Source organism: Rhinolophus hipposideros, assembly GCF_964194185.1.
Source record: "Rhinolophus hipposideros genome assembly, chromosome: 9".
In the NCBI taxonomy this organism is placed as follows: Eukaryota; Metazoa; Chordata; class Mammalia; order Chiroptera; family Rhinolophidae; genus Rhinolophus; species Rhinolophus hipposideros.
This window is the reverse complement of record NC_138055.1, coordinates 82620375-82692463: the sequence shown is the minus strand read 5'-3', so window position 1 is coordinate 82692463 and position 72089 is coordinate 82620375.

Here is a 72089-nt window from a genome sequence, read left to right as displayed (position 1 = left end):
CGAAATGTTAACCGGCCCAACAAGTAACCTCAATGGAATGCCATGTGTTGTGTCTCCCCAGGCCGACACTGAACCATTGAGAATATTTGTCAAAATGTGACACTTCAACCAGCTGTCTCTTCTCATAGCACATGCACGTACAGTTGTTGAGGAATTAAGGCTGTAACAGCAGGGACGTTACGGATTAGGTTGGACAGTTCACTAGAAAGAATGCATAGTTTTGCTTTGTCCAAGTCAGGATGCTTCCTATTTTAGAAACAAGATTTCAGTTAATGAAATTTAATTTGGAAAGAGATGAAGATAAAGAAATGTGGAAGGCATTTTGATTGACAAGACAGGAAAACACTCGGGATTATTGGTCATTGCTTTTCAATCAAACAACACATAACAGAAAAAGTTTTCAATGATTGACACAGAATTAGATGGTAGAAAAATATGTTTGTAAAAAAAAAAAAAAAAAGAAAATCAGGTCAGCTTTTTGCCAGGGTTCAAAAAATTATCTAACAGACACAATGGCTTCACTATATAACTGCATTCCTAGGAAAAGGAATGTTAAGAAGGAAGAAGGCAGATACCTTCTTGTACAATTACAGTTAAATCATGCTTAAAATTATTGTTGCGATTGTCTACAATAGAATGTTTTGTTTTTCCAGTTTCCTAGAAATATGGTCCTGTGATGGAGCAGATGTGCTATTTAGCTCTTTCTCCTTGACCTTTTCTCAAGTTCTGTAATTCCGATCAGGTAGTCAGCAGCTGTTAAAATAAATCTGCCCTTGAGCTTTGGGAAGGAAGATGAGGCCTCAGACACTGTAGCTTCTGACTTCACTCCTAGCATATGGTTTAGGTTAGAGATCATAAAGTCAGTCATCCCCAGAATGCAACAAAGACCCTGATAATGCTGAGAAACTCCAATGAAACTCCATTCTTCCCATAAGGGGCAGAAGAGCCAGGAGATGGGTCCTCTGGTTAGACGCACACATTAATAGTGAGCATGTTAAGTCTTCGGATTGTCTGAGGACAGCAGATTTGCTGTTTGGGGATTGGTAAGAACCTTTGCAGCCCTGAGTGAGACTTGTCCACGGCAGCCTTCGTTTTATCACATATTTGGTGATCTGCACAACCCTAATACCATGAAGAAAGAAATTTAAAGTGAAGAGAGACATAAGCTCCTGATTTGAGGGGCAAAGTTCAACAAGCAGCTGTTTGACCCAAGGGACCCGCTATGATTCCCAGCAGCTATGCTGCGGGATAAAGCCCCAGGCTGCACCCATGCCAGGGCACTGCCATCCTGAAAAGCATTCCACTCCAGAACTGACAGAAAGAGCTGATCAGGACAGCCACTCACTCACCGGGTCTGGTAAAGCATCCAAGACTGTTGTGTCTTGAGACCAAGGGTATGTCCACCCCATGAAATATACTTGGTAAACCCCCACGGAATATAAGAAAATAATGGAAATTATCTCTTTTTTTATTTAACCTCAGTATTTTAAATTGATATTTTATGTACATTTTAAAATGTATATACGAGGACAATTAAGTTCATGAACTTGTTGCAACGGTGTTGCTAAACTTTTTTGATATCAGAGGGATTATTCGTTATGAATTTGTACCAACTATACAAATAGTTAACCAAGTTTACTATTTGGAAGTGCTGAAAAGGGTGCATGAAAAAGTTAGATGAAAACAACCTAAACTTTTCGCCAACAATTCATGGCTCTTGCATCACGGCAATGCACCAGCTCACACGGCACTGTCTGTGAGGGTTTTTAGCCAGTAAGCAAATAACTGTATTGGAACACCCTCCCTATTCACCTGATCTGGCCCCCAGTGACTTCTTTCTTTACCTGAAGATAAAGGAAATATTGAAAGGAAGACATTTTGATGACATTCAGGACATCAAGGGTAATACGATGACAGCTCTGATGGCCATTCCAGAAAAAGAGTTCCAAAATTGCTTTGAAGAGGGGACTAAGCACTGGCGTCAGTGCATAGCTTCCCAAGGGGAGTACTTCGAAGGTGACCATAGTGATATTCAGCAGTGAGGTATGTAGCACTTTTTCTAGAATGAGTTCGTGAACTTAATGGTCACACCTCCTAATACACTAGAACTCTAGATTAAATATAAAATAATAAATAAATATACATTCATGGAGATACATGCCTGTCTGAGCTGCTGTATCAAAATACCACAAACTAGGTGGCTTATAAACAACAGACATTTACTTCTCACAGTTCTGGAGGCTGGAAGTCCAAGATGAAGGCACTGGCAATCTCAGTGTCTGGGAAGGGCTGGTTTCTGAGACTGCCATCTTTTTGTTATAACCTCACACGGTGGAAAGAGCAAGGAAGCTTTCTTGGGCCTCTTTTATGAGGGCACTGATCCCATTCATGAGAGCTCTGCCCTAATGAACTAATCACGTCTCAAAGGTCCCACCTCCTAATACCATCACCTTGGAAGTTAGGATGTCAACATGTGAATTTGGGGGTGACACACACATTCGGACCGTAACACCATCAATTTTTTTTTAATTGATGGGGCATGTATAAACAAAAAAATGTTGGAGATCATTGTTCTAGATTACTCCCCTTCCCCAGCCAAATGTTCACAAGAAAATAAGGTGCACCAAGAATGTGTTACTGTCATAGTAACCAATACTCAGAGCAAACTTTTGACTTAGGATAGTCATCAGACTAATGTCATTGTAGCAAGAGGAAAAGAAAAATTAGGGAGGGGAGAATGGGAAATGAAAGTCCCATTCCTTAGGTGACATCTTTCTACAATAATAAACCTTTAAACAGAAGACCCAGATTGCCTATCTTCACATTCATGGCATGCCCCCACCCCTGCCCCGCACCTTGGTGTGAGCAATATAACTCTCCAGTGAATAGTCTGTTAAACCTAAGGAACGGGATTTGAAACCAAAGGGTACCATCTCTGGGAGAGTGTGTTTAGTGAGTGGAGGAGACCAGGTCTGGAGGTTCAGGAAAATGTCACTGCAGAATGTGCTCATCAGGTAGTTTGCATGCAAGGTGTCAGACAATAAGCAGAGGACACTGACCTCACAATCAAAAACCAAGAGATCAAGTTCAAGGCCAAGTCCAGCCTACAGACATGACTTGTGTGGTCAAAGGTCATTTATAAACATGTAAATCTTGGGAGATTTCACACTAAAAATTACCCACATTTCTACCTTCTCTGGATAAATGAAAGATTTGACAATACTGACCCCACATTTCTGAATAGTCACTATGGGCTGGAGGTGAATTGTGCTTCTTATGGACAGAGGGCAGAGCCTCGTAACTTCATTTCATCCCTACAAGGGCTGTTCAACACATCTCTGCTTGTCTCTACTGTTGTGGATTTTGATACAGCAATGACACAAAATGCTGAGAACTCAGAAAGGCAAACAAGAATGATGAGCCGATTGTCACACTTCCTCCCCCTGCCCCATTGCCTACCATGGGCCAGATACTGTTGTAGAAATCTGTGATAGGAAAATTCAAAAGCAAACAGAAAAATCGACATGTCTATTCCTACAGAACTTATATTCAAGTTGAGAAGATTGGACAACAAATCATGAGTATCAGTGATAAGAGGACCTTAAATATTTTGAATGCTATTATGGGCCAGTCACTGTTCTTTCTCTTCTGCAGTTTGTGCTCTTTTGCACGTATTACTTCCCACAGAAACCTCATGCAAATGAAATAATCACATCCTATTTCTCAAATAGGAAGTTGATCCATGGAGATAAGCAACTTGTAGAAAGTCCCACAGCTAGTCAGTGATGAAGTATAATGGGCCTCAGCAGTCTGGCTTAGGAGGCTGTGTCACACCATTATGTACTAAACAGAGTGTAAAACAGGCTGATGTGACAGAGGGACGGGACAGCTACTTTGCATTCAGACGTCATGAAGAGCCTTTTCAGGAAGTGACATTTAAAACAAGACCTGAAGGATACCACCAGGCTAAAACTACAGTAGTAGGCAAAGGGAACAACTAACGTGAGGGAGTGAAGGACCAGATTTGGAAAGAGCTTGGCTGATGAAGAACCTGAAATGAGTTGACCAGTGTGGCTGTAGCTTGATGGGAGAATGAGAGAATGAGAGGGGAGAAATCTGCAGAGATGAGATGAAGAGGAAATCACAAGTCAATATCCAGAGTATAGAGTTGAGATCTTATTTCATCTGGCAGTGAATGGAGGGTTATAAAAAGAGGGGTGACATAATCTGATTTGCATTTCAAAACATGGCAATGCTCACATTTACTTAAGCTCTTTATAAACTGACCTTAATATGCGTCTCTAGCTTCCTCTCCCCTTATTTCTCCTTCATACATCCTATGGTCTAACGCCAAAACTCTAGTAGCTAATGTTATGCTGGAAAACCAACTCTGTGGAAACAAAGCCCGGATTTGTGGCATTTGCTGATTTCTGTGGTGTAAACATGTCCACCATAACTGATTTCATGCTATCAATAGTTTAACAACCACCTTGCAGAATTCCTGACTATTTAACAATCAGCTCTTGAGAGCCAGTTCCAGCTGGCTTCAACACAGCTACAGCACAAATACCACCTTCTGAAATTCATCAAGCTCTTACATGGCATGCCCTCCTACATTCTGTGCGCTCTGCCTGTAAAACCACCACTGTAGAGCTGTGGTTCTGAGCAGAACCTTTGGCTTCAGATGGACTTGGACTCAGATATCGGCTTTGTAAATCAGCCACATGTTCTTAGGTGAAGTTCTGAATTTCCCTCTGCCTCTGTCATCCCATCTATAACATGGGAGTGATAATCCCTACCTCAGGAGGATGTTATAAAAATCAAATGAAATAATGTGGCAAAAAGCATTTAGCAGACTACCTGCAATATTATGTACTTCATAAGTAATTTTATTTTACTCAGTTACTAACCCACCATCTATGCCATCTAGGAGCTGGGGCAAAGCTATGAAATTTGAAGTTTGCCTTTCAGTATCTTGTCTTTTGGGAGTTAGGGTTTCTTCTTGGTTCTCTCTATCCCTAAGATGCTTTCCAGGATCCACACAAAAGCTTTATCTCTTATGCAGTAAAGGGATTACTCAATGATATAAGGTATATCGTATATATGATATAAGATCAAACAGAGGCTTAAATAAAGTTTTAGTATCTATTTTCTAATAGAGTTTTTTGATGAAAGGAAAGATGCCAAGACTATGGTGGGAGTTTTCTGCAATTGTACTTTACGTTGATATTGGGGATTTTGCAAATCTTGACAAGCCTGCACTTGTCAGCTTTTACTCGCTGGAATTCTCTGGACAGTTCATTTAGGGGTTCAATTGTATCAATATCCCAAACAGCTTTATTCCTTGACGCTTAAAGATGCAGATTCTAGTGCAGCCCAATTCTACCTTTGTGACCTTGTTTAGGTCCCAAACTCAAGATTTACCACATTAGAAAGTCTATTAGGTCCCACATTACAGAGTCTATACCTACTCTAAAATTCAATGATTACACATATTTAAATATTTATAAATTCCAGGAACACATCCAAAGACAACAGAAAAAATACGTTTGGTACCATGTTTACGAGATTAACATAAATAAACTTAGGCCTCTATAGGAAACCAAAGCAGAATATTGAGGTGACTGTATAAATAATTCAGAAACAAAAATAAAATAAAAGAAGATCTTGCAGTTCCAAAAGTATCCGAATGCACTTAAGTTATAGTTCTATTCAGAAATCACTAGAACCGTAGTGCATTCTGCATTTATACTTAATAAATCATCAAAGTTGCATTTTCCTTTGCATTGGGATTTTTCAGAGATACCATATCATACTCCTGCTTAAAGGAATGTTCTAGGCCAACGTCAAGTCAAATATGTGTAAAAGCAACCCAGATGCACTTGATTGTTTCCTAGCCAAATTTAAAAAGATATTTAAGAATCACTAGAAAAAAGAAATCATCCATCAGATTACTCTATTCTATCATTCCTTTAAATGTATTATGCTCTAATCAATATATTTATGACCTTAAACCTTAAAAGACTGCCTGCCCTAATGTATGTATCCAAAGTTCCCCCTTTCTTTTTCAGCTCATCATTATATTCAAAATTATCTTGATATACTGTCAACACATTTAAAGCAATATTTGCTTGTTCTTGAAAGCTAATATGCAGATTGTAATGTACTCTAAGCAGTGTAACCGGTGAGGCCATTGCTATCTGAACTATTAAAATGGTTGTATATCACTCATCAGCAACACATGGTGTGAACCCAATCAGGGTTTTAGGCTTTATTATTTGAGCCTAGAACAGATTTTGGCTTACTATTGAGCATTTCGTATCAGCTGGTGAATAGTCACCATGAATAATGTCAAAGGAATTTTATCACAAATACATATTTCAGGTAGCAATAATTAATAAGCCACCAACATTGCTTGTTATCTCCAATTCCTAACTCAGAGACAAATTATAAAAGATACTTTCTGACATGGTTTACAGCTCTGAACTTGCATTAGGAAACGTACAATTAATACTCGTATTATCAATCACACTTTCTTGATTGGAATTTGCATATCTATGATGAATTCAGGAATAAGAATTATCGAAGTTGAAAGGGTGAAAGAAGCCAACCTGAAAAGGCTACATACTGTGTGATGCCAAGTATATGACATTCTGAAAAAGGCAAAACTATGGAGACCATAAAAAGATCAGTGATTGCCAGGAGTCTGGAGTGAGGGAGGGATAGACAGGCAGAGCAGAGAGGATTTTTATGACATAATGATCGATACATGGTCATTACAGATTTGTCCAAACCCATAAAATGTACAACAGCAAGAGTGAACCCTAATGTAAACTATAGGGTTCATGATGTGTAGGTTCACCTATTGTGACAAATGTCCCACTCTGGTGGGGGATGTTGACAATGGGAGAGGATATGCATGTGTGGGGGCAGGAGGTATATGAGAAATCTCTGCGCTTTCCTCTCAATTTTGCTGTTAACCTGAAACGACTCTAAAAAAAAAAAATGTCTTTTAAAAAAATTGAAAGGGAATGTTTAAAAAGTTAAGCATTTGTCATCTTGACGCTAAAAAGCACGTGCACATATAACAGGGACAAATGATTTAATAAGTCCCTTATCCATATTCTTTCACTTGCATTATTTCCTTGACCCGTAAATTCCTATAAAACAAAGGATACCTTTTAGGTTTTCTGAAACTTCCTTCATCTCCCAGGACAGCATCTATGATTTCAGGGAGAGTTGGTTCATAAAGTAAGCACTCGTTTTATCCTAGATGTACAGCAATTAGGATGTCACAAAGGTCTTTGTAGAAATACAAATACATGAGTGTATCTGTAACACATTCTCACCTGGATTCCCGAAAAGGGAGATCTTACTTAATTTTTTTTTATTCACAGTGATGCCTTCGTGCTCTAGAGATCAACAAGGAAGTTAAATGATTCATACTGCTGGACAAAACTCTGCTAATTATGGCTGGTTGCTTTTCTATCCAGAAAAGTCCACCAGAGACCAAGAAAGGCTGCCCTTATATAATATATTTAGGCACTTCCACAAGAGGGTGAGAATATCCCACCCATCCCATAGAAATGCCAGCTTGGACCTGGAGTGGCACTGAACCCCTGACTGATTTAACACTGAGACTACAATATCTACCACAAGCCTTTGAAGATGCCCAGCTGTGCCTCTTGCCATGGGGGACCGGAAAGCCCACATTACTGAGGGCTTCCGGTGGATTGAAATTCTCTGGAGAGGTGGCCACAGTGTGACTCAGCTGTAAGCCATGGCGGGGCCTTGCTCAGTCCTAAGGGAAGAACGGAGAGAACTGAATGTTTGCTAACACAACTGCCATCTGCCAACGTTAAATCTGATGGTGACAGAGTGCACGCTAATGCCAGAGAGACAGAGAACACTCACCATCTGCTCGTTGCCCTGAAATAAAATTAACTAGGTCATCTGGATTTGGAAGACTATCTGGACTTGTTGACATCTATTCCCACCTTTGAGGATAGAAATTTCCCCCCCATTTTACATCATTCAAATTACCTAGAGAAATATTTTCACTCTAATCCTTTTAGTGGAGAAATTACAGTTAATAGATAATACATTAATAATTTATGCATATATTTCCATTGTATTCGTAAGCAATAATGTTACAAATTGCTATCCAGCTGAAAACTTCCAGAGAAAAATGTCTAATAAACCCAATTTCAAGAATGTGCAAAATCTATGTGGACTTCAGTTCTGTTTACCAGCTAATGAGATACAAGTTTCTTGATTTCCAGGCACTCAAACTATAAAAGGAAAATAAAGAACTGAAAGATACTTTATTCCTGCTAACTAAAGACATTTGCACTATAGCAATAGAATCTAGGATATGATTGTAGTGGTGGTGAAGTGTGTGTGTGTGTGTGTGTGTGTGTGTGTGTGTGTGTGTGTGTGTCCCCACCCCCTTACCCATCGCCCAAGGGGCAGGAAAAAGTTTGAATTCAATTTCTGTACAGGAAAACCTGTCCCTGATCTCCCTCTCCAGAACCTCTCATCTTCCAATCAATTATTTTTCTTATGATTTCATTTCTCTCAGACTAGTATTGGTCTTAGCCAATCCTGGTCTAGTAGTGAATTTCAGCTGAGTACATGACACAGGATAGAAGGAAAGAAAATATAACAATTATTTTCAGTTCCTTATATCAATCCTGCCCTAAAATACAGCTCTCTTAAAGAAAACTCTAAAAGACTCTATTTTTAATAGTCACTTTAAATTACCTTAGGAGAAAAGTTACTGCTTTTAAGAGTTTTTGGGCATCAATAACAGGAAATAACAAGAGTTCACTTAGACAGACAACCTGTAATGTGCTGACTTGAAATAAATCCAGTGAAGCTATCCTTAGGTCCCAAGAGATTTAGTTTCAAAATAACCTTCTGTGACTTGGATTATTGACCAAGCTCAGTTATTAGCAAAGTCTACAAGCAGAAAATTCTCTTACCTCTTACTTATGCCTTAAGTTTTTAAAAATCTGAACAGAATATATTTCCAACCAATTACTAAAAATATAATGAGTGATTTTCATATATTCAGCACTTAATTTCAAGCTCCAGAAAAGGCAAAGTGGTGTACAATGTTATCCCTTGTGGTTATATAGGTTAGATATACAAGATTATGCATAAAATATCACAAAATATTAACTTGTATGAAATGTGCCAAGTATTAGGCATTCTGGCCCTAGAATCTAAAGTGGACTCCCACTATCTTCTCATATTACCCTATGTTTTTTTCCTTTCCAGTTATAATCACTGTCTGCATAGTATTTATAGGATCCTTTAATATCTGTGTGTCCATCCCAGCCCCATATCTATGAACTACATGAGAACAGGGGTTACATATGCTTGCATTTATTACTTTATTATTAGAGCCTAAAACAGTGTCTGAAACATAGTAGGTGGCCATTAAATATTTGTTGAATTAATTTTGGAAATCCACTGTATTCAAAGTCTAGTGGGAGACAATAAAAAAATAAATAAATCATAGTTACATTGTTTCCTTCATTGGTTAATTATTTAACAAGTGTTTCCTGAGCAACTACTATGTCAACACTGTTCTTAGAGATAGATAGATTAGTGAATAAAATGCATGTGATTACTGATCATCTGGAGCTCACAGCACAAGATAATTATCACACAATCAAACTAAAAATATATCATTATAGGTAAATGTATAATTGGGAAATGTAAGTTCCTTATGAGGTAAAAGTAGTAACAGAGATTTGATTTATTCTTAGGGGTCAGGAAATGAAGAAGGAATGCAGGCATAAAACAAGCAGGAAAATTATGATTTTAGAAAGGAGAGAGGTCACTGAGGCCAACTGGGAAGAAACAAAACTTACTTCATGGACGTGTCATGGGAAAGCAGAGCTAATGCTGGATGTTAATTCCTCCTGTACTTCAAGGCATAATTATGTGTGTACAATGGCATCTACTTGTGCTTAGAGTTAATATGTAAACCACATTGAATGATGTACTTCTCAAGATAGCTTGTTTTCTAACTGGCATATTGAGTCTTTCAATTTTGAAATTTTATTTGTTTTTATTTGTTGCTTTTCAAAATATATATTCACATTTTGTGCCATCTTCATTTTTGTGATTATTCAATATATCACAAAGTATTGTATTTTGCTTGTTTAAGAAATATCAAGAATCAAAATTTATTCTTCAAGAAATTAACATCACTATTGCAACAGTTATGTACAATGTCAGAGGGGTGGTAGACTTGGGGGGGATATCAAAAGATAAAGAAATTAACATCACACCTCTTAACAATATACCACAAATGACAACAACAACAAAATAGACTAGGGGATAAGTACAGTTAATTGAATCAAACTGTTTCCAAGGGAACTACTTTTAAAAGTTTTCCAGAGGAGAATATCACTCTTTTAAAACATAAGTAGATATGGTTGATGGCAGAACCATTATTCTATAAATGATGTTTCTTTAATATAGATTTGTTAAATATTTGGGGGAGGAGATTGATTTGAAAACTATTGCCATGTAAGAGCTACTAACTTATAAAGTTGCTATTATAATTTAAAAACGCAGCATGCCATCATTTACCAATACAGAGGAAAAACCAGTATGTTTATTTTGAAGCCAGGCCCACACCCTATCAAAGCCAATAAAATTGGGAAATGATCACAAACTCACTTTCAAAGCTGAAACACTGAGTGCTTGGGTTGTGGTAGTTATTATTTCCTGAATAAGACTTTATGCCGGATCCATAATTCGCTGTCTGACTCTCAGCCAAGAAAGGAAGTAGCGTGGGTGACCAAGTTTAACACTTGCTCTGGGGATTTCTCTCTAGCCAAAGCTAAAAGGAGACTATAATTGGGTAGCCAGGTCTGTCCTTAGCACATTCTGTATTTAGATGGATTACCTAAGCCCATTAGAAAGCAAAATGACTCTACTCTCGGCCCCTACAGACTTCCAAAAGATATAAACATTGGAGTCTGGTGTTGGCTCTGCCAAGGTAAAGGGATGAGGAGGAGAAGAGGGAGAAGAAGAAAGAGGGGCCCTACCTGTGCCCCTTGAGAGTCAGACTAACACTGACCGTTCAGTTCTAGTGTGTACTGGTTGTTTACCTTTCATTAAATTACATTCCAGTCTGAGCCTTGGGTTCTTCAGTTGCAGAACGTATATATAGTAGTAACTCCTTAGCAGAGTGATTTTGAGTGGCTGATGCTATTATTACTTTTGTTATGACATCTATAGAAGAGGAAAGAGGGATCAAATGCTGAGTTTGGGGGGAGGCTTTAAAGATGTCCTGTTTCTTTCGCCATCTCTAAACCACCTCCCTTCACTTCATTTAACCTTCCCTAATTTTGTAAGAATTTGCTTCAGGTAAGAAGCACAGGAACCATTTGGAACAGAAAAAGGTTGAGCAACCTACCCTAGGACTAACCTTTCGAACACGCACCCTCCAAGAGGAACTGTTCATTGCCAGGCATGCCCAGAACTTTTTTTTCTTAAAGCAATTTGAGTAGGTCACTTGGGGAGGCAAATTAAAAGAAACTTTCTAACTAAGTCAAACCTTCCTCTCCAGCTACTCCTAATGTCTTTGTAAAGTGCTCTTGAAAGCTCCAACCAGATAATCAAAGCAAAGATAAATGCAACTAAAATGTCTCATACCAAAAAGCATAACATAATTTGCTTTAACATAAAAGCTTAAAAAGGAGAAAAAAACAAGTTTTTAAACGTACAGCTTGAAAACTGATTGTAGGGAAATAAAAATAACCTGGATACAATTTCCTTCAAAATAAAATTTTTGATCTTAGACACCAAGTCACATACTTCTAAGAAATGGGGGACTTTTATTATTTCCTATAAAAGTGACAAGACACATAAAATAGTTGTTTTTTTGGGGGGGTATCAGTGTACTTAGCTTAGTTTCCAGGGAACTTTTTTAAGAAGATATTTTAAAGCTAAAAACCATATTTACTTTTTTTGGGGGAAAAAAGTTTTTTCTCTGGCAAGCGAGAGTCAAAATAATGTTCCTCCAAAACACCCAAGAAGGAAGAAAAATAACTTTTTTTTTCTTTTTTTTTTTTAATTAATTTTATTGGGGTGACAATTGTTAGTAAATTTACATAGATTTCAGGTGTACAATTCTGTATTACATCGTCTATAAATCCCATTGTGTGTTCACCACCCAGAGTCAGTTCTCCTTCCATCACCATATATTTGATCCCCTTTACCCTCATCACCCCCCCCACCCCCTTACCCTCTGGTAACCACTAAATTATTGTCTGTGTCTATGAGTTTTTGTTTCTCATTTGTTTGTCTTGTTCTTTTTGGTTTATATACCACATATCAGTGAAATCATAGGGTTCTCTGCTTTTTCTGTCTGACTTATTTCACTTAGCATTATTCTCTCGAGATCCATCCATGTTGTCACAAATGCTCCTATATCATCTTTCCTTAACGCCGAATAGTATTCCATTGTGTATATGTACCACAACTTCTTTATCCATTCATCTATCGAAGGACATTTTGGTTGTTTCCATGTCTTGGCCACCGTAAACAAAGCTGCAATGAACATTGGAGTACACGTGTCTCTATAGAGAAATGCTTTTATATTTTTGGGGTAGATACCCAGGAGAGCGATTGCTGGGTCATATGGTAATTCTATTCATAATTTCTTGAGGAACCTCCACACTGCCTTCCATAGCGGCTGCACCAGTCTGCATTCCCACCAACAGTGTATGAGAGTTCCTTTTTCTCCACAGCCTCTCCAACACTTGTTACTATTTGTTTTGTTGATGAAAGCCATTCTGACTGGGGTGAGGTGATAAGAAAAATAACTTTTACCTTAACAGAGACAATGAGATTCACAATGAGGAGAGACAGGGCAAGAGTTTAAAACCTCCAATCATTTTAAATTTGTCAAAGGAATACACAACTTTAACCATAAACATCAACTTTCCTGGTTTTCCTGTAACTTTTTGAAAAGACATGTTTCACAGCAGAATGTCTCTTTACTATTTTTCTCAGGTGGGGGTTTAGAGTAACAGTGATTCCTTTGGGATTCGGCCCAGTATCCCTCACAAGGCCTCACTGACCAAAGAAGAGTAGACCGCTTCCCTAATCCTGCTTCCCTTGGAATTGACATGCTATAACCTTCCCTACTTCATAATGCCATGTCCATATATGACAGGAACAAACACTAGCCTCAGGTTACTCTTGTACTTTGCGCATATATGTACTGCACATCTACTGTGTTCCAGGTCTTGCACATAGGGACATGATGGCTGAAACAATAGAATCAGAAACAATAGAATCAGTGTACTGATCATGATCTATCCGACGGTAGTGCCAAAGGACTTGCTAATGGATTTTATATGATGATCAGGAGAAAAGAGAGCCATCAAGAATGACTTACAGGCACTTTGCAGGAGGGTAGATGAAAGTATCATTAATTCAGATGGAGAATACCAGAAGGAGTGGGTTTGAGTGTTCGGGGATATCAAATGCTCTGCTTTCAAACCATCAAACTTGGACTGTTATGTTTGTCCACAGGCAGCTGAAGGCAGAAATCAGTTGGAGAGGCCACTAAAGAGCCTATGGGATAGCCAGGGTTATAAAGATAAATTTGGGAGTCACTTGTCTGTTTAGATAACAGTAAAAAGCCATGAGATGGCAAGTAGAGAGTATAGGGGGAGGAGAATCCAGAACTGAGCCCTGGGACATTCCAACATTAAGAGGAAAAGAAGGCAGTAAGGAGACGAAAAAAGAGAAGGTTGGGGAGAAGATAATCAAGAAAGTGGTATGCAAGTTATCAGTTGAACAAAGTGTATCAAGAAAGCTAACTGTCGAATACTGATTGCTGTAAGGAGGACTGAGACGGGCACTGATTTGGCCATTGGTTATCCCTGGGTTTGACAGGATGGAAGTTGTTAGAGATCTTGAGGAAAGCATTCTCAGTGGAATGGTGCATACCTCTAAATTAAACTGCTTCATTATGGTGTTCATACAGATTACACCATGAGCATACAGAATGAAGAACGTAAGTCTATTCCTCTCTCTATTCCCAGAGCTTAGGACAGTGTCTGACACATAATAAATCTTCAATGAATGTTGAACGTTGGCTGTTGGCTTTGGTCAGTGCTTTATTTTGTGTGGTCTGCCACAGATGGTGCATCTCCAAAAGGCAAAAATAGCACCTATGCATTTCTACCTGAACTGTGTCTAACGCATTCCTGGAACATTTACATATGCAATTAGATGCTTAATAAATTATGTGTAATGGAAATGAAGAAATATGGTGGCTGTGGTAGTGATTTAGACAAAGAATTGTCTCTATGAAGAATAGGCAGGAGAACCAACCAATGAAGACTGTGGAGGTCATTCCATGAAAAGATGGAGTCTAATTCCCCTCCTTTTGAACATGGGTTGAACTTAGTGATTTGCTTCTGACAAATAGATTGCTGAGGAAGTATTACTGCTTAATTTCCAAGATTAGGTCGTAGAAGTTAATACAGCTGCTGTCTGGCTCTTTCACTCAGGTCTCACACCTATGAGTACTGACTTGCTATAGCGACCCTACACCTGCCATGAAAGGGAGATCACAAGGAGAACACCTAGAGAGAGAGATATGCCCAAGGAATCCCAACTGTTCCCAGCTTAGGTGCCAGACGTGTGAAAGAGGAAGCCTACAAATGAGTTCAAACCCAGCTACCATCTGACTACAGCTATATGGGAGACTCTGAGTGAGAACCACCAGCTTGAGCCTAGTCAACCCCTGGAATTATGAGTGACAATACTAATTGTTGTTTAATACTATTATGATTAGGTTGGTTTGCTGCACAGCAATGAATAATAGAACAGACAATAGTGCATTTGTTCTGCCAGAAAAGAAAGAGGTTCAAATAGCAAAACAGCAAAAGATACTTTCTAATTGGCCTAAAAAATGTACATGGAAAAAATAGGAGTAGAAGAGCTGCTTGAATGATCCCTATTATTTTTTATTGAGAAAACAAATTCCAAACCTGACCAGAAGACCCTGTAATATTTCAAAAGAGGCCAGAACTCAAAGGCCAATTCCAGGTTTGAGGACTGGCATGTATGAGTGAGATGAAAATGAATGAATAAATGAACTATTCCTCCAGTTTGAGATGCTATCCCTGCCTATGGATAACATTAAAAGCATTCTTCTCTATTCTAGAAGACTAGTTCTTGGTCTCCTGCTACTACTATGAGTGCAAACAAGAAACATAAAAGGTGGTTGTTGCTCCAAGAAACAGGATACGTAGAAGTTTGTTTTGCTTCCCGTTCTCCTCCTGGTGGTACACTTTAAAGTGCACTAATCTAAAGAACCTTCACATAGTAAGAAGTGTGCTATGTCACAGAAGTCCAGAACTGTGGTTTCGCTGCATTTCATTCCCCTTTAATCTGAAGAACAGTAACTGGCGGAAATAGTAACATTTGACCATCTTCAATATTATCGTTATAAAATTTCACGTAAGCTATGTCACCTGGAACCAAGACTGGATTCCAGATTTATGATTTCTTGTTTGCCCCAGTTATGTAACCCAATTGCATAACACTTAGAAAACATGTTGTAAAAGGGCTACTTCTGAGCTTTACTTACTTCTCTCCTCATTGCACAATTGGGCTGACTATATAGAGGCTTCTGTGAAGCCACCCTGTCCACAACTTATCCCATCTTTATCTGATAGTCGCCAAGTTCATCTTAAAATAGGCTCTAGCACTTTTATGTCCTGGAAAGTAACACAACCCCACATGGGCCATTTATCCCAAGTGTTCTTCTGAGCCAGAAAGACCTATCTCCTCCTCACATTTTCCCATAAGTCTTTTCCATTTACATTGAATTCAAATAGTTATATCAGATGACTTGCACCCTTACATCTAAATTTTATTTTTCCAAATTTTCTAAATGTCTTGAATACACTGAACAACATCTTAATGTGGTATTTTGCTTTGCCTATTTTTTTATTTGATATGCTTTACTATAAACTTCTTATGGCAAGGTCAGGTCTGTTAAATTTGTTCTTTAAATAGAGCAATAAAGTGAGGCAGGACAGATAGTCTAGGAGATAGTCTAGGAAATTGACAAGACACTCCAGGGTACAACAGGTGCCTCACTGGTTACCCAGGTAACAAGTAACGGGATTCAGCACCTGCAGCTGGAGAGAAACGAAAACCAGTTTCATCCAACAAGGCTAATCCCTATGGTTGGGACCTGACCTTTAGCTAATTTTAATGTCATTATAATCTCATTTGCATTGCAGTTACTACCACTCCCATCATGCATCTGCTGCCATGACGGTTCCAGAGGAACCAAATAAGTAAGAAAAATCGGGAAACAGAGGGTCCCACCCAGGGGAAGGAGATGAATAAACTATGTCAATGGGATGTCACCAATTCCAGTCACCAATTCCCACCAGGGAGGGATAAAAACCACTGATCCTGACTTCCTCGGTGGAACTTGTTCTCTGTGTTCAGGCCACAATTTTCTCTCGTGTGTACTTTTGTTTTCAATAAATCCCTTTTGTTTTCTTCCGTCTTGCTCTTGAATTCTTTCTTGCGCAGAGACAAGAATCCAGTCACAGTTACTCTTGGTGGAGTCCTCTTTTGGACACCCCGTGAACCCCAATATGGTGACAACAGCACCATATTAAAATGAGAGTTTAATAATAATTACATAGAGATAATAATGTTTATCTGTTCTAAGTAAAAAATAATAAGAACTCACTATATTGAGGCCTTCCTTGTACTGTTTTATAACTTCTCTTCAATATTTAAACTTCACCAATTAGTTACAAGTCATAGACTCTTAGTCTGCTTCCAATGACAGTCTTTTTTATTTAAGATAGAGTACAGCTCTGTTAAACTCTTCTTCTTTTCCTTTTTCTACAAAATGGATGTAGCAATATAATAAGAAAACTTCAGAGAACCAAGTTAAGAAATTAATCAGCCACACGTAATGATGTAAAGGATAGAACAAGAAAATCAGAGCTAAAACAAGTTAAAGCTTCCCTGCAGGCATACACACATCTTACGTCACACTGGCTGTTGGAAGATGTTGCCCATGAGACTAAAAAGCAGCACTGTGAGTAATCCATTTTATTCTCCATGTTCTTATTAAGTCCACTGCTGCTTCTCCTTCCTGAGACTCGGGCATTGAACCTATTGGTCTTTACAAGAGGGACATGGTGGCTTTGGACAGTGCTCTGGGTGTACTTGCCTGTATCCTAATGGCTGGCCATTAGAGTCATTAGATTACTTGGTGAACAATTGTTTTCCACCAATTCTCATTTCAGCAAAGAATTCTCTTTAATTCCCCTGTCCTGTGTGTTGCCAAAATTCTTAAAATACTGTTCATGGAGATTTTGTTTCGTTACCCGCCTTGGAGCCCAGATATAGAAACCAAGCCAGTGCAGCTGGTGTGACTTGGCGGAGGCTCACAGATAATTCACTGTTTGAACAGTCTTCCCTTTTTAATGTTATTATGTTGGAAAAATTTGGAGTAACACTTAATGGATGTAAAGGTGGAAGGATTAGCTGCAATACAGGCTAAGGGTCTTCTATCCCTCTTTCTCATAAGGGCGACATCAAACTGGGCACATACAAAAAACAAAACAAAAAAGCTCTTTCCTCAAACTCTGTAACAAATTTGCTCCTGAGCTGAAGAGACAGATTAGTCAGGGGAGGGCAAAGAAGGAAGAAGATATTCTTTTTATCTTTTTTTTTTCTTACAAGAGACTTCATGTCATGAACATAAACATATGATACCCAACACCAACATTTAAAAAGCAAGATAATTTTAGGAGTGAAAAAGCTTCATTCAGAAATTCCAACATAAAACTCATTGATGCTTAGGGCAATGAAAATGACTGTACAACAGACTTGACTTCTGCTAACTTCTGGCACCACATTTACTACTTACAAAGCAAGTGCATTTTATGCTGACACTATATTAAACTGATATGGTGTGAGCATACATTAATCTCTCTGACCTACATTCCAATTTCCATTCTTCCATGGAATATGAAGTAATAATAAAGACTACTGTTGAGGGCTTACTGAATGTGCTGTGTTACATGGATTAACTCATGTATCCCTCTTGATGAATGCATGGGGAAGATGCAATTACTATACCTATGTTACCAACAAGGAATCTGCAACCTAGAGTGTAAGTGGTTTACCCGAAGACTCACAGCTGAAAAGGGGCAGAGCTGGGGTTTGAGCATAAACCATCCAATTCCAGAGCCTGCATCAGAAATACTACATTCTGCCACCTTCGCAAGCAAGAGACGGAATGAATCAGTACACAGTGACAGGATGCAGCTGCATACAACTGCGGCTATGCACACAGCACCATGTTCTGCCTTTGGATGTTATCCATTAAGTGGAGCACAATGGGAAGAGCTTTAGAACTGACTGCTTAGTTACATTGTGAATTCTTTCTACCTCAAGGAAAATTCCTTCTTTGTTTTGCTCTTTCTCTGCAGACTGACTAGCTAATCTAATAAACAACAAAAAAGTGGTATTAATGACCTGTAATTACTTGATATGTATTCCTTCTCTAATTCATGTATGTTTTATCAGAAACCATCAGGGCCTGAATCTCAAGGGTTGAGTAAAGTGAGAAACTCCCATATCAGGATAAATGGCAGAGCTAAATCTCAGCTGGATATGTTTTGCCACCCTTCAAACATACTTGACCCACCCCACCTATGCAAACCATGAGCTAATCTTTGAGACAAGTGACCAAAATTTCCTTGCAATTGCTGATTTTATTTTATTTTTTTAAAAGATTTTATTGGAGAAGAGGAACAGGACTTTATTGGGGAACAGTGTGTACTTCCGGGACTTTTTTCCAAGTTAAGTTGTTGTCCTTTCAATCTTAGTTTGGAGGGTACCGTTCAGCTTCAAGTTGTTGTCCTTTCAGTCTTAGTTGTAGAGGGCGCAGTTCAACTCCAGGTTCAGTTGCCATTGCTGGTTGCAGGGGGTGCAGCCCACCATCCCTTGCGGGAGTCGAGCTGGCAACCTTGAGAGCCCACACTCCAACCAATTGAGCCATCCGGGAGGCAGCTCAGCTCAAGGTGCCGTGTTCAATCTTAGTTGCAGGGGGCAGAGCCCACCATCCCTTGCGGGACTTGAGGAGTTGAACTAGCAGCCTTGTTGTTGAGAGCCCATTGGCCCATGTGGGAATCCAATCGTCAGCCTGTGGAGTTAGGAGCATGGAGCTCCAATTGCCTGAGCCACCGCGCCGGCCCAACATTTGCTGATTTTAGAATTCATCTTTTTTTCTTTTCTCCACGTATTTAACAACTCAATCACAGTACTAAAGAGGACCCTCCATCATTTATTTCTAGTCATATAACACTTCTTCCTAATGCTCCCTGAACTCTAGTAACATGCAATTTGTACCAATGAAGCTGTTTCAATACTTAAAAACTATAAGCCTCATATAGAAAAAAAGGTAGCATTCTAATAGCAATGCATGTTCAGACTAGCTAGAAAGTTTAGAAATGCACCAAATTTTCTAGGCCATATGGAAGTGAAAAGAAAGGCATGTGAAATAATATTGTCACTGTGAAATAGCTTTCATGATTGGAAAACATAATGGTGGACTCTATCTTGAGGATCTTTAATGCATTTAAAAATTGCATCAGCAGGTTTCTCCCTTAAATGAATTAGGTGTGATCCTATAGGACCCAAGCTGTTTTTGAAATTTATAACTGAAGTGTGCAAATACAACATAAAAACAAAGGAGGAAGAAGGAGAAAACAGAAATTTTAGACAGGAAAAAAAGATGTAAAGCCATGTTCCAAATATGTAGCCTCCTCCAATGTGGACTACTATGCACATGTTATTATTGCAAAAACCATTAATGTTATGGTATGTCCTGGCTTTAAATGTCTGATAATAAACACTGAAGTTGAAACTGGGAAATTATGCTATAATATTATGAAATCATCATTAAACGACACTAAAATGTTAGTGAACACATTACGAAATAATCATGATTTGCAAATGAATTTTTGTCTCATTTTGCAAAGGAGTTGGCAAAATATGGCAGCACTCTTTTCTGCCATTGGAAATAGGGGGACTGTGGAAAACCTGAAGTAAGCAGTAGAGAAAGGGTTACAGTAGAGAAAGGGTTACATTTAAATGCATGTGGAGTGTCTTTGAATAATAATCATCTTTCTGGCTTTCAGTCAGTAACTTTGTGCTCATCTAATATAAAACATGAAGGGGAAAATTTCACCCATGTTCATAAAAAGAAAATATCTTGAAGTACTTGAAGAACTCAAGCACTGTATATTCGTGCAGGCGTGTTTCAAAAATAACCACTGAACCAATCCCATCACTGGGCGGACTGCTGTACTCTATAATTACGTTTGACAGGTTTTTCAGATCTTCCTTCCTCCAAATTATCTGAATTTGAGTGAAAGCCAGAGGACTATTTTGAAAGTTGGTGGAAAAAAATATATGAATGCGCTTTTCTGAGGTTATCGAACCTGATGTGTTATAAGCATAGGAATCTCGTAGGCATAAAAAAAAAATAGTTTTGAAAGGCAGACTGCTTGAAGGATACATTTCCAAACATATATGCTATTGTATATGAATATCTAGTGAACAAGTAACAATTAGTAAATAAAAAAAGCCTCCCTACAGACACTGACATTCTTAACTTGAGGTTATTTATTTAATCAATGCCTAATATCTCTAGCAAATATTCATCCAACAAATACTTGGGAAACTGTCCTGTAATGAGCACTCTGCAAGACACGGAGATGCAAACGAATGAAAGACAGAGTCTCTCGTCCTTGAGATGGCCCATCTATCAGAGAGACTCATTACACAACGAAATACAATACGGTATCATACTGTTTATCAATATTTTTTAAAAATTTGATGAAATAAATCATAATTGCATGTAATATAATTCTCCAAATTAAATGTTCTTATATGCTCTTCTTGCATCCATGAATCTCTAATTAGCTAAATTTGAATAACCTTTCATTTAAGAATATCAATACTTATCCTTCAGCTGGTATTAGATCAATTTTCTGCCTCAGATGTTTCCTTGGCTCTTATAGAGACTACTGTCTGTGCTATAGAAACAACATTTTACATACCTTAAAATATCATTCCCATTACCATTTATTCCTTAGAGACAGTAAGGAATAGAAGTATTTGCATGATATATAAGAAGCAGAGTAGTGAGAAGAGAATACACAAAAACGTCACAAACTATTATAATATATATGCAGTTCATCTTCTAAGCTATATGTTGGGAATCAAATATATTCAAATCAAGCAATATCATATTTATAAGCGAAATTTACATACTGCAAATGAAAATATAGTACATTTCAAGATCTGTGGTTCAGATCACACTGTAATTTCTGTCTAGATATTTCATTAGAGGTTAAAAATATGTTCTTTTTAATTGTACTGTCCTTTCTTCATATGTCTACAATTTGTTATTCTAATAGTAATACTATAAAGACTTCTAAATCCTATATTACATGTATTGTAGGCATGCTAGGGTAGATTTAATTCCTACAGTTTAATTTTATTCAGTTCTTCTTTTCTTTGTCCATATTTTTCAAAATTTTAGTTTTAACTTTTATTTTTTAATTATTATATTAACATTAGAAAAACAAAGACAGGAGATCAAATAATTCCCACGTATTTCTCATGTTTGGGGCCAAATAAAGAAATACATCCTTGTCAGTTCATAACGATAACAAGCATCATTTAGGGAGCACTTCAGTCCACATGTTCCTTCCTATGTCTGATGAGTTCTTCCTGTGAAGGTAGCTGAATGGATGCAACTTTGGATCTGTATGTCTTTCCCATTTTATCCCTGACAAGGCGGAGTCACATTTGAGACTGTAAATCTGGAGGAGGAGGAACTGACATATCCAGCTCCCCTCTTTCCCTGGGGTATGAGCTGCAGGCGGTGGGCACAGGACTGCTCTTTTGAGAGTATGTGACTACAGCCAAGCTGTCTGAGGCTGGATGGATAAATACGCCTCATTCTGGAGTTTGGTTTTCACATATGCCTTCCAGTCTGGCCTCTATAATTAACATAGGTGCTATTTTGACTTCTATCTTTATTCCTTTTTTATTTACTTGATTTTCTCAGCCAGGACACCAAATGTGAAGTTGCTAGGTCTGCTGCTAAATAATAAGCCTTTTTCCTGGCCGGGTTCAAAGCAGGTTGAGAACCCTGTGCCAGACACTGAGCTGAGTGTGTTATGCACATTCCTCACGCTAGCACTGTACGAGAGATGAAAATGATTCCTCACATTTTGGAGAGGTGAAAACTCAAGTTTAGATGAGTTAACACATTTGCCCAAGATGGCAGTGACAGAGTTGGGCTTTAAATGCAGATTCAACTCTGGGACCATATCTATTAACCACTGTGCTGTAGCATAAAAGTAGCTGAAGCTTCAGGTAAAACCAAGGAATGAATGCACACCTGTCCATCCTGAGCCATCTATTATTATTCACAAAGTAATAGATGACATTAGTAAAGAGGCCCTATCACAAGGAAGTGGGGATTTTCAGGAGAATCACTGTACGATCGTTTTGATTACAATAGTTAACAATTAGTCCTGCCTTTGGGTCAAAGGTCAAAAATCTGGCTTTCTCTAGATTTAAAACCAGCAAGTTCAAAATGTCACCTGTTTTGTAAGCACCAAAGCACAACCAAGCTATAAAGCAGAAATAAAAGTGATCTGAAACGCATTTCAGCCAGGTAAGTGACAGCACTTGATTCTGTTCTGTGTTTCATCTCTGAGTTCTTTTGCCTATTTTTTATAAGATGTTTTCTAATCAAATAAAGAGATCTGACTTCAAACTAGCATGACCCTCAGTAGTCTGTTCTCTGCCAGGATGAAAAAAACACTAGCTCAGCTGCTTTACTCCAAGCAAATAAAAACATGTTTAGCAAGAGTACTGAATTTGAACTGTTTCAGTACTCAAAGCACATTGATGCCATTTGACTTCTCTTGTTTCCTTTCCACATGCTTATTTCATACTCTGCACTGTTCTTTCCCAAATTAACTATCTCTTATTAGAAAGAAAAAACAAGTACTTCTTCCCTCTCTCATCACCATCTTGTTTTGGTCATTTCTCAATAATTTTGTTGTCATCTTAAATAAGAACAGAGATAGATGAGAGAAAAGTCCCTTTGGTGCTGATGAACTCACAGTTTACCCAAAATCAGTCTCTAAATTCTTGGTGTTTGTTTTTTTTTTGCTTTTTTTTTTGTTTTCAGACTTGTTATAGCTGATCACCCTCACTAACTTTGTAAGCCTTAGAAGTAAGGAGGAGCTTATCTGGAACACAGGAAGAAAGAATTCCTAAGTGTACGTGATTTGCCATAGGAAATTATGCATGGTTAAGGATGATTGAAATAGTCACAAGGAAACTGGCACAGCATTAGATAATACTATTAAAATAACTACATAGTAATATGCAGCTCTTGTTGAGAGCTAAAAATATTTCTGGGAAATTTTCTTTTTCCTTGAATATCCTTAGATTCCAAACTCTTTATAAATAAAGTGGGTTAGTGGTTATTTATCTATTTAATTTATTTTAAATGGGTCTAGTACACTGTCAATTACTTTGAATATTTCATATAGATTAAATAATGTTTCTGGGTTTTTGTTTTTTGGGTTTTTTTATTTTTTATTTTTTTACCAAAGAAGGTTTGGCAATTTTTTAAAAGTCTATTTCACTATGAAAAGTAACTAGCGTAAAGTAGTTTTTCTCTTGAGAAATTATTAATGATTATTTTAAATATTTTTTTTTATAAAAGAGCAAGAGAATTGGGGAAATGTGGGAAAGGGGAATAAAACATCAATCTCCTTGTAATCCCCAAGAATGTCTATTATTTATCAATACACATTGTAAAATCTAGTCTTTCACTAGAAAGTGTGAAGTCAGCCAGGACACTGGATCAAGCAGTTTTTAAGTGTTCATTTCACATTTAAAATTAATTGTGCATCTCTAGTTCATAAATAATAGCTTAGGCTGGGTTCCCTGGGAAACAGACGGTGAGACTCTGAGACAACCATGTGAATGTAGGAGTTCACTGGGGAGGTCCCAGGAATAACACCTGTAAGGGAGTAAAGGGAGCAGGATTAGACGGACGGAGAAGCTGATTGCCATACACTTGCCGCAGAGACCTCAGCCAATCTCCTTGAGCACTGGGGATCAGTGACAACCCTTCAGAGATGTTTTACATGGAGACAAGGGCAGTGGGACTGTGTAGTCACCCTTCGCACCCTGAACACTCACTGGAAGCAGACTACTCCCAGATATGGACATCATCTCATGTAGGAGACAGTTCCCAGAGAGCCTCTCAGCTGTGAACTATCAGTAACCAACACTCCAGGCTACTGAGAAAATGAATGTCTCACCACTGAAAGGGGATCCATGCAGGGTTCTATACAACCTACACCTTCCGTTACAGTGCAAGAGGAGGACTCGATAAAAGAGGTGATCATTTGTTTCATTTTATAAATGGCACATTCCCAACCAAAACTTTACTCTAGTGAGGGAGGTAGTGTAATACTACAGTTCTCAAGTCAGTGTCCACTATTGACTTAAAATGTAACAAAATAAGTTGATATTTCTTAGGGCTTTTGTCTAAAAGAACGCTCAATGTCTTCAGCAACGCAATCATCTATGTAGTGGAGAATGGTTTTGCATTATTTTATACTTAAAGCATTGTGCATTCACTTCACCAATATTGTATTTCAAGTATTCCTGGTACTTATTGAGCATTTACTACGTGTCAGGAATGGTGCTAGAAGTGGGAGTTAGAGAGATAAAAGATAGTTTTGTTTCCTGAAGCTCACTGGCTAATGAAACATAATACAAGAGAACAGATAATTGCAAGTCAATGTGGCAAGTGCTGTGTTAGAGGCATCATGTGCTACAGTCATAAGGCTATCCAAACCGGATGAGGCCTGTATGTCAACCATATAACTGTGCGTGATGTCCAGTGCTGTGAGTTCACATACAGACCCAGAGAAACAGAGACAAGTTTCACAGACCACTGCACTCCACACACAGCCAACCACTCAGTGGAAGGGGGAGGAGCTGGGTTGGTCATAAGGCAGAAGGAAGGAGAAAAGGGAGACATAAGGCAAGCCAGCTGATTTAGGACTGGCTAACTGGAGTAACTTCAGAGGGTTCTGGGGCATTGAGTTGTCCCTGGTTGTCTGATACCAGATCCTGGGAAAATCAGGGTGCATGCAGACAGGGTCAGAGTATGACATCCCCAAAAGGCAGATAGTTGGAGTTGTAAACTTCATGAGCTGCTCATGAAGGGGAACTGACTGGCCTCTAGCCAGGGCCTCCAAACTGGGTCAAGGCAGTATTTTTAAAGAAGATATTATAGCATGGTTTGGGGGGAGATCTAAAGGATGATAATTTCCCACAAAGTATCGTTGAACCTGAGTTTTAAAGGAATGCTAGTGTTCACTCTCTTTGTGTGAGATAGGTTTACAATGCTCATCATCTAATAAGAGACACAATAATGGTGATGGAAATTAGAGTTAATATTTATCCTTTTAATTATAAAGAAGGATATATGCGTAGATGTAAGACATCAGTATTAGGATAAAAAACTTGTTCTTTTCCCTCGAAAGACTTTTGCAACTTTTCCACAAAATTAATTGATGTTATCAGTGGTAATGTTGGACAAAAATGACGAATAAAAGACAATTAGAATGTACTGGTGCACACTCAGTTTCTGAACTCTTTATTTATCTAGGCAAAGAACACTGCAACGGTACTAAAAGATGACCTGGTAGTGACAAATCTACCAAAAGTTAATACTCGTCATCTCTTCTTGTCCCCGGTTTAACAAAACTCTAGCCCAGGGGTGTCCAAACTGAGGCCCGCAGGCCAACTGCGGCCCGCAGTCCATTTTTTATTGGCCCGCAGCAAATTCCAAAAATATATTTAGTTTACTTAAATAAACCAGGTGAGGCAATACGTACTTCACCTCGAGTGAGTGGCCCGGCTGTTTGTGTATTTTACCGCCTATGGCCCTTGGTAAAAAACGTTGAAAAAAGTTTGGACACCCCTGCCTAGCCCTTATTCTACCTTTTCTATTTCCATCAATGGTATTATTTTCCTCCAGGATATTCCATTCTCTCTCTTGTTTCATCTCCGTCTCTCTTTCCAATCCTCCCTACTCATTTTACTTCCATTGGCATGTAATTATTGATTCAATCTCCAAAACGCCTGTCAGATTAAAACCCTTACCTTGGTTGTTTCTCAGTCTCTCTAGACTATGCTATGCTATCTTATAAGCCTTGCCCTATTCTTTCTTCCCTAAAATGCAGCCTTGGAAACTACTTTGACTAACAGACTGCCACCTGTGTTGACTCCTTAAAGCACCCGTCTCATCAGATCACTCCCTAGCTCAGTCTTCTATTTGAGGGGGCCTCCCATAGAAGAGGGCACACAAGACAATTTATTGGAGTTCAGAAAGAAACCTCCATAATGCCTATCTCAGTATAAATACATACAGAAATATTAAACATTCCTCACACTTTCATTAACTTCAGCACATTGCAGAGTACATGGGTTTATGTAGCAGGTACTCATTCTTTTTTAAATGACCAACAGTCTTTAAAACAATTTTTAATGAGATTGAAGGGGTTGTGCAAATCATATACACAATACAAAGGCTTGCTGGCTGTTTCACGGCAGAGCATTTGAAACAGATATAAAATTTAAGGGAGGCATACGCAGTTTTCTTTTATAAAGAAAACTAGTTTCCATATATACTACTTTTTTCTGTAATGACGGGTAGTTTTCAGGAGTATGTTGCCCAGCAGATGCTGAAGGAATAAAATAATCTATAGCCAAAAGGTAAAGATTATGAATAAATGAGTGAGAAAACAACTGGTGTTCAAAAGAACTCATGCTATGTAGAAGGCATTCTGACAGTGAATATTTGGAAATGTATCTGTCCATAGGTAATTTTATTGCTGAAAAAAAAAAAAAACACTCCTATTTGCAAACTTCAAAAACTGATAAAAGGGTTTTCTACTGTGTTAAAATACCTTCCAAATTCCAAAACTTATTAGGCTTTGAACTACTTGTTAATAGAACAGGGATAACACCCTCTAATAAATTGGGAAGAATAAGTGGTTAGCATTAAGACAGAAATTTCCTACATAGTTCAAGAAAAATCTCCACAAAACAGCTGGATAGAAGTTCAAAATATCATGATTTAATAAGCATAGAAAACAGTATATTTTTGCCATTTTTATCTGCATCACTTTGTGTTGTGTTATTTCCCGCTTCGGTAGTGGTTAAAACCAAATAAATGCAAGTTTAATAGAGAACCCGACTTTTCGGCGGCTATGATAGAGTTCAACTGAGATTAAACGCAATGAAGCAGATTCCCTCGTATCGTTCTCACACTAAATAATAGAGCTAATATTTAATGATGTAATAAAATATTAATATTTAGGGGAGAGAAAATATAGGTCATATATGACTAACAAAGAAAATGAAATATATAAAAATATTAAAAATTTAGTATTTATGTAGTGAAATATATGCATATACATAATTGCACGCTCAACATTTTTTTGTTTACTGATGAGGTACACAATTTAATAAGTTTGGGTCTCATTTGGGTTTCTCAACCTTGACACTGTTAATATTTTGGGGCCCAATAAGTCTTTGTTGTGGGCGGGGGGGCTTTCCTTTGCCTAGCAGGATGTTCAGCAGCATCCCGGGCTCTGACCACTAGGTACCAGCCTCACAACCCTTATAGTTGCAATGCAAAATGTTTTCAGATATCGCCAAATATACTGTGGGGGTAAAGTCCTCCCCCATTGAAAACCACTAGATTATCACTTAAGTTTCAAACTCCTAAACACAACAGCAGAGTTTTGCAATATCTGAATCCAGCCTATATGTCTAACCTTAGGCTCTAAAATCTGTATTTCTAACATTATCTTCCATAGCTTCCATTCCCATATCCTCCATTCCCATGCCATCTGCACACACCCTTTATCAAACCGTTACATCAAACATGCCCTTCATCATTTACCCCGATGCTTTTGCTCATGGCTATGATGATCCCTCCCCCCCCCCGATTTCTTAATGTCAATATCTTACTCATTCTTCAAACTATGTCTCAAATTATGCCTTTCTAAGACGTTCTTAAAATTCCCTTGTTAGAATGAACCTGCCGAAGTACAACTGTACTTCAGTTTTTATTACAAGTTCTCTTGTGTTTCTCTACCTTCAGTCTTTTCTTTCCTTCTCAAACCCACCCTACATCTCTTGTAAAAACTATGAGCAAATTAACATCATTGCTAATGCTATTGTTAATGTGATTACTCATTTAATGAGAAAATGGACTACAATGAAGGCTTTGAGGAAAAAATGAAAGATCTGTATGTATTTACATGGATATTCAAAATATATTGCTAATAAAAAGTGTAACTTATGGAATACTACATCATATTATATAATACCTTTGAGGTTAGTACATAAATATTATGCCTATGTGCAGAGAGAACTTACAGAAAAACAGACAAGCAACTGTAGCAGCGGTTACTTCTGGGAAGTGATAAAAGAGTGAAGAAATATAGACCTTTTCCTTCCAACTCTATTTATGTGCAGTTTGGAGTTTTTATCATAAGTATGGGATACTTTGTAATAAAAAAAACATAATTAAAAAGTTAAAAATTTAGTCTACTTTTCATGGTTTACCTGAATTTTCTTGTCAGAGATATGCTTCCTTGTAGACTGCAAATTCCTACTAAGATGGAGTCAAGCCTCAGCCTAAGCATGGAAATAGTAGCTGTTTTATTTTTTATTTTATTTTATTTTTTAAGATTTTTATTGGGGAAGGGGAACAGGACTTTATTGGGTTACCGTATGTACTTCCAGGACTTTTTTCCAAGTCAAGTTGTTGTCCTTTTAATCTTAGTTGTGGAGGGTATCGTTCAGCTTCAAGTTGTTGTCCTTTCAGTCTTAGTTGTGGAGGGTGCAGCTCAGCTCCAGGACCAGTTGCCACTGCTAGTTGCAGGGGGCGCAGCCCACCATCCCTTGGGGGAGTCGAACCGGCAACCTTGTGGTTCAGGACACCTGCTCCACCCAACTGAGCCATCCAGGAGGCAGCTCAGCTCAAGGTGCTGTGTTCAATCTTAGTTGCAGGAACTGGCAACCTTGTGGTTGAGAGCCCACTGGCCCATGTGGAAATTGAACTGGCAGCCTTCAGAGTTAGGAGCATGGAGCTCCAACCACCTGAGCCACGGGCTGGCCATTGTAGCCATTTTTATGAATGATCTTTTAACACTTTTTCTCCCAGGCCAATCATTTTAACTAAATCTTTTTGGTTTGACAGAAGCTGTTTCTAAATCTTTACTGGTTAATAGTCAATAATAATACAGTCCCCTTTGTGAATATTTCTCTATAGATATCCACAAAGGTAAACTAAAGTTCCTATCATGGAGAAGCAAGAGTATTTCTTGAAAGCAAGGGTTAAAGTTTAATATTTGAATTAAGAATTTCAGTTTGTCATCTGGTTTTACTCATAAAAAAAGGAAAATTTGTTCAACAAGATGGTTTGTTTTTTTTCTAAGTTCTTCCTTCTTACCTAAACTAAGTATCTCACCAGATCTGCTGGGCCAAAAGGGCATTTCGATGCCTCTGCTTTAAATTTTCTAAAAGCAAAGGCAAGAACTCATGAATGTCTGCTGCAAGGATGAAGCTAGCCCCCAACTCTTTTTTTTCCATGCCATGCTTAATTAAGTAAGTCAATGGTTCATAGTCTTAGTTACAAACTGCTCAACTGCCTGCTTCCTGTACTGGGGGCAAGGGAAGATTACTGAGCTGCCTTTAAGGATCTGTAATGGAAACGCTGAGTCCCACGGCCCAGAAGAGTCTTAAATGAAAATTTCAAGGAATAAGGAAAAAAATTTAGGAAAACTTTCTTTGTAAGACACACAGTATGAAAAGCCACTCAATGATCCCATTTGGGGAGCAAGAAAAATTTGCTGATTTTCACTTCAAATTGCCACAGATAACATGGTAATTATGTATGTTGAAAACAGTCTGAGTCAGTGAGTAAAGATTAAAGAACAAAATGATAGTGAAAAAAAATCTATTTGAAAATCTCATGTAGAAATCCTTTCAAAATTGTACCCAGCTTTTCCTAGGAGAGTCTTCCTTTGTTTGGGGTCATTTGATTAAAAAGCTAATTTCTCTGAGCATCTGTTTTATTTCTTATAGGAATCATGAATATTTAACTCATTAAAAGAGCACAAGCCTAATACAAATAAAGGAGATTATGAGATAAATTATTAAAGCAGCAGAGCTACTCAGAGGACATTGTCATGTTTTTGTTTAAAAAATGAAATTGTGAGGATGAACGCAGAAATAATTGGAGGAATAAACAGAATGTGCAAGGCAGTGGCACAGAAATGGTTACTGGGGGTCATCGGGAATCCTACAAGTACAGAATTAAGAGGACATCTTAGGGGTGGAAGAAGACCTTAATTCAAAAATCTTTTACTCAGTGCCAAGGCAAAGGGAGGGAAAAAAAAAAATCTGAGACCTTAGTCCTGCAGGCCGCATTCCCACCAAGATTTATAAGCATAAGTTAGCATTTAGTACTTGTGGTGTAATTAGTGCTTATTGCATTTCAGCAATACAGGCTGATACAAGCAATGACCTACTGTTACTGGGAATGGCCTGGCATTTCAGGAATTTCCTGGTCTTCTATCTTCTTTTGACTCCCCCTTTTCCTGGCAAAACCAGGGCATTTCTTCCATAGTGGAGGTGGAAGCAGGAAAGTACCTTTTCTTATCAGATTCTATCTGCCTCCCAGAAAAGAATAATTAAAAAATAAAAATTTAAAAGACGTCCCTTTCAGTGTTCAGCTATGAATGCTAAAAATGTAGAATGTTGTACTCAGCAAGAATTTGGCTCTCTTTGACTACCCTTAAAAGAATTAGGGAAATACCTACCTATTTGTTTCTATATCCCCACTGCTGTAAGCATGAGGGGAGGAAGCATTGAGGTAGAAAGATCTACACCACAGTGCTACCTTCACTAGTAACTACGTAATGGAAAAACTCATTTAACCTCTCCACAGCTCAAATAGATTCTTAAAGGAAGATCATATGCATGTCCTGCTTAACTCACAGGACTAGTTGCTAGTTGCAGTTTTGAAAAGGAAATTTGAAAATCAATGAAAATATTAACTAAATTACAAAATATTTTATAGTATTAATATCCTTTGACATTTCTCTGAATTTTTATATTTTGGTAGGTTAAATAATGGCTCCCACAAATATCCAAGTCCTAATCGCCAGAAACTGTGACTATGTTGTTGTTTTAAACGGCAAAAGTTATTTTTCAGAAGTGATTAAAATTAAGAATACTGAGATGGGGAGATTATCCTGGATTACCTTTGTGGGCCCCATGTAATCACAAAGGTTGTTATAAGAGATAAGCAAGAGAGTCAGAGACAGAGAGAAAGCCAGGTGGTGACAAAAGCCGAGGAAGCTAAGGAGATGTAATGACAGAAGCAGAGTTCAGGGTGTGGTGGTTGCTTGGCGGAAGGATGCTATGAGCCAAGGAATGTGGTTAGCCTCTAGAAAGTTGAAAAAGGCAAAGAAACACATTCTTTTCTAAAGCCTCTGGACAAAATGTGGCCCTGCTAACACCCTGATTTCAGCCCAGTGAAACCCATTTTGGACTTCTGACCTCCAGAAATGTAAGAATAAATTTGTGTTGATTTAAGCCACTAAGTTTGTGGTAATTTGTTACAGCAGCAATAGGAAACTAATACAGATATATTGCCTTGAAGGGTATTTACTATGTCAAAAAATGATGTTCCCAATGTCCATTCTTTCCTTTGTACATCTTTATCTGAAAAGATTCAGAATAAAGACTATATTTCCTTGCATCTAGGATGGCAGATAACTAAGTTTTTGCCCAGACAAGTTAAGGGGAAGAGGGAATTCAACCTACTTTTTCCTGATTAGTAGGGTCAGTTTTCCCCACCAGGGGACAACTTTTCATCCTCTGATCTCCCTAACCAAGGAGTTCAAAGTGCCAAGGCAGGAGGCATAGTTTTAAAGTCAACAGAAATCTTGCTGCTTCCCCTAGTGAAAGCCGGCTTGCTTTGGGAACCAGTACTTTTAAACATGCAAAGACCAGAACTGTGAGATGGGAAGCACAAATTTCCCCAAGTGGGCCATTGAGAATGATGCTACATGAGGCCATTCACAATTCCGTCCAGTTTCCCAAACACTCAGCACATGTCAGCAACATGTCATCACACAACTGTCATTGATTTTGTTTGTGCTGTACCCCACAGCATAGCATCCCATGTTCACTTCACTGGTACTTCTGAGTACCTCAGTGGAACTTTCAAGAGGTATTATCATTCTATGGGTGTGGCCATTTCTGATGATGTACTACATGACAACACCAGTGGCATAATTCAACCACAATAGGATATATGAGTAAATAATATAGAAATAAAAGTATATGTATACCCTGACCTATACACTTTATATTCTAATGGCAGAAGATAAAAGATTTTTACCAGAAAGTTATAAGCAATCTAATCTTATAACTTCTTAACAAAATAGCTATATATGCATTTGATAGGACTATAAAGAGAAATTTACCTCCATAGTAGATTTCAATATACCTCTCTGAGCAACACACCTAACAATAACAACAAAAAAGCAAGAATATAGAATATTTAACAGCATAAAAATAAACAGCCTGATATGAAGCCATTATAAAGAACACAACTGCAGACATCCATAGAATATACAATCTTTTCTTGCAAACTTGGAACATTTCTAAATATTGCCAACATATTGACCCAAAAAACATATCAGTAAATGTCAAAAGATTGGAATCAAAGAAATCATTCTCTTTGTCTGAAATACAATTATGTTAGATATCAATATTCAAAAGCTGATTAGAAAAAGTGCATATGTTTGGAAATTAAGAACTTCTAAATAAATCATGGGTCAAAAAAGGACTCAATGAAAGCAGAAAACCCACAGAATTGAATGATAATGAAAATACTAAATATCAAAATTGTACTCTGTAGCTAAAGCAGTTCTTAGAGGAAATTATACAGCTATAAAATGACCATATTAGAAGAGAAGAAAAAAATTAATTACCTAAGTTTCCAATTTAAAGAGTGACATAAATATAAAATATACCCAAAGAGAATTTGAAGTAATACATATAATAGCCAAAAATAATAAAATAAAAAACAAAAATTAAATAGAGGAACAATAAAGCCAAAAAAATTAAGGATAATAAAATTAATAATGCTCTAGTGAAAGTAATAAAGAAAAATAATAACAAAAGAGGCTCTAATAATATAAATAATAAGAGAGTAATATTTGAAAAATTATATGTAATAGGCAATTCCTCAGAAAAATATTACATACCAGAACTAAATTAAGAAAAAAATAGAAACCTGATTTCTTCTCTCCGTTAAATGAATCTTCACATAAAAAAGTCTATATAGATTACTGGCAGCTTCTTTAAAATATGCAAGGAGCAAATTATTATAATTTTAAACAAATGAGAAAAGGAACAATCTTCAACTCAATTTATGAAGCTAGAAAAATCTTGAAACTAAAATATAACAAAAATATTACTAGAAATAAATTATAGGAAAATATCATTTATAAACATAGATTCAAAAGTCCTAACTACAATAGTACAGAATAAAATTGATCAATGTATATTAAAAACAAATACAGAATGACTGCAGTTGGAATAGCCTGACTGCAAAACCTTCTAATATTAGAAAATAAATTAATTTATCACATTAATTTAAGAATTAAAACTATACGTTTTCTACAGCTGATAAAATTCAACATCCCTTCATACTTACAAGAAAAATAGACTAAGAAAATGAGAAATAGAGGGGAAATTATTTAGCCTGATTAATGGCATTCCATTAATGGCACCCCATTCCCCCAAAAAAACAATTAAGATCATTTCCTTTATGATCATTTCAAGAAAAGGTTGCTCCCCACTGCTGTTTCTATTGACCACTGTACCAAAAGTGCTAATCAGCACAATAAGACATCAAAAGTTAGTTAAAAGAAAAATAATTAGAAATAAGGAAACAAAGCTATCACTATTCAAAGTTGATATCATTATACGTAGAAAGGCAAATCCTAAAAAATGAGTGATAAATTATGAACTTAATACAATATATAGAAATTTTTAAAAAACAATTTAGAAGACAGCATTAAAAAAGCTAACAAAGGGGATCAAATATATGGTGATGGAAGGAGAACTGACTCTGGGTGGTGAACACACAATGGGATATATAGATGATGTAATACAGAATTGTACACCTGAAATCTATGTAAATTTACTAACAATTGTCACCCCAATAAATTTAATTAATAAAAAAAAAACTTAGTGACTTAAAATAATAATTTTTTAAAAAAGCTAACAATAGTGATGAAAGTACTGAATTTAAAATATATAAAACAACATGAATATTTGGACAAAAAATACTGGATAGAAAAAGCAAGTCACATAGAATTATTCAGTATTGTTCTATTTATATACAATTTAAGAACATATGAAACTAAGTCATTTTTAAGAGTGGCTGATGGCAGTGAAGGCCCCGAATTCTTCCATCTCTATTTGCGTACCCCTTTGCGATGTGCCTTTGCAGCTGCTCTCTTCAAGAGGCAGAGTCTATTTCTCCACTCCTTGGACTGTGACTTCGCCATGTGACTTACTTTGGTCCATGGGACATTAGCGAGCATGACACAATCAGAGGCTTGAAAATTTTCTTGTGCAATGGTATTTGTTCTCTTATTGCTCTTGGAACATGCCTGGATTAGCATGGTGGTTGATAAGACACGTGATTAAGGATCCCAGCTGATATCCCATCAGACAGATGGGTGAGGCCATCCTGGACAATACTGCCCCAGCCAAGACACCTTGTGACTACAGGTGAGATATCCCAGCAGAGAAAGATGGAGGCTTTCCAAAGAACTCCCTAGATAACCCAGAGAATCACTAGAAATGGTGAATATTTATTATTTTAAGCCACTACCTTTGGGGTGTTTTGTTGTGGTTGTTATGCTGCAAAACTAAATGATATATTGGTATTCAAAGATGCAGTAAAATTATAAATAAAGATAATAAATTCAAATGGTCATTATCTCTGAAAGGAATGTGAGTATGATAAATTGGAAAATTGATATAAGGGACTTAGAAACTAATAATACTATTCTATTTCTTAAACTGAGCAGTGCATACTTTGTGTGTTTGCTATTCTTCATCCCCTACACCAATTTTTATAAATATCCTCTTTTTAACTAGTTATTATAATAGTTAATAGATCATAAAATTGATTCTTAAAAGGATCACAGGTATTGGCTCTTTTCAAGCCTTCCATTTTATAAAGTCAATATGTGTAATAACATTATAGAATCAATGTGGAAACACACCTTAGAGTTTACCTAATAGATCAAGTAAATTTTCGGTGATTAATACATATAATTCTTCATAGAAAATTATCTATTTACTCAATTACATCAGTGTGTTCTTATTTTTATTTCTGTTTGTGTAAATTATGTCCTCAGCCACTGTCTCCTACAGCTCAATCTTCAGATTAAGTATCATCACCAGAGCACTGATTATTTGCTCATGGGGACATTTCTCCCTATCAGACTAAAACATCCTTATCTCCAGCCTCTCTCTTTTGCTAATATTTCTAGAAACCCATTTGGATTCTGGATTATGTGCCTGGTCAATGTATCCTTTGGATTCCAAACACCAAAAGGCTACTCAAACCCAAGGATTGTAAAAGAACAATATTTTGTGCAAAGTATCCACAGGGGGGATAAGTCTCTTTATGTGTTGATAACAGGAAGTCTTTTTTGACAACAACTTTTCCAACTTCCAGGAAAAACAAACTGACTTATGGACAGTAAGACAAGGACGTGTCACTGTCATAACTAGACAAGCCTTTGTGTTCTCTCCAAGTGAAGGGGCATTCTGAGACTCAGAAATGAACAGGGATAGAATGGCTGTCATTTTAAATTAACAATTAGATCTTTCTTATCCAATAGGGGCAAGGATCATGTTTACAAGTGAAATGCAAAGGACCAAGGATATGTAAAAACCAAGTGGGAATACATGTAAACAAGTCATATTTTATTATGATAAGATATAAGCTATCCATACTTGTACCTCTGCAGGCTCTGAACTGTCCATGAACCTAGGGCATGAGACATACTCTAAAATCACAACGCGATTCTTCCAGTTGTCTTTAATTATGCGGACACAGACATTGTATATTTGATACAAGGTGATCTCATTATTAAAGAAAAGGACAAGAAGGAATCCTCAATTGCAGGATTAATCTGGCTAGCTATGTACCTCTGAGCAAGGGGCTCAAGACCACTCTATTTCATAATGTTATCATAAGCACCAAATATATCATTACCTTTCATTGTTCCCGCATTTGTAATTCCACTGTAATTCCATAAATGTGCCAGCTTCAATATACTAGTCAATTATTTTCAATTGTATAAATGGGCGAATTTGGTGATGTGGGAAGTTTGTCTTCTGCCCTAATCGATTGAATGACCTCTCTTCTGTGCTTAGTATCCTCATGTGGCCTTTAGGGCAGCAGCTGCTTCCTAGATTCCTACCCGAACCTGAGCCACCCAAAGCATACCTCGTACTTTAGACAGCCCCTCCCTACTTTTAAGGAACAAAAGAGAGGACAGATAAAAGCATGGAGACAAATGATAGGTAAATAATTAGACACAGGTAGGAAAAGATGGACAGTAATAATAAAAGAACGGGGGGTGGGGGTGGCCGGTTGGCTCAGTTTGTTAGAGACTGGTGCTCTTAACAAGGTTGCGGGCTTGATCCCCACATGGTGCCCTTCACTAGATTGAGAGAACTATTTGACTTGGAGCTGATGGGTCCAGGAAAAACACACTTAAATAAATAAAAGTTTTTTTTTTTTTTAAAAATAATATAAGAACATTATTTGAGAGAGATAATTTGGGGTGATATATAAAATCAAAGACACTTTAATTATTTTACTCATTTATCTATTCATTCATTCAAATACTTATTAGTTACCAACTATTATGGTAGAATCTGGGGGTATTATAATAGTATAATACCCCCAGGGATTATAATAGTATGAATGATAGAGGTGTAAAGTAACTAGAATTTAGTGGGTTACATGCAGTAGAAGTGTGCCCAGGTATAGAGGTAGCACAAAAGAGAGAAAAATCAATTCTTCATGGAATGGAGAAAGAAAAAGACACAGTGTATATTTCACAGAGAAATACATAAGCTGAACCTGGACGGCAGAATGGACCTTAGTAGGGTCAGTGCTAGTGATTCTGTTCTTTGACTCAGCAAATATTTATTAAGCACCTTTAAGGTGCTAAACACTGTGGTACATACACAGGATATAAAGGGGGAACAAACAGTTCCTAAGCTCTTGTGATTTGGGAAACTGGTCCATAAATAAAGTAATTGAAATTATAAAACATAGGACAGTAACTTTTATATATATAATTGAACAACGTATCACAGATATCCCAAAGAACAACTTTGTCTGCCCAGAGGGAATTGGAAAATACTTTCCAGAGGGGGTGACATGTGAGACTATAAAATTTCTCAAAAACTTTTTGGCCATATTATTTTAAGGCACATAATTTGGGGATAATACTTAGATTTAGAGTGTTCACATATTCACTACTTCAATGGCACCAAAATGTAATTATAATCCCATGTGTACCTTTAGAAAGAAAAATATATTCATTTTTGTCCTCTTCCTGGACCATGTCAATTCCTTCTGCTTTACAGAACGTTTTAAAGTAATTTGTGCGGAGCTCTGGTATGTCTTAAGAATCTATAGATTTGATAAAATCCACTGTTCTTTAATAATAATAAAAAAAGAGTGTGTCCTCCATTGCTCTTTAATAATAATAATAAAAAAAATGTGCCCTTTCTTCAGCAAAAGGTAACTATGGAAAGTTTCAAAACAATTTTGTGAAGAATCTTTATGGGTAGTATCCCACTTCTCCAAATGTTGGTAATAGAACTGGGGGAGAGCTCAATATAGCAGCAATTTAATAAATCTAGATGTTGATTATAAAACCTAGATCACATGTTTGTTTTAAATACTGATGACAGACATGCTTGATTTAAGGATCTAGTTGTTGACTTGTTTCTTGGCATTTCTACACACAAAGCCAGATATATTTTAATTTGACAAGTGTTGACTGGTCATTCATTGTAATTCAAAGCACCATCAGAGATAGAATCATTACCAAGTACGATTGCTTCTTGAATAAAGCAAAATAAAGCAAAAATGTGAAGGTATTAATAAATTGTTTTTAAAAACTCTGACAAAGAAGAGCTTATGTCCAACATGGAGAATGAAAAGGCCTCAGAGAAGAGCAGATTTCAATGGCGGGTCCATTAAAGAGCTAGTGTCTATGGGGTTGGAAGAAATCACACAAGCAAAGCCCAGGACTTAAAGACCAGAATGCACTCAGGAAATACTTAAGAGTTCAATTTGATCAGATTATGTCTGGGTTAGCAAAATTTCCATCTCCCATAACCAATTTATAGTAGATGTCTGAAATTATAAAAGATTATGCGGCTATATCCAGGCTCAATAGGAAAAACTGCCACAAGCAATTAGACATAGCTACTGTAAGAAAGGGTATAATGGTCCATATATTTGCTAATTAGGGAATAAGACATCTGAGGTATGGTGAGAGGTTAGGATAGACAGTTAAAATAACTCAGGCTCAGAATTGGAAGGGCCTTAAATTCCAAGCTAAGGTGTTTGTGTTCTACTCTTTTTGAACTTTAATTATAAAAGTAATAACAATGCTTGCTAGAAAAGATTAAAAAATAAACAAATAAATGTATAGAAAATTGAAAACCTCTTTTCCGATACCACTCTAAAGAAAAAAATAAATCAGTATATATTCTTCCAACTTTTATACATACATATACAAATGGATATAAAATACGTACTGCATATAAATTGTTTCAATTTAAAAATAGCTTCCCAATTGTCATGCAGGGAGTCAAGAGGGATGGCATGCAGGGCCTCTGGTCCCGCTCCCGGCATAAGAAAGCAGGATATGGCAAGACCAAAAATGAACACCCACAGAGCCATAGGTAGGGGAGTCATACCACTAGAGTCTCACTGGTGGCAGGGTTGGAGACACAGGAAGCAGGAGCCACAGAATCCACAATCCACACTCCACCACACTCTGCTGCTTGCTAGCTCAGCCACCATCTTCTTGCTAGCCCCCATTTTCTGTTAGCTTATCCACAGCAGTTATATTAGTAGCCAATGCCTCACTGGTTACAACTGACAGACAACTAGCCACAGCTGAAGGCCATCCAATCACAGTTGATGGCCATTTACTACCTGAGCCAGCACCTTTCTATGTGAGGCCAAGAGCCTGGAAACTGCTCTCTGGGGCTCTGTCCCCACACTCCACCCCTACAGGGTCTTGCCTCACAATCTACATTATAAGCATCTTCCGCGAGAAATCCTGTGCGAGGAGCCTAGAGGTGAATGCAATATCCTGGGCACAGCCAGGGTTTCTCAGGGCACCACCAGTACTTCTGGGCACAGCCAGACTTCCTGGGCTTTTTAGGGTACCACCAGTCTCCCCGGACACAGTCAGGGCTCTCAGGGCACTGCCACTCTCTCTGGGCACAGCCAGACTTCCTGGGCTTAACCAGGGTTCTCAGGGCACTACTACTCTCTCTGGGCCTCTCAGGGTACCGTCCTGGAACAACAGCATATCACAGTCAAGGTGCTTACATATTCTCGATGGCAGCCTATTAAGGCACAAAAGCAAATATCCACCGGTTCCACCACATGGTGGTATGTTCCCAAACAAACAGTCAAGCAGTCCACTAAATTAGAGATGGAAGGCAATTACACATAGTCCATAGTCATTTGCCAGGGCTGTGAGCCTCACAATCTGTGCCCTCTCAGCAGGGCGAGGGCTCCAAGTCCTCCCCAACCTAGGGGTAAGGGCCTCAGCATGCACTTTCAGCCCACAGGGCAGCAATGACCTTTGCTTTCTCCCACCTATGCTGGTTGAGGAACCGTCCACGTCCTCCCACCCCTCCACGGGGGTCCAGCTCTCCAGCAGCTACTCCTCCTGGTCTTCCTGAGACTAAGTGTTCATACACACAAACTGCTCCATCGCCCTTCAGAGAGCTTTGGCCTGCACAGTACCCTGCTCACTGTGCCATTTGTCATGCATAGAGTCACGCGGGGTGACATGCGGAGCCTCTGGTCCTGCTCCCCACATAAGAACACAGGATATTGCAAAGCCAAAAAGGAACACCCACAGAGCCATAGACAAGAGAGTCATACCACTATAGTCTTACTGGTGGCTGGGTGGGAGACACAGGAAGCAAGAGCCACAGAATCCGCAGTCCATACTCCACCACTTGCTAGCTCAGCGACCATCTTCTTGCTAGACCCCATTTTCTGTTAGCGTAGCCACAGCAGTTATATTAGTGGCCAATGGCTCACTGATTACAGCTGTTGTCCATCAAATCACAGTTGATGGACATTTACTACCTGAGCCAGCACCTTTCCACGTGAGGCCGAGAGCCTGGAAACTGCTTTCTGGGCTCTGTCCCCATACCAATACACATGTAATTCTACAACTTGCTTTTCAACATAGATATTTTTTCATGAAAATATAAAGGGATCTATCTATCTCATCTTTTTAAACAGCAGTGTTACATTTTATTGTATGGTATATACGTGACCTATTCTTGAGCTAACTGAGAGTCATTGAAACATTTCAGTGAGAAAAAGCAATGATTATAAATTTCTAAAAATCTGAAAAAAAGTTAACATGATAATAGGAGATAAAGAAAACACTTAGAAAATAATTAAAATAGTCTGAGTAAACTCTAATAATGAGAGCTTGAATTGAGACTAACTACAAGAGATGTTTCAGATAACGTAATGAAAAAACAATTTATAATTATCTTAGTTTACCATGTGAGAACAAGAAAAAATGATGAAAGGCCAAGTGTGGATGATTAGGGAGATTAGGAAGCTGTCTCTAGAGAAAGAGAACAGAAGGAAACAAAAATAGTTTATTGGGGAACTCTATCTTTTACCCTTGTTTTCTAGCTCCCCATCTTCATATTTGTTGGCCAAGTTACGTGAACCTGATTGCAGTTATTTCCCAAACGCACTCTATTTTCCTATTCCTTCCATCACTACCTCCATTAATGCCCCTATTTTCTCCCTCTCAGAACTGCTGTTCCTTTAATTCACCCAGCAGCACTGCTGTAAAAAGTCAAGACAATTCAGGTGGCTAATGATAAGATACTCATATACAGTCATGTGCTGCTTAACGACGAGTATATGTTCTGAGAAATGTGTTATTAGGTGATTTCCTTATTGTGCAAATACCATAGAGTGCACTTACACAAGCCTAGATGGGATAGCCGACTACACACCTAGGCTATGTGGTCTAGGCTACTGTTCCTAGGCTACAAGCCTGTACAGCATGTCACTGTGCAACACAACAGAAGATTAAGTCAAGCACAAGAGAAAAGATGCAATCAAGAGGCTCAGTAAACACAAGATGTATGAGGCTGTTGCCATTGTAACACAGCGACTGTTTTACAGCAAACTTGTATTTGTATAAGTAGAAAGAATACACTCTAAAATAATGATAAAAAGTATAGTATAGTGTAATGCAGGAGTTTGACTCCTGGCAGGTTCTTGGACTCAATGAGGCCGAAAAAAGAACGGAGCTGTAGATAAAGTGTTCATAACACAGTTATATTCTCGAGGCGGCCTGTCAAGACACAAGAAGCAAACATCCTCCAGTACCCCAACCAAAGGTCTTCCCGCACCACAGTCTTGCGGGCAGCCAGGCGAGACACAGGAAGTAGGATCCCCAAGATCCATACCATCCACACTTCCTAATGTAGCAAGAGTTCTATTGCATACAGAACAGTAGTGGCTGACAGCCCACTGGTTACATATATGTGGTTACATAGGAAAGCGCCCTGCGCATCTGCAGGCTACACAACCGAGCCAGTACCTTTCCACGTGAGGCTAAGAGCCTGGCTCCAAGCTTTCCTGGCCCTGTCCCAACATATAGTAAATACCTAAACTAGTAACAGTTATTATATTATCAAGTATTATTATATGTCATACATAACTACACATCCTATACTTTTATACAACTGGCACCAGCATCACCACAAACAAATAATTTGTTGCACTACGACATTATGATGGCCAGGACGTCATTAGGTGATAAGAATTTTTCACCTCCATTATAATCTCATGGGACCACTCACTGTCACATACATGGGCCCTCGTTGACTGAAGTGTTATGTAATTCTTGACTATATATACATCTGCTACATGTTGGCATGTCTGCCTTTAACATATGTTGTATGTCATGAGTCTTCACAGAAAGCTACTTTTCAATTTTGTGACTTGGGTGAAATTATTTAACCCAAGAGTCAGTTTCTTCATCTGTAAAGTGGACATGTTAGTATCTGCTTCATGCATCTGCTGCATGGGAAGTATTAACAAATGTTAATCACTTAGTATAATGTTGCCACATAGTAAGCACCGGAGGGTTAGCTTTTATTAGCATCAGTTCTCATCCACACCCAAACTGCCTGTGCAGCCTGCCCAACTTCACTACTTTCTTGGCCATTAGATATGTCACATATGCCGTGTTTCCCCGAAAATAAGATCTAGCTGGACAATCAGCTCTAATGCGTCTTTTGGAGCAAAACTTAACATAAGACCCAGTCTTATTTTACTATAATTATTTTACTTATTTTACTATTATATTATATTATATTATATTATATTATTTTACTATATTATTTATTTTACTATAAGACTGGGTATTTATTTACTATATTACTTATTTTACTATAAGACTGGGTATTATTTTACTATAATCTGTATAGTCTTATTTTACTATAAGACTGGGTATAATATAATATAATATAAAATATAATAATGTAATATAAAAGACCCAGTCTTATTTTACTATAAGACCCAGTCTTATATTACATATTACTTTTTGCTTCAAAAGATGCAGTAGAGCTGATTGTCTGGCTAGGTCTTATTTTCGGGGAAACACAGTACTTAGTTTTCACATCTCACTGCCTTAGCCCACACTGCTCTCTTTGACTAGAGATACCTTCCCTAACATCTCTATCTCAATACCTATAAATGTTCCTCACTCTTATAGGCCCCAATCACATGAAAATGCGCTGTGATTTTTCCAGTCATTTCTCATCTGCCTCAATTGTCATAGCATTTTACATGTAACTACCTTGTAACACTTTTTTTTATCTTGAATTATATTTTTGTTTGTTTACATGCCTTATACACATGGCTTATATACTTATAGGTATATAGTATATCTTCACTTCTAAGCTCTGAGCTTCTTAAATTTGGGGGAAGGATCAATTATTTATCCTTTATGAAATCCAAAATGATATTTTTTTCTAAAATAGACACAACAAAAACATTTGTTAAGGCCTATGCTAAATAATGTCTATTTGTCCCTCCAAACTTCATCTTGCCGCCTGCACTGAAAAGCTCATGTATGGACCTTATTAGCAGGTGATGGAGAGGAACAGGTAGGAGATCAGAGGACGGGAGGATAAAGGTTAAGTATGGCCTTCACATCTCAGTCAACTTGAGGTGTATCTCTCAACTGAAGGTCATTGCTCCTTGTGACCTTCTCCCGAAACCCAGTAATAGCTCTATCCACTTGCTATTTGGGCCTAGAGGTTACTTGGAGATTACTAGCCCTAGGTTGCTACACCGATCCTACATTTGTAAAGAGTCCCTTTACTAACTTTTCTCCTTAAAGTATCCTGATTTGAGTATGACGTTTTTGTTTTTTTTTTGGTGGGACCACCTGTTAAGAGTCCAAGGAGAATTTTTAGATAAAAAGGAGACGGTTTGGGAAAGTAACTCCCTAAGGCCTGTCTTAATTAATCAAGTAAGAAGGAAAGTCTTTACTTAGACTGAAGAAGAAAATAGTATGGTTGGAGGCTGGAGGAAATTGAAAAAGGATTAGAACAACTGCTGCAGAAAATGCTTTAGGAAGTTAGTTAATGGTCAATAAAATAATAGTAGAACAGCGTGGAGGGCCTAATTACACAGAATTCAATTGGCAGGCTCCTCTGAAGTTCACCAGTCACGCTTAGCAGAACAAGATCAAGAGAGTTGTTAAAACAAAACAAAGCAAAGCCAAACAAAACACAAGTGATAGGGTTTAACTAAATTGGGGATGATGGGAAGTTAAACAATCATGGGATACAAAGGCACTAAGAAAGAAAGGTCATGACTAGGACGTAGGAAAAAGTCTGAAAGGAGACAAATAAAGCCAAGGCTAACAGGTAACCAACCTTTCACTTTCAGTCCACTTGGAAGAAACATCGATTAGACTAATTGCGCAACATTACTGATAGCAAAAGGCATAGTGATTATGTTTTATAAATTTATCAGCAGACATGGCTCTGCTGCCTTGTAGTATAGTTTATGTGTCAATAGTTAGGTTGCCTGTAACTTAAACTACCTTTTTAGATAACAGGATTTGGATAATGTTCTTGTTATTATCCAGAAACCCCTTTTTGGGCTCCTTTTGAAAATCTGATTTTACAAATACACTTTTTACCTTCTAGGATTTAAATCTTTAAAACTTTATTTTCATCTCTCTTCAGTTATTAGTTTGCTTCCAATAATTTGTACTTCTGAAAAATTAAGAACAACCAGATTTTAGACCTTGATGTAAAATGAGCACGAGGAAAAGGAAAAAAGAGAACAAATGCAAAATAATGACATTAACAAAACAATGGAGGTCTTGATTGCCATATGAAAACAGGAGAAATTGCTGTGCTAACTGACACACACTATACAAAGGTTACCAGGGGAACCATCCTTGTACATTTCCTGGTTTTCAAAAATGTACCAATGGAATGTTTGTGTCTACCTCTTTTCCTTTTGCAAATCTTAACTGAAAATCTCTAAGTTTATGAGTTCTTTGTTATCCACCTCATACCTTCATTCTTTATTGCTCACATCACAGAATTCACTAAGCAGACAACATATCAAAAGGCATTGATTTTTATTTTTCTCCAAAACTTATGAGTGCAGCATACAATAAAAATCTCTGCTCTCCCTGGAGCCTCTAAAAATAGGAAAGTGTAAATTGGTTTTACTTCTAAATATCTTTCATTTTTGTTTACTCCCTTTCGACTTTTAAGTAGATTTTAAGTTCCTCTAGGGCAGGCACTAGATCTGTATCATATACTCATTTTACTGTAAGACCGGGTATTTATTATATATTGTATTACACCCGGTCTTATAGTAAAATAAGACCAGGTCTTACATAAGACCCGGTTTTATATTAGGTAAAATAAGACCCGGTGTTCTGTTGTGTTATGCTATGTTGTGTTATGTTATGTTATGTTGTATAAGACTCGGTCTTATATTATAGTACACATTACTATAATATTACACATTAGCGCTGACTGCCCGGCTATGTCTTATTTTCGGGGAAACACGGAATTTATTTTGGGTCAAATAAACTCAAAGATTTTAATATGCCTCAGTGATAAGGGCCAAATGAGTTTCTTAGCTCCCTATTTCCTAATCTTAATCACCTTTCAAATCAGCTTTTTAATCTTAAACAGAACATTGTTCCTAGCTTGAATCCTAGGAAGTCCCATGCCACTCGAGGCCATTCCAGGTCCAGCTCCTGGGTGAACGCTGCCACCTGAATGACTGGATTAACCAGAGGAAAAGGCCACAGGCTCCACGAAGCCAAACAGAATTTCTGTCACACAGCCACCTTACGTTGATGGCTTTGGGTCCTGCTTCTTGGGCCAACACTTTTAGCTCTGTTTAACAGAAATCTATTTTTTCCTCATTCAGGAGTCTTGGGGATACAGATGATCCCAGCAAGATTACCCGTCCCAACCAAAGAAGCCAACATGGTCTTCCAGGTGGATTTCAAGATCCCTTCCTCCCATCTAATGTCAGATAGTGTGAGAGTTCTGTGAATCCCCAAGTGGTAGGGACAGCTCTACGCCCCTGCCCAGCAGGAAGAAGATACAGAAGAAAAGACCCCCTATCCCTCAACTTTCCATAGAGATTTTATGGGGATCATGTCTCTCCCTCAACTTTCCATAGAGATTTTATGGGGATCATGTCTCTCAAAGGGAAACCAAGGCAGGCAGTTAGAGATAGGCATCGGGTCATTGCATTCCTGCACATCCAACACAATCCATAGAATGCGACCACCCAAAAGACGTCCCCTCTCCACCTAAAACTTCCCCTTTTCACTATAATTATCTACCCCTATGAGGAAACAAATGGGTACAAAATACCCAACTAGATTAAACCGGTCACTGACACCTGTGCAGTAAGGCCACAACGACCTTCATTTTATCTGCTCCTTTTTATACCATCATTATATCATACATATGCCCAGAAGTTCATTAGTGTCATTATAACAAACTAAATTCTGAGAAGGAACATGCGCGGTCTTAAAAAATGAGGTAATAGCCTCTTGTCAATCACAGATGTCAATCAAGTGGTCCCATACCTGGAAAGAAACAGCCCATTCTAGAGAAAAAGGGAAAAAAACAACTTCATTCACAAGGCTTCATTAGTCAGGACCCTTGAGCCATTCTCTGTCGCGTCCCGCGCAACATGGGCAATGAGGAGGCGAGAAGGGGCGGTTTGAGTTAAGTTTTTAAGAAAGAAACAAACAGAGACTTAACGCTGTTAAATCTCTCCGAAGGTCAGGGGGTCTCTCAGTCTCAGAGGACTGGAGCCCAAAACAAAGTTGACTGGAGGCTTTTACTGATAAGTATGCAAGCGAGTAACAGTGTTTTTAGCACGGTCTGTGAGACTCACTTATCACGTTATAGAAACATCCCAAACCAATTATTTTAACCTTCAAACAGCCGAAGCACAAGGTCCCATGATGTCTTACCTAAGGTATGTACCTTCTCAGGGTCAAGTCTCTCATATTGTTAACAGCTCTGTTGAGATAAATGTAGAGAACTGATCTTTGTTGTCCTCATGACTTCTCTCACAAACAGGTGCAAGGGGAAAGCCAGAGCCCGCAACAGCTTTTCCCAGGCAGGGGGAAGGGAGGCAAGGCCCCTTCCCATATTTTTCTAAGGTAGCTCATTGGGGGTCCCCACTCGGTTCCGCCTGGCTTAGGTTGTATCTCCCGTGAGATATCTTACCCATCTTTGGCTGCAAACCATCTTTTGGGGACCAGATAGAGACACATAAGGTGTTAACACAAGGATGGAACAGAGTCCCAGAAAGGCACAATCTCACAAACTCTTCTTTCCTTGAGGAAAGACATGGAGGGACAGTTGGCTAGGCTGTTGTGTGACTACAATTCGCTATTGTTTGGGTCCACTCCTATTTCTTTGGAGTGTACTATCTCTTCTAATAAACTACTCTTTCACCACTTTATTTCTGTGTCTCATTCAATTCTTTGTTTTAGATGCCAAGAACCTGGACACTGAGCTGAGGAGGACCCATGCTCCAGTTACATCAGTTTATTAGTTCTGGTGTAAAATAATGAAACCAAAGGAAACCCCACCACCAACAACAACACCAACTGTCGTGCGGGAGACCCTGCTCACTGCGCCATTTGTCACATGGGGCGGCCTGCGTGGTCTCAGCTCCTGCTCCCCACACAAGAACACAGGATATGGTGAGGCCAAAAAGGAACACCCACGGATACATACGTAGGGGAATCATACCACTATAGTCTCACTGGAGACTGGATTCACACAAAGTGCGACCTGCTGACCACTTTTCTGCCAGCTGATCGACTCTCTGTCGTCCCTCGACTCTCCTCCCGACTTCACTCCCCAACGCTGCCGTGGCAGTAATATTAGTGGCCAATGGCTAACTGGCTACAGCTGATGGCCAACTAACCACAACCGATGGCCATCTACTACCCGAGGCAGCACCCCCCCACGTGAGGCCGAGAGCCTGGAAACTGCTTTCTGGGGCTCTGTCCCCACACCAACTGTCCCCCAAAACAATGAACAACCAAAATAGATACCTGTTGAGCCACTCCAATTCACCGTTTTCTCGCTGCTTCAGGAGGTGGTGGGTAAGAACTTCTCCAATCCTAGCTTCGCAGCTTTTGCCTTAGGAGCCTCTAGAGTCTAGACTTTACTAGAGCTTTACGTTTTCAGGACTGGCTCTGGAAACTGCTGGAATGGAACCAGGTTTGACCTGGACCAGGCTAGGGTTGGACTAGTTCTGGAGTCAGACTAGGTCCGACTTAGAAACCAGGCTGGGTCAGGGTCAGACTGGAACCTACTTAGAAATCAGAGTGGGTTAGGTTCAGATTGGTTTTGACTTAAGCTGGGCTGGGCCCAGTGTGAGGCCTCAGGTGAATAAAATTTTGTTTTAACGCTGAACAAGCAGGTTAACTTTACTAAAGAGAATCTTGAATTACAGTGGCCACAGCTGTGAAATGTTAACCTAGATAAATTATCCATGTATGAGGTGCCGTAGAAAAAAAATGGTCTCAGCTAAGCACTCACTATAAAGGGTACAAGGAAAATGTTTTTCCTTCTCTACAGTTTCTGGTGTCTAGGATGAGACCTACTCAGACACCTTATTCATTCCAGAGCTTGGATCCTTGGGAAAACAGGCAGAAGATGGCAAAAAATAAGAATTCAGTCAGCTCTCCCAAATATCTATCTGCGGTACCTGCTGGAGAGGAACATAAAATTTTGTGTTGTCCTTTCCTTTCAGATTGGCAGGCAAAAAAACATTTGTAAGAATTAAATGTTTGTATTGTGACTTGTTAATTTGCTTTGGGATACCTATTGGTGTCAATCCTTTCACTCACAGGGACACCTATTGCCTTCGTGTTTGTTCCAAGTACTTGATTGGGCAACCTCCAGGTTGGAGGCCTCCCAAATATGGCCAGACAAAAATGTGAGTTGTACTTCATTTGAAGCTAGGATGGTACTATTTCTAGCTCTCAGGTTATCTTTTGGAGCATCTCTAAATCTTGGGAGGGTAGTATCTTTTGTACACATTTTGGGATGCTTCTTGTATCCACGCGTTGTTCAGTACTGCCAGGAATATTTACTGTTTGTCCCTGCTGATAACTGACAAGATATTTGAAAGAATTTTTTTAAGAGAAAACATATTGATCAAGTTATTTTGACTGCTTATAGAGCTGAGTCAATATAACTGGTTTCACCCACCTTTGGATGGTGGTGGGAGAGACAAGCCAAAGTCCCAAGTCTTTGTTTTTGGACTTATTCCCATAATGCAGTGGCTAGTCAGAGCTAAGATAGGAACAAAAATTCATCAGTATTCTCAATACCTGACTATTTAATACCCCACCACCAAACTTTAATATTATACCAGTAAAAACTTATAGGTATCTATCATTATACTACATGATTGTACAAGGGACCAAATCCCACTTTTAGTTAGTGTAACATACAGGAAAGAAACTTGGCGATAAATCAGGGGGTTCGATTTCTAGCTGAGTGTGGGCAAGTTACTCTTTAAGAATCAGTTTTATCACCTGAAAAATGGAGCATGACCTCTACCTTGAGTAGTTGTTGTGAGGTTTAAATGAGATACCCTGGTCCATGATAAGCACTTGCTGTGTTTACACATATGTTGGACATCAAATATACTCTCAGCAACATAGGAAATAACCCAAATGTTTTTCAGGTCCATGTGATCTAAGATAATCTTCAGCAAATAAAAGCTAGTTTAAATTTGTCAGTTTAATTAAAACAGGCATGTCTTTTGAGTTAGAAGCATTAAATATAATACTTTTATTCTACCAATCTTTACCAAAATTCAAATAAGCTCTAGTTATCTCTGTTGCAAAATTTGTCATCAAAAAAGACAACTTATGGTGATGGTGAGCCTCATGAAATATTCATGAGTAATCTAAACATAATTGTTAAGAACAAGTAAGTTAAATAGATGTAAGATAAGAGCTTATAAATGAACTTTTCAACAATAATTATGCTTTATGGTGTAGTCTACTGTAAAATAGTAAGATAAATAAGACAAAATACTGAAACATTAAATACTGATTATAGGTTTATCCACTTGTGGCTTCCTTTTACATATAGAGGAATCAACGCTATTTGGGTCTTTTAGTAAACATGTTTGTTGCTGCATTGGAAATTTTACTATGAGGAAGAATATGATTCTAGAAATTATAAAATGCTATTTATAAATTTTTCAGTTCACAGAATGCTAGTGTAATGGACAGTTCACAATTGCTTACTGCTTACTAGCAATTAAGTGTTCTAAAGCTTAAATAAATCTAATCAACATATGTAATTAAAGCTACTTAGAAATAAGGGTGAAAGAAAACAACTGTGTATGAAAAGTAGGTAAGGAAAGCATAATAATTGATTGTTTCAGAATGAGGAAGAGGCAAACACAAACATGTAGAAGATTTATGGAAAAGAAATCTTGGGAAAGGAATTTTATGCTTGGTCAAGCAAAGATCGGAATGGATTTATTTAAGTTTAGAAAAATAAGTTTTAATATTAAAAGTACAACTGGTGTAAAATTAGAATTTGGTTTTATCTCTGTGAAAAGGACAAAGTTTCTTGGGCTATTGATCTGCTCTTTATAAGAGATTATGAAAGGTTTTTTTTTTTTTTTTTTTTTTTTTTTTTTAACCTTTTGGGTAATAACCTGGAAAGCAGAGATTTTATGTCTTACTATGCAACCTTCTGTATTCGCCTTTAAAATTTTCTACTGTCACTTTAGTTAAAGAGTAAATTAATTATTATCTCATAATAATTTGTGATTCTACTTCCTCAAATGTTCATATCTTTTAACGTTTTGACAACTATCCCAAATCAAATTCTAAGTGAAGTACTTCTGACCTTATAATAACTCTGAGATTTTCCAGAGGGACCCATGGAAAATCTCAAAGGATTTTTCTTTCACCTTGTAAAAGAGAGGTGTTAAAATAATTATGTTTATTTGGTATGTTAAATAACATGGGAAGCATTGTCAAATAAGTGATGATAAACTTTCTTACATATTTGTATTTGTATTTGTATGAATGCATGCTATTAACATGTTCTGTAAATTTATGAAATTCCTAAAAATATGATATGTCCTGGTATAACGTTATCACTCACAATTCAAATTGTTATGTCATAGAAATAATCACATTTCCTCATCAATTCCATTATAATGAACTCTCATCAGATCTTTAAACATGAGCATTTTTAAGTCTTTTGTAATTTACAGTTACTGTTTTAGTCTGATGCTTTGGCAAAAGTGAGATTCATGGAAAGGATCCTACCAAGTACTTTTGATAAATCACACTAGTACCAAATTATAAGGTGTCAAAACTTGGGTGCATGTTCTACAGCTGAAGAAGCCTCCACTTCACATCTGGCCTTGTGAAATTGCTAGAGATCTCTGAATCAAATTTTCTAGGAAAAGAAGCAGCTAGTGTTGAGGTAGATTACTTTGTTCCAAGACACTTCTTCCCATTTCTCCTTCCCTCTCGAACCATCCTTTTTCTAACTCGTACACCATGAAGCTGCTTATGATTCTTTATTCACCTTTTGTCTTGCTCTGGCCTGCAAAGATAATGCCATATCTCAGACCTTTACAAGGGAGGGGTAATCCAGCCTCCAAAAAGATCCTTGGGTTTGCCACCACACTGGTGATCCTGCAGTTTTTTCCATCACAAACTTCTCCCTGATTGTCAGTGTTTCAGTTTCCCTAAAACAAACTCAACCCCCCTTCTATTGTGTCAGACTCCCTAACCCTGAGGGTCCATTTCCCTGTCTCTGGTTAAATGTCCAAACCAGGAGAATCTTGCATCCAGGCTCTGTACAAAGGAAAGGACACAAAACGAGGGTAACCAGAATAAAAACATTGTTTGGTCTATGGACCCGTAAATTTTATTGGTCTCCATGACTATAACATTTTCTAGTCCCAAGCCACAGATTCAAGTGGGAATTACCAGGAGGCATTCATGATTCAAAATTAGTTTCCTTTGGCAGATCTCTACTGCCCTGGCTAGCAGTAAGTGCAAATGAGGCTGTGATCGGGAACCTCTCCTTAACTCTTGAAGGTATTCCAGAATCTGCTGCTAAAGCAATAGCTGCCCAAACAAAAACCCTAGACTCTCTGGCTGAAGTTGTTCTTGATAATAAGATAGTCCTTGGTTATCTTTTAGTTTGTGCTGTGGCCGATACCACTTGCTGAACTTGGATTGACACTTCTGGGGAAGATGAGACTCAGCTACATAAGATAACTAAGCAAGCTAGTTGGCTTAAGGAAAGTGGCTTCATCAATGGAGTCTTTCTTTGACTTATTTGATTCTGATTGGTTTAGGTCTTGGGGGACATAGCAACAAAGTGCACTTCAGACTTTGGGGATTATCCTGCTTATAATCACAGTAGTCTTCCTGGTGCACTGTATTCTCTCAAAAGCTTTAAATTCATGTGCATAGCCACTAACCACTAGGCATCTCCCTAAGACTAGAATGTCAGAAAAGGAACAAAGAGAATGACCAACTTAAAGAATTTGAATCCAACATCATGACCTGTGAATACCACACAGAGATTCAGACAAAAAAAAAAAAAAAAAAAAAAAAAAGCGAGAACTCCAGAGCAACAACTGGAAGTAGCACTAATACCTTAAATTTTGATTACATCTCTTAGGCTCAGAATCTGTAGTGGGATTATTAAAAACAGATAATAGACATAAAATGGAGTTATTTGTGCCAAGCAACATGTCACCAAACTGAGACTTAATTAGAGTTTGGTCTCTCCCAGAAACAGAATCTTAAACCAGTCGATCAGGAACAAAATCAGCATTAGTTACATCATCTGCCTGATAGACTCCTGCCATTCTCTAAAGCAGGGGTGTCCACACTTTTTTCAACGTTGTTTACCAAGGGCCATATGCAGTAAAATACACAAACAGCCGGGCCACTCACTCGAGGTGAAGTACTTATTGCCTCACCTGGTTTATTTAAGTAAACTAAATATATTTTTAGAATTTGTTGCAGGCCAATTAACAATGGATTGCGGACCGCAGTTGGCCCAAGGGCCGCAGTTTTGACACCCCTGCTCTAAATGAAAGTAACCTTACAATAACCAACCCATTTTTTGCCTGGCTCCCTTCTGGCTATAAAAGTCTTTCATTTTTGTACAGCTCCTCGGAGCTGCTTTCTACCTACTAGATCAGATGATGCCCAATTCAAATTGATTTTTGCTCAAATAAACTCTTAGAAATTTGAATATGCCTCAGTTTATCTTTTAGCAATACTGTTAAAAAATTATTCTGACACTTGCTAAAATGGTAAGAGAGGCTTTATTCAAGACTATTGCAATACATGTCAAGACTATGGCAAAAGGGGAGAAAAAATCAGACTTACCTCTAAATATAAGACAGCTGGGGCTTTAGAGCTAATGAGCAGTGTGAGGGGGTTAGTGTATGGAAAATCACTAGTAACAGACATCCACGGTAGGGGGATTCTTGCGCCCGGACTTAGAATTCTTACTGAAGGCAGGCCAGGATTATCAGACATCAAGGGCAGGGGATAAGGAATTTGATCAGATATCAAGGGTGGAGAGATTCTCAATAAACTGATTTAAGCAGGAATTTTGCTACAACTGGACGAGGTTGCCAAATACAAAGTCCAAGGATGAGGCCTGATTGAAAAGAGGGCTCGGAGGAGCCTGTGTCAAGTTCGGTCAAAAAGAGAGTCTTTGTCACCATGTTGATGCTGCTTTGCCAAATTATAATAAGAATTGGAATATGTTGAACTTAACTCACAGGATTGTAAAGGCAACCATGAACTGTGTCCCAGAAAACTCTCTAATGTGATTATGAGATCCAGCCCTCCCACTTACTTTCTTCTTGGGTGGCTTGGGTAAGTCACTTTTCTTCTGAGAGCCCATTTCTTCATCTGTCAAATAGGGGCCATACCTGTGTTCATGGACTCTGTGTAGCCCATAAGACGTTATATTGAAAATGCCTTCGAATTCTAATTTGCTATGCAAACAAAAGGTGCTTTTGTTGTTGAGAATGCCTGTCTCTTCCTTATTCTAATAAACTCAAAGCAACAACTAGCCTGATGGCTTGTGGACTGCAGACAGCGGCAGCCACCACCTTCTGTAATTCCCTCTGTCTTTTGTTAGCGCCTGTATTGCAGCCTTTATGATTTTGTATTGCAATCATCTAGTTATACAGCTTTTCATTGCGCTAGTCTTTTCTCAAGCAAGGCAGCCTCTGCCATTCTTCTTTGTGCCCCCAGTGCCTGGGGCACATATTTGGGCTTCAGTAAGTATGTGCTGAAAAGACAAATAGTTATTTATTGGTTCCAAGAACATCTACTAAGAGCTCTTTGTTCCTCTTTGTTTTCCTATAGCTGAATCCTCCAGCAATGCAAGAAACACTCTTCCTGGCTCTGCTTTTATATTAGTAGACTAGAGTGAAGTCATATATTACATGGAGTTCAAGAGAATGTGAAACAAAAATCACATGTAGTCAAAACTGACTTTGAAAAAGGCCTTCTTCAGTAGCCCTTTGTTTCTCTTTTGTGACCTTTGGATTTCCCACACCATGCTTTGGGTGAACAAAGCAATTGAATTCTGGAAGTTAAATGTGTACATACTGTTGTTGCCTTGCGTTTTGGGATCCTACCTAATTCCCACCCTCTGATTTTCTTCTTTTCTCCTTCGCTGGAACCTCGTCACTCTTGTTTTTAAGTTCAAACCTACATTAGGTTTTATCTGGGCAGTGTAAGGCAGGAGGACTCAATAGGTCCATCCTGTGGGAAACTATCAGCAAGTTGTTGCCCCAGCTAGTTGACCATACTTCTGGGTCCCAGCTATATAAGTGGATTTCTACTTTCTTCCCAAGATCACATTCCCTGCCTCACACTTAATGAATGAACTGCATCTTTGCCTTTCCCCTGGTTCATCAGTCTGTGTGGGAGGAATCTGCCTGGCACCCTGTTCTCCAGGAGGTGGCCATGGACTTACAATTGCTAATCAGCTTCTCCTCAGACACTTGGGAGTTCCAGTTACTTTCTCCTGCTCTCACACTCTACCTACAGTTCTTGCTATATTTTCAGATAGCTTTTTCCTAACAATGCCTTGACTTACATTGTCAACAAACCCATCCAATACTATTTTCTATTGCAAATGGGCCTCTCTGCCTCACACCCAACTGCTAGTTTTAGGTTCTCACCATTCATCTCTCGCTACTGTGAATCCCAATCAGATACATATCATCACAGCATCACCTCTGACTTAGCTGAGGCAACTCAAGACTGATGTTATAAAGAGAACAGACTACTATTGCAATCACCACTAATATAATTTAAACAGAGGTGAAACTTTTAACAGAAGAATCTTGTATTAAATACAAATATTTCCTCACACATCAGCTATCTGTTTCTATTTTATAAAGAAAAAGAATATCCCAAAATGAATCTCCGAAACATTCCTTTTGTTTTTTGACTCATGAAGAGGTAATCAATTATGGGATAGGATCCAACATTAAATTTAACTCATAATCTTGAAATATACTCAAAGGGTGATATGGAATCTCTCCATCAGGAGAAAATGAAGAGGAACAATGTCCACAGTGGTCACTCTGAGATGTGCTGCAGAAAAGTGATTTATTTCAAAGTCTGACTCAATAATATGGGGTCAGTTGTTCTTCAGTTTGGAAATTGTATATAATGTATCTCTGCTTGTAGAAGAATCCTGCAAGAGAAAAAAATGATTCATCAAACTGATTAACTTTCTATTTTCTTGGAGCATATCCAGCAATGTGTGATTTAAAAAAAAACAATTACATATATATATATATATATATTCTGTTCTGTGTCTTGAATTAGATTTAGAAAGTGTTAGAAGTGGGATATAAAATAAAATCCAGGAATGAGGTGATAGTGAAGATTTAGACTTTCCTTATAAGACAGACTAAGATAAAAATTGGCTCATCTGTGTAGTTCTAGTTTTCAAATACCTTAGTTGAGATGTGATAAGAAATATGCGTTATTTCACAGAGTAACATGATTTGAATTAATTTTTTTCTACTGCTGTTTCTCCTATAGGCAATTGTAATACCTTTGACCCAACTGCACAAACATAGCAAACTCATGGGATCTTTATAAGTTCTTAGTTATATAAAAGAACAGCAGTAAAAATCTAAGTGAATTTTAGAAGTATCATGTGAAAAGCTGGCCACATTTGAAAGTACTTGCATTTAGCAATTCAAAACCCACTCTTCTAGGGGAAACCAAATAACAATGAGACTCAGAAAACATGATTGGATTTCCATTTATATCTCATTATTACTGAGTCCTGTGTGGTCCTAACATTTACTGCTTTGTAATATGAGTACATGGAACAATGTAAACTCTCTGACCCTTAACTCAGGTTCTCATTAACCATACTCCATGCCTCGCTAGTCTGGGCTATTATCTACATAAAAATTGAAAAACATAGGATTTCAACAATCATATTTAATTAATCAAATAATTTCAAAGCAGGTATAGTTAGAATTTTGGGGTAGTTTTTGTGTGTGTTTTTTGTTGTTGTTTTTTTTTTTTCAGTGCACTTTATAAAAACCAAAAAGCTAATATTGTACTGAGAATAAAAAGATTTAATGTGTATGTATATGTTGGGGTCAATGGTTCTAATGGGCCTGGCTCAGAGGAAAGGGAAAAATTATTCAGAGAAGCTCTTTTGAACTTCTTACAAAACATGACAATACTTTGCTAATCTGCTTCCAGGGCTGTAATCTTAAACCATTAAAAAAAAAAAAACAAAAATTCCTCTACTGTTCTCAGTCTTAAGAAAAACTCTGTTGTAAATTTACTAAAGGAATTTGGCACTTTGATGGAGATCAGGGTAAAACTATATATTCTTCATGAAAGAGCCATGTGAGAACCTGTACAAACTCATATTAAGAAATAATTATCAACAATCTGAAGAAAACTGGGCTTTCATGAACATCAAAACAGGAAGACAATGGTATAAAAATAATCTAACAGCCGATCGGGTTCACTAAAGAAAATGCCTTCCATTGTTACCACTATCAGCCCCCCAAAATTAATTTTTAAAAAAAGGTTGTTTTTATTTTTTGTTTGTTTTTGTTTTCTGTGAATGCTGTTGACAAGGGGGAAAAGCTTTTTCAATTTGTCTAAGATTAGCTTTTTCTTTTTGTTTTAATTGCCTGGGAATCAACTATTATTTCATTTTTGTGTTCATTCTACTAATTTATAACCTAGAAGCACACATGGGGGCTTAATTCATGGAGAGATAAGTTAACCTCTTATTTGAGCTCTCAGCCTCATCACTCATATTCCCCAGCGATGAAGAAAGTAAAAGGACAATTGTTTTCATTTTCATAATTTCATGCCTATAAGTCCTCTAATTTATATTGTCATACATGATTCCATAAATTATATATAACTTCTAAATTGGTTTATAATTTACCTTGCTCTTGTAAATAAGGCATTTGTTTTAAAGTCTCTGCAAATGATGTGTGTTGGACTAGGTATAAAAGAATTTGTGAAGCACCGGGCATGGGTAAGGCCAGTACTGGGGTTGTTTTTAAATCATATGTGCCATGCTTGGGATAATAGAAAAAGCAGAACATAATATATAACACTGACAAAGAGAGATGGGGGGGAGAAAAAAACATGTGAAAGATCCTAAGGAATAATTTTTCTTTCAATGATTTTTTTGAGTGTGATTATTTTCCACACTCTCACACCCACCTACATACACACAACCTATAAAAACTCACCTAGACTACCCACTACTCCTCTTGGTAACCCAGTCCCTCCATTTCACCCCCAGGACCCCTATGCTGCCCACTCCCATTTTGCTTCTGAAGGATATCCTGGATCTGAAAACCATGATTGCTTAATATCTCCCTCTTCTAATTCTCAAGAAATTTTCAACTTCAATACTATTCCTTTAAGAACATGTCAGCAGTTCCAGTATGTGACTGTATTCAAATGATGCCAAACTATTTCTTGATTTATAAAAATATTTCTAGATAACAGAGTTATCGTATTTCCTATTCCCTTTTTCTGTAGTCTTTCCTAAACAACCTGGACTTTCTAATGCTCTATTTTAAAAGCAGTAAGATTATTAGATAGTAATGTGTTTAAAATATGACAGTTTTATGTTATAAATTTAACCAAAGTCTGTAAATTGAATACATTAGTGACTGTAGCTGATATTGCAAAGTTCCTGCAGTTCAGCTGACATATGGCTTCCATTGATATAGCTTATATTATGTCAGTAAGGAATGAAATTCATTTAGCAGAAAATCTTGGCAATTTATATCTATAGTAAGAGAGGCTCAATTTTTACATAGTTAATGTAATCCTGGATAAACAAATGAAAAAGTGATTTGTTTCCTTTTTGGAGCTTACCTTTTGCCCTTTCATACACAGGGAGGTGAATTCAATGGTTAATAAATATGAAAAAAAAACAAAAGCATTGTTTCAAGTCTGTACATATAGCACATTTACAAAGGTCCACAGCCCACCAATTTATTTTAAAGCTATCACAGACAAAATTACTTGAAAGAAAATCTACTCACTAACCAAAGTTAATATCAAATCACCACCCATCACTGAAATAATGGCACAGTTAAGGCTTTGGCAAAATAATTTCAGATATTTTTATGTGGTATAATCTGAACAATCAATAATTTGGCTTCAGCGACCTAGGTATAAAATCTTAGCTGTATGTTTTGGGCAACTTTTCTTTAAATCCTTTGATTTTGTATTTTTCACCTGTCAAAGTATTGTATAATTGTAAATTGTCAGCATAAGCCTAATAGTACTGTTTTGCATGTGTTTGTGAAAACCCTGGCCAACATTATTGTGCAAATTTGAATTCAGATAACTTGCAATCAGTTACAGAATCTTTAAGGTAGAAGTGGCATTTAAGGTGACATATTAGATACTAGTTTTGCCTCTGGGGTCAAAAGACCAGGTTGTGTATGGCAGATAAGGTGGACTGGGTTTTTCAAAACTCACTGATGCTTTTCGATTGCCTTCTTGTGCTACAGAGACTAGGAAGCTAAAAGTTTTCCTAATTCCCTTGTAGTCAGGGAATTGTAGTCAGGTTTCCAAATGGGATTTAGCTTTGACATTCAGATCCATTAGTGCAAGATTTGAATTGAATTGAGAACTGAGTTATTTGGGTAAAAAGGTAAGGCATCCATTTTTGAGGTACACATTATAACATTACCAGTGGCTGTCAGGTTTGGCACTGGAATCTTCCAGAACACAGCAGTGGCAGTGAGGCTGTGGCTTCGTACAAGTGGCTTCTTAATTCCGCAAGCAGCATCCTGCACACGGCACAGTTGTAGCTCCTTTAGTGGTCCAGTTCTGTGGTCTGTGATTTCTACCATAGAGTCTTCCTTCCCAGAGAACACAGGTTTAGGGAGTCTTTGTCCACCCAAGATACACCTAGACAATCTGGACAGGAATTGCAAAATGACACATGGAAGCTATAGCCCAGTCAAGGTAGCAAGTTAAAACAGATGAAAAAATTAAGCTCAGAGAGATTAAGGAATGATCCTTGGGTCACATTATAAGAAATTGTCACGAGAGATTCAAATTCAGTATGACTCAGCTTGATGTTCAGCCAGAAGGCACTAGTACATAGATACTAGTTGTCAAAATATTGAAATAGTTCGGTAATGGTTGGTAAATAGCTGTTGCCATGAGTCCCCCATATTCTCCTGGCCCTTCCCTTAGGTCCCAGAGGACTTTCTCACAAGCTAGAAACTAATAGATAATTCCTGGTACAGCAGGGGGACAGCAGTATTTTAGCCATTTCTTTTCTGATTGTATGATTTGTGACATCTAAATGCTAATTTGTTTAATTTTATTTTATTTTATTTTTTTTGCTTCTGGGTATGACTCTACAGGCAGGGGCTTTGTGCCAACCAGTCTGTGTCTTTGCTTAATAAATATGTTATTGAATTCAACAGAATACGTAGATTTCAAACTGAAGTAACTCCGCATTTACCTCTCCTTAAAACAATAATGCCATTATTGCTTATTCAGGAGAGAGGCAGGGCAGTTCAGGAAATTTAGAAAACTTCTGTCATCAGAGAAATCTTATCCAAAGACGTCAATATATACAATTTTGTTTTTGACAGGTGAGTAGTAGCCTCATGCACTGGTGAAATGCTTAACAAATTGAAAACTGAATCTGAGAAGATGGAAGACATCTATCTTCAGTGCTAATAACAGATACAGTGCATTGCCTTGAATATAGAAGATTTTATAATTTTCGCATTTATAATTTATAACAGAAGTTATTCTTCAGTGAGGAGCCAAGAGAAAATAAGCCAAAGGACCATTAAGCTGCACAGTGCTATGCAACTGGGTTATTTTACTTTAGAAAGCACGAGGTGTTATGACAAAATTCTTCACATTTATACATCTAGGTTACACATATATGGCATCTGGGTTTGACAGCTGAATTTAGCAGCAAACATACAGAAATACTGTCTTCCTATTATTGCTTATTATCATAAATTATTCCCAAATTCTCAAAATGCAAAATCTCCCACACTTTCTAGACCCTTGATCAATAATGAGTGAGTCATTACACAAATACTGCTGGGAGGATCAGCCTTTATCCGAGAAATGGAAGATAGATTTTCTTATCTTTCCTGGCACCTAATTCAGCTGTAAAATAAATGTGTCATAATTTATTTAGAGTTCAGGGAAAGGAGAAAGCCCAAGAGTTCCTAAAGTCTAGTGTACTTACCTCATGGAAAAATTGTAAATGGCCAGATAACTGCTGCTATTAAATTTAAAAACTAATACTAAACAGCATAATGGATGAGAGTAGAAGTTGAAGAAGCCACAAGATTCTCAAAATACAAATGTTCTCAACTTTAGGTCTCACACTTATACTGGAAGAATTCAAAAAAAGAGTCAAAACAAAAATGTCTTTAAAAATGTTAATAGTTGAAAAATAATGCTTGATATTCAGGCAAGCATGGTAAACTAAAAACACACATTTATTCTACTATGTTAAAATTCCACTAATATAAGGCTATAGGTAAATATAAATAAAATATTGTTAAAAGGTGGGCTACTGCCTACATAATCAAAAAGAATGGAAGAGGAGAAAACAGAGGAGAAAGATGGTAATAAAAATTTAGAAGATGGATATAGTAACTGACTTACCAGAGTGACAAAAGCTGCAATTAAGCACTTGAACTTATCATTCACTGAATATTTACTGAGCAACTATTATGTGCCAGGTCCTATTCTAGAGAGAAGCAATGGAGCAGCAAAAAGGTAAAAATGGTACCCTCACAGAACTTAAATAGAAGAAGCCAATAAGAAGAAAGTTGATTTGTGCCGCAAAACCACTGAGAGGCTGAAAATAAATTAAGGTCATAATGTAGCTCTGCAGCGCTAAAACTTTAAAGGTGCTAAAAATAAAAGAAGGTAAGTCTTTTTAAGGGGCAATTAGATTACTAGATCCCTTCTCCAACTCAGCACACTTGGTGTCCCACATCAGCCTTCTAAGAATAATATGGTTCCTACTTTACTTGCATCCTACAGACCTTCAACAAAATGACTCGGGCAGCCCGTGCTAACCTAGAACCATATCAGGAGGGGCATTCTGGGAAATATAATTCCAGTTTCTCTGAGTTGAAACAATACAAAGCCACACACAGAAAGATTTGGGATTCAGAGAATAAGGGCTTAAGAAAGGAGTGAGGTAAGAAGAGTACTAAGGATGTAAATGACAAGATGTTCAAGGAAAAAACAACTGGGCAAATGCCTAGAAAGAAATCAATCCAGATTAGAGCAAGAGGACAGAAGGCTCCAAGAAATTTGGATTCAGGAAAAACGTGAACTGACAAACTAACTGAGGTGCTTTATTATAATAAGAGGTGTTCTTGGAGAGTTCTTGGAGAGCAATTGAAACTACAGAAAAAATTAATAGGTAGATGTACAAGAAACAAAGTGTAATCATAATACTCTACATTGCTCAATTGTTAACAATATTTACATCATTATACTCATCTCTATATTGAGCAGTGATTCAACAAAAATTTTAAAAAAATAGGCATGATCAGACAGTATGGTGAGTGCTTACATAAAAAACTTTATTACAGTAAAAGACACATTGCCATTAATCTCCCTCAAAATACTCCCTCTTGCTTTGAACACAGTTATCCCATTGTTCTTGCCACTTTCTGAAGCAGTTCTGGAAGGCCTCTTTCGTGACTAACTTTAGTTGTGCTATAATGGCTGCCTCAATGTCCTGAATCGTTTTGACTTTGGGGAAGAGCCAGAAGTTGCACAGTGCCAGATCCAGTGAATAAAGTGGAATTTAGTAAATGAGGGCACACAGTAATGCTTTTACTTAGTAGAAATTGCCATATACCAGAAGCGATGTGTGACACAGAGCATTGTCATGATGGAGGATGATTTATGTCACACTTTAAAACACACCTTCCCTCAACCGTAGCTCACACCCGCCTGACTGCACCGAACAAGTTGAAACTTGTCACACACTGTTACTAAGATTTGACACACCCCTTCTTGTATTGAAAATCCCTGCCTTTCCATTGAATGGTACTTGGCAGCAGCATTCACTGTATTTTGTGATCACCACAGAAAAGCACCATGTCACACATTGCTACTGGTACGGAGATTTCTGTCAAATAAAAACATTACGGTGTGTCCTTATCCATCTTATTCACCAGATCTGTCACCATGTGACATCCTGCTCTTCCCAAAAGTCAAAATGATTCAGGACGTTGGGGCAGCCACAACAGCACAACTAAAGACACTCATGAAAGAGGACTTCCAGAACTGCTTCAGAAAGAGACAATAATGATGGGATAAGTGTGTTCAAAGCAAGAGGGAATATTTTGAGGGAGATTAATGGCAATGTGTCTTTTACTGTAATACATTTTTTTAAATTTAAACAGTCATTGTATTATTTGTTCGCACCTGTAGGTGGACAAAGGAGGAAAGGCAGTATGAGAAAACAAAAACAACCTTATTTATAGTAGGAATTCAGAATATAATGTATGGGTTTTTTTTTAATTTAGTAAATTTTATTTTTCAGAACAATTTTATATTGTCAGAAAAATTGAGCTATCGTGCAAAATTCTCAAGTAACCCCTCGCACATGTACAGTTTCCTCTATTATTCGTATTTTGCATTAGTATAGTATATTATAATTAATGGATCAATACTGATCTATCATTGTTAACTAAATTCCACAGTTCACATTAAGATTTATACCTTGTGTTGTACAGTTCTAAGGGAAATGAAGAAACTAAAAGCTAATGTTATATACCTGACATCACAATCATACATGCCGAATTGTTTCACTGTCCTAAAATTCCCTTATACTTATTTTGCTTATTGGTCCCTTCCCCCAGTCTCCAAACCTCTGACAACCACTCCTCTTTGTACTGTCTCATTTTAGACATTTTTAGAATGTCAGATACTTTGAATCATACAGTAGGTAGCCTTTTCAGACTGACTTCATTCACTTTAATATGCACTGGAAGTTCCGTCATGTCATTTCATTGCTTAATAGTTTATCACTGAATAATAGTTTATTGCATGCATGTACCATGGTTTGTTCATTCGTTTATCTACTGAATGCCATCTTGGTTGCTTCAAGTTTGAGGTAATTATGAATAAAGCTGCTATTAACATTTATGTGCAAATTCTTATGTGGATATAAACTTCCAATTCATTCGATAAATACCTAAGAGAATGATTTCTGTATCATGTGGTAATATTATGTTTAGCTTTGAAACTGCCAAACTATCTTCCAAAATGTCTGCACCATTTGCATTCCTCCCAGCAATAAGATGCCTGTTGCTGTATATCCCTACCAGCATTTGCTATTGTCATATTTTGGATTTTAACCATTCTAATGTATTTGTAGTCATATCTAATTGCTGTTTTAATTTGCAATGCCCTTATGATATGTGATGTTAAACATCTTTTTTTATGCTTAGTTGCTATCTGTATATCTTAGATGAGTTATCTCTTCAGATGTTTTCCCCATTTTAAATTGGATTGTTTATTTTCTTATTGTTGACTTGCAAGATTTCTTTGTGTATTTTACACTCAAGGCCTTTATTAGATATGTATTTTGCAAATATTTTATCTCATCTGTTGCTTGTATTTTATTTTCTTAACGATGTCTTTTATGGCACCAAAGTTTTCAATTTTAATAAAGTCCAACTTACCGATTTTTCTCTCATGGATTATGCATATCTGTTGTATCCAAAAACCCAAGGCCACCTAGATTTTCTCTTGTTGTATTCTAGAAGATTTATAATTTGTGTTTTCCATTTAAATCTATGATCTCTTTTGAGTTAATTTTTGTGAAACGTAAAGTCTGTGTCTAGATTTTTATTTCTTTCATGTGGATGTCCAGTAGTTTTAGTACCATTTGTTGAAAAGATTACCCATTCTCCATTATCTTTGTTCCTTTGTCAAAGACAGTTGCCTATATTTGTGTGGGACCATTAGGTTGGTACAAAAGTAATTGTGGTCTAAAAGGTTAAAAATAATTGCAAAAACCACAGTTACTTTTTCACCAACCAACCTAATATTTCCAGGCTCTTTGTCCTTCTCTGTTTATTGATTTGTTCATTCTTTCTCCAATACTATGTTGTCTTGATCACTGTAGCTTCATGGTAGGTTTTCAAATTCAGTGGTGTTATTCCTCTAATTTTGTTCTTCTTTAGTATTGTGTTGATTATCCTTAGTCTTTTGTATTTACATATAAATTTTACAATCAATCTGTTGATACACTCAAAATGACATGGTAGACTTTTGATTGGGATGGCACTGAATTTACAGATCAAGTTGAGAACTGACATCTTAAAAACATTGAGGTTTCTTATCCATGAACGTACAGTATCTCTCCATTTATTTTGATTTCTTTCATCAGAGTTTTGTAGTTTTCCTCAGATAGATCCTGTGCAGGTTTTGTTAGATTTATGCCTAGATATTTTATTTTCATGTTAATATAAATGGTATTGTAATATAAATGGTATTGTATTTTAAATTTCAGTTTTCAATTGTTTGTTGCTGGTATATAGGAAAGCCAGTTAACTTTTCTATATTAACCTTATATCCTACAATCTTGCTATAATGGCTTATTAGTTCCAAGAATTTTTTTTTTGTCAACTCTAGGATTTTCTACATATATAATCATGTCATCATCAAACAAATACAGTTTTATTTCTGCCTTCCAAATATTTACTTTTCTTGTGTTATTGCATTTTAATACAGTGCTGAATAGATGTGGTAAGAAGGGAATCCTTGCCTTGTTCCTGATCTTAAGGTGAAAGCAACCTTTCTTGTAAAAGGAAGTCAGAATATAATGTGTAAAAATTTTAAAGGCAATAAGCCAACTGCTAAGCAAGTTATTTTGAAATATAGAGTTAGATATCAGACATTAATAAAACTGATCAAAAGAATTAAAAAGTTTGCCTCTGGAATGTGGAATGTAGGAGATATATCTTTTCATACTATTTGACTTGTAAAACATATTAGTATAAATCATATTTTAATACTTTTTTAATAATACCATACATAATGAGACTAAAAGGGGCAATTTATGTAAATCAATTGACATGGTTTCTGGCACATATTACATAACCACTGAATGTGATTCATATAACTGAAAAGAAAAAGATGATAATTTTAGTGATAATCAATTAGTATTTCTTTCGTAGAGAATACCAAATAGAAAGGAGAAAATAAATAATGAATTAAGTTGACATACATGGATGGATTTCAAAGGTTGGTGGTTGGTGGTTGCCTAATAAATCCACATAGAAAAACTTACAAAGAAATCATTTGACTTGGTCATGACAGTTTCTTCTTACTAGAGTAGGTGAGCATTTGCTTCTGGAGAGGCAAAGACAAAAAAAGAAAATGATCCTTTTTTTGTTTTTTTCACCCTCTGTTCATTGGATTCGTGCAAAAAAGGAATACAGAGAATCCATGAAGAGTGAATTATTTCGGCAGTCACTCTGCACAGATTGTTTTAGTTCTTTTCAGTTAGTGTTTAATTCAGTGTTATTTATACAAAGCTAAAATTTTAATTCATGTCCTTTTTTTCAATTTCTTTCATTGACTCTTGAATCAATATAAAGTAAATATATTAACAACATAAAATCAGTATAATTTACCACATACCTATCTCTCATCTGACAACTGCATCCTTCCAACTGAAGTCTTGTCTTTGAACAGAAAGAGATATGCTCTTTATATCAACCATAAAACTCATCTTTTTTTAAACTCTCTATATCAGCCATAAAAATATATTTTTTTTATTCTCATTTCAACAATAAGAATTATTTGAGGACCTTTACTTTAAAAAGTGGGACAGATTACACACTCTGAAAGACCATCCTTCTATTAGACAACTAGATCCTTGATAAAACAAAATCTTTAATGAGCTTTGAGGTATATAATAAATTAAAGAATATTTCTAAGCACCTCTGATATTCTCCGTCTTAAACCTACCAGCCCCTACCACATTGAGAGAGAGAAAGAGAGAGAGAGAGAAAGAGAGAGAGAGAGAGAGAGAGAGAGAGAGAGAGAGAGAGAGAGAGAGAGAAAAGACAGCTGAAACAGGACAGGAAGTAGTGAAAAGTAAGACATCAGTAGAGGGTCTTTCACTGAAGGAAAATGGTACTATCGGGCTGTTTATTTTCTATGCTGCTTAACAAATTATCACAAACTTAGTAACATAGCGCAAAATACATTAGTATCCTACAATTTCTGTGGATCAGGCGTCTTTATTTAGCTGGGTTCTCTGCAAGGCTGCAATCAAGCTATCAACAAGGTCCAGGTTCTCATCTGGAAGGTTGACTAGAGAAGGTTTATTTCCAGATTCTCTAATGTTGTTGGAAGAGCTCATTTTCCTTGAAGTTTCAAGACTTATGGCAGCTTCTTTCTTCAACAACAACAAGGAGGACAAGATTTTAGAGCCAGTTGGCTAGGATGATGGAGTCTTATACAATGTAACACAATGATAGGAATGGCATCAGTTACCTGTGCCATAGTCTATTGGTTGAAAGCAAATTACAGGTCCTGCCCACACTCAAGCAGAGGGTTATACAAGGGCATGTACACCTGGAGGTGGGGATGCTGTTGGCCATCTTAAAGTTTGTCCACTGTTAGATTGATACTGATCAAGATTCTCAGGACAATGGAGTGAAAGAGGGTAGAACTTGAGATTCTTTCATTTAGGCAGCAACTTAAAGGGGCATAATAGAATCACCATTGTCCACAACACTACCTAATTTCTTGCAAGAAACAAGAAAGGGGGTAAGCAAGTCTTTCAGATGTTTAACTACATAAAGAGTATCATGGTTTCCAAAGTGTTTATGCCAATTTATATTTCAAAATCATCTCTGAATGATAACATTCTCAACTTAGACTTCCAGAACTCTCAAATAATAAGATCATGAAAATTGACTTTATTATAACAAATGCAGAGAAACACAGAACAGAATAAAATAACAGTCTTCAAAAATAGCAAAGAACAGAGTTGTGCTCCCATAGCATTTTGATATTGAAATTAGCAGAAATGGTTTATAAACTATGTATTAAATATTATAAAAATTGAAAAGTATTTTAAAAACAAGCAAAATGACATACTAAAAAAATAAGTCATATTACTTAAATAATGAAATAAATGTTGCAAAATGAAAAATAAAATTGTTGAAATCAGAGAATCAGTGAAATAATTAAAAAGCAGATTAGGTACTGCTGAAGAGAGAAGTAGTAAATTGGAAGATAGATAAAAAGAAAACACACAGAGTCCTGCATAAAGAGAAAAAAAGATGAAAAATATGAAAGAATGGCTGGAACAGTGGAGAAAACAGAAGGAGATAGTTTAACACATACTTTACCAGAGTCCCAGAAAAAAAGAATAGGTAATATGAAGGATAAGTTATATTTGAAGAGATAATGACTGTGATTTTTCCAGATCTGATGAGAAATACCAATCTAAAAATGCAAGAAACAAAATTAATCCCAAATAAAATAAATAACAAAGAAATTCACACCTAGATCCATTGTAGTTAGACCTGAGAATACCAAAGTGATCTTAAAACTTACATGGAAGATAAAAGGCCTATGAGTAGCCAAGACATTACTCAAGATGAACAATAAAAAGGGGCTACTTGTTGTACCAGATATCAAGTCTCATTCTAATGCTATTTTAATTAAGACAGTGTTGTAATAGTGCAGACACAAAGTGACCTATAGAAGATGGGGAGGGGAAAGGGAGAGAGAGAAAGAGAGGACCCCCAAATAAAGCCACATCAATATGCAAACTCAGGGTATGACAGAAATAGCCTTTATAGACTGTGAGGAAAGAAGGAACAATTTAGTAGTGATGCATTTATCCATGTGGTTAAAATTAAGTTGAATCTTTACCACACACCACATAAAAATATATGCCAGATGACTATGTCCCTAAATGTAAACTTTAAAATTTTGGTAGAAATTATATGAGAACAATTACTGAATTTGGCTTAGGGAATGACTTAAAATATTAAACATAAGAGATAAGATTGGTAAGTTTAACTATATTAAAATTAAGAAATTCTATTTATAAAAAGGGACCATGAAGAAAGTGAAAATCAATCCAACACTGTAGATAGTATTTGTAACATAAATAACCATAATGGATTATTATTCAAAAAAATTAACACCTACAACTTAATAAGAAAAATAAAATAATCCAGGGAAAATGGCAAAAAAAGTAAGAGAAAGCATGAAGAGCCAATCTACATATTATATTCAATAAATTATAATGAATAAATTATATTCAATAAGTTATAATAATAATATAATTATTCAATTATATTGAATAACATTATATTCAATCTTATGATCACAGAAATGCAAATTAAGATTACAGTGAATTATCATTTTCTACCTACTAATTTGGCCATAAATTCAGAAGTCTGCCAAGGCCAAGAATAAGCTATTTGAAATATAAGTTGAGACAAGGACATTGGAAACGATTTTGTCCTGTCTTAGATAGTTGACCATCTTAAAAGTCCCTTCAATCTAGCAATTTTCTTCAAGGTACCAATTTGGGAAAATTCTTTCTTGTGTGCACCAATCAGGGTGTACAAGAATGATCATAAAAGCATCACTGATAATAGAAAGAAATATGTAAATGGGAACAACACAAATATCCATCAACAAGAAAATAAATAAATCATATTCATCTAATGGAAAATTATGCAACAATATGCAGATGACACTTACAAGTATAATGCTAAGTTTAAAAGTCAGCCACAAAGGAGGACATAGACATTATAATTTCATTCTTGTAAAGTTCAAAACCAAGCAAAGCCAAACAGAATATTTAGTGATACGTGCATGACTAATAACAATGATGATAATAATTAACAAAGCTTGCACAGGGCTTACCACTTGCAAGGCCTTTCTGTGTACTACAAATGTATTATATAATTCTCATACGAGGTAGACATTATAATTATCCTCAAAATAATTTGGAAACTTAGGCAAAAAGTGGTTAAATAACCTGTCCAATGCAATTAATCTGCCCAGAGTCTGCTTCTTAACCATTACAATGTGCTACATAGAAATGATAACTGGAGAATATGTGTAAAGCACGGAGATAGGATGAGGAGAAACAGTTTGATGCAAAGGTATCGGTAACATTCAAGTTTTTAGTTTCAATGGTGACTGATAGGTGTGCATTTTAACATTTTCTACCCTCATTTCACATACATTTTGCATATTTTTTGTGCTTAAATAAAATTTGATGATAATTTTATTATCATCAGATCCGATCTGCTTTGCCTTACCATTCTACTTAATAGGGGGTCTCCTGTAACATCACTAATTGGGTATTTTCCTATACACCAGGTATTATCCTAATCACTTTATATGTCTTCATTCCATTATTATGCACAATAATCTGTGATTTAGGGATCTTTATTATTCCCATTTTACTGTTGAAAAGTATACAAAGAAGTAACTTGCTCAAGGGCATACAACTAGACAATGCCAAAACCAGATTTTTACTGTTCTGCCATACTGAATTTCTTTATGGAGCACAGGTTGATCTCATCCATTTAAAGCAAAAGATAATGGTAAATTAATTACAAAATAGATCCTCCCAAAATTACATAGCAATTTTTTTTTTGCTAGCTGTAATTACCTAAACCAGTTGTTTCTATGCATTATTTTATTTTCCCTTTGTTCAGAGTAAATTTTTGTAAATTTTTGAAGCTCAATACATAAAACTGATAAAAGCAAAAATTCTTTGGTTCAGGTGGAGATGAAAATCCATGCACATAGATTTTCCAGAGGTCCTACTGAACATATTTGGAAAACCTGAAATATTTTATGGATAACTGAGAAGTGCTGCTGATAGCTTAGATTATTGTTTTCGTTCTCTCCATGGAAGAACGTTTCGTTCTCTCCATGGACATGCACATCCATGCTTTTCACCAACTAGCTCTTCTTGCTAGCCCCCATTTTCTGCTAGCGTAGTATCGTGCGGGAGACCCTGCTCACTGCGCCATTTGTTGTGCAAGGCGGCCTGCGGGGGTCTCAGCTCCCGCTCCCCACATAAGAACGCCAACATACTTAAGCAGACCTCTCTCCAAAGGAGGCAGAACATATTTTCTCTTCCTGTTGCTTTTGAGCTTGGCCGTGGGACTTGCTTTTACCAATGTGACAGTAGCTAATGTGAAGTGAGCAAAGACTTTAAATACAGTTGTGTAATTTGGCTTGGATCCTTGTGCTCCTGCCATCGCAGTGAGAAGAGCATGCTGAGTAGCTGTTTGTTCCACAGTGGGCTGCATGGGAGAAACCCAATCCTGACCTGCAGATTAACTTACTTGTCATGCAGGGTGTCGTGCGGGGTCTCTGGTCCCACTCCCCACACAAGAATACAGGACACGGTGAGGCCAAAAAGGAATACCCAGTGAGCCATAGATAGGGGAGTCATACCACAATATTCTTGCTGGCGACTGGGTTGGAGACACAGGAAGCAGGAGTCACACTATCCGCAACCCACCGTCTGCTTCTCTGCCAACCAACCAACCCCACTTGCTGGCTGCAATCCACCATGCTAACTGCTATTCTCTCTTGCTAGCTCAGCCACCATCTTCTTGCTAGCCCCCATTTTCTGCTAGCGCAATATCGTGCGGGAGACCCTGCTCACTGCGCCATTTGTTGTGCGAGGCGGCCTGCGGGGGTCTCAGCTCCCACTCCCCACATAAGAACGCAGGATATGGCTAGGCCAAAAAGGAACACCCACGGAGCCATAGGTAGGGGAGTCATACCACTATAGTCTCACTGGAGGCTGGATCCACACGACCTGCAACCTGCTGTCCGCTTCTCTGCCTGCCAACCAATCGACTGACCAACCAACGCAGCCGCGGCAGTTATATCAGTGGCTAATTGGCTAACTGGTTACAGCTGATGGTCAACTACCCACAGCTGATGGCCATCTACTACTGGAGATAGCACCTCTCCACATGAGGCCGAGAGCCTAGAAACTGCTCTCTGGGACTCTGTCTCCACACGTAGCCACAGCAGTTACATTAGTGGCCAATGGCTCACTGGTTACAACTGATGGCCAACTAGCCACAGCTGATGACCATCCAATCACAGGTGATGGCCATTTACTACCTGAGCCAGCACCTGTCCACGTGAGGGCGAGAGCCTGGAAACTGCACTCCTGGCTCTGTCCCTACACTAGTCGAGCCCAGTCCAGCTCAGCCAAGACCAGCCAAACTTCAGCTGATCCACAGGCATAGGATCAAGACAAAAACGTTTGTGATGGTAAGCCACTGAGAC